Source organism: Acomys russatus, chromosome 10 (genome assembly GCF_903995435.1).
Source record: "Acomys russatus chromosome 10, mAcoRus1.1, whole genome shotgun sequence".
Classification (NCBI taxonomy): domain Eukaryota; kingdom Metazoa; phylum Chordata; class Mammalia; order Rodentia; family Muridae; genus Acomys; species Acomys russatus.
In genome coordinates this window covers 72,482,650-72,554,738 of record NC_067146.1, presented here as the reverse complement: position 1 = coordinate 72,554,738, position 72,089 = coordinate 72,482,650, and the positions used below count along the sequence as shown (strand labels likewise).

The 72,089-nt window shown below is 44.3% G+C and overlaps 1 protein-coding gene across 1 annotated transcript; it reads right to left on the bottom strand.

The window, feature by feature from the left end:
* Window positions 1–13,032: 13,032 nt before the first annotated feature.
* LOC127194176 (ubiquitin-60S ribosomal protein L40-like) lies at window positions 13,033–67,785 on the bottom strand. Its single transcript, XM_051151502.1, has 2 exons — window positions 67,670–67,785; window positions 13,033–13,522 (listed from the first exon to the last, which is right to left on the bottom strand). Exons 1-2 carry the CDS (start codon window positions 67,783–67,785, stop codon window positions 13,072–13,074), a joined length of 567 nt encoding a protein of 188 aa, XP_051007459.1. The 3' UTR covers window positions 13,033–13,071.
* Between the last annotated feature and the right edge of the window lie 4,304 nt (window positions 67,786–72,089).

The following is a 72,089-nucleotide window of genomic DNA, read 5'->3' as shown; positions in this document are numbered from 1 at the left end:
TCTGTAAAGTGCCTCCATGATTATAAAGAGAAAATCAGTCACTTATTCTGCTGGGATTGTTCATAAGACTGACAGACATGCTCAGTGTGGAGCCCAGCGTTTGCACCTGGTCAGGAAACTGCAAGATGGGACAGAGGCGCTTCTGTTGCTAATAATTATGCCTTGGGTTTAATCACCAACTTCATGCCTGACAAAATGGAAGCCAAAGACTGGGGAAATGATGAAAGCAATAGGTATTTAAATCATGGGCCATTTTTTTTCGTTCAATTAGTATGGTGATGAGGCGCTCAGTTTGTAACGGATTCTAGCTGATGCCGACAGTCTTTTAAATTAAGGTTAGCTAAAATGACGGCAGCAGAGTTGGAGAGTGACATACTACGATGAGTGTGTCAGTTCCCTATACGCTGGAGATGGACTTCTGATGGCCTGAATCATCGCTGTAAAGCTGGGAATGAAATGGAGAAAATAATCCGCTGGCTAAACCTTGCTCATAATAGTTTCTCTTCCAAAGAGGGGAGCGGGGCTCAGAAAAGACAGCCGGCCTTGGAGGAGAAGATGGGTGCGTCTCTGTAAATTCATTCCACACAGCAGTAAGCATTTTCAGCAGATGTACAGTCCTATTACTTAGAAGATGTTAGCCCATCCCACTTCGTGCGAGTCTGACCGCCCATTGTACAGAGAACACACAAGGAAACTGTAGCTTTGTGGCTGACATTTCTAGATGATTCTTTTTTTTTTTTTTCTAATGAATTTCAGAGGTGCTCAATCACATCTTCCCTGGGGATTCTGCTTCTTGGGCTCACACTTCGAGCTGCAACAGTTGTTGAGATGATCCTTTACCTCCTCTCATTGCCAAATATTACCAAACCCACCTTCTCCCTCTGGAAAGAGATCTCCGATGGCAGGTCCATCCTGTCATGAATACCAGTGCTGTAATGGGCTTTCCCCCCCCCATCTAGCCAACCTTGGGAGGTGGCCCTATTGAGATACCCATGTTTATTGCCACAAAGTAGCATCTGAAAAGAAATTTAATTAATTGACAGCTGGGAATTCAGCTGTTTGTTTTATCATCTGGCAGCAGAAGAGAGCTAGGAAGAAGACAAGAGTATCTCTTGTTGGATGAGGACCAAAGGGCCACCTGCCATCACTGCCTACTCAGCCACGCGCTTGAAGCCGGCTGTGGAATCTTCTGAGCCACATTTTAAATTCCACGCTGTGTTCTTTCTAACCTGGAGTTGCAGAGATTTCCCCCTCTCATTACCCATCTTTTGGTGTGTGATCTGAGAATACTAACAATGAGTTTGGCCCAAGGACTTGGCTGCTGTGGACGGTGCATCCATTCTCATTTCTCTTATGGTTTGTGGAATGAACCAGCAAAGAGCTGGCCTTCAGAAGACCAAGACTTGGCCATAAAGGAGTCTCTAGTGAATATCCCAATCCTGAGCAAAATGTTGAGTGCTTAGAATTCAGCATTCGTGGGTCCTTTTAAAAAAACTGTATAGTAAGTTCTAGCTAACCAATACACGAGCCAAGAAAAGAATCAAACTCAAGGACAGAGAAGCTGTGTGGCAAAAAGACAAGGCAGCAATAAACTCACTTCCACTGAGAACACACTGTATTTTCCAAACCTGGGGGTTTCAGTTTAAGTATAGACTACAAATGCTAAGAATTGCACTTTGGGGTCTCTGGGCTTCAGTTTTCTCCTGGATGAAATGGAAAGGATAAACGCTACATGTTTCCTTATTGTCTTAGCATTGCAGGGTGTTGCCCCCTTTTAAGTCAGTGTATACTGAGCTGGGGACAGGCCAGCCGTGCGCTATGCCTAGCAGGCTTACTCCCATTGGCTGCCCCAACCAAATCAGAAGAGAGACGGTTGACACTATTTAGAGATGAGGACACTGAAGCCTAGAGACATAAGCTGGCATTCACTCTTCGAGCTCTGGATCTCCTGACATAGCTCGTCAGCCGTGCACCTTCTCCTTTCCATCTCTCGCCCCGCCTCAGTTCTTCCTTACCAATTATATCACTGTTCTCACAAAAATACTACCTCATCATTATGTAAAACCCAACCAATACATAAAAGAGTGAATAAGACAAAATAATCCACAACTTCATCACCCAGAAAAAAGATAAACATAGCGTGTGTATGTGTTCTTGTGGGGGGGGGGTGCACTTCACATGGATGCACGTGTTGTGTGGGGCAGGAGTTGACTCTAGGTCTTCCTCACTTGCTCTGAACAGTCTGTCAGCAAATCTGGGGCTCCCTGGTTGGCTAGACTGACTGTCCAGCAAGCCCCCGGGGCTCCCTGGTTGGCTAGACTGGTTGTCCAGCAAGGCCCTGGGGCTCACTGAGTGGCTAGACTGGCTGTCTAGCAAGCCCCCCAGGAGTCATCTTGTCTCTCCCTCCCAAGAGGCGGTTCCTGGCGTGCGGTTCCTTGCCTGATGTTTTGCGTGGGTGCTGAGCATCAGAACTCAGACACTCACGCTTGCACAGTGCGTAATTTATCAACTGAGGTGCTAATCCCAGGTCCCAGAGGAAAAGAGTAGTGCTCTGTGCAGAGTGTTGTAAGTATCTCTAGCTCACGATTTACACACGCACTTAACAGGAGATGAAGAGACAATGGGTAGAAAAATATTGAGATTATTACTAGAAACCTAATGCGTGAAATACATTTTTATTTTATTATAATGGTGAAAAAAAATGAAGCTAAAGGAATCACCAATGGGCAGTCTTCTGCACTGTTCATTTCTATAGAAGCTCCTGAACGGTAAAAACAAAACAGGATTAAAAAAAATATTGGCAGATTGGGGCCTTATCTATAACTTCGTAATTTCATATTTTAATTTCAAACACTACTAAGTAATTCTGGGCTAACAGGGGTGTATAAAATAGCACTTAGTCCCACCTTTGTACTTTCTCTCCCCACCATTTACTCCTTCAACATTCTTAGTGTTTTCACTCTGCTGTTCTTTCGCAGGACATGAGAATTACTATGTGACTCTAGCATGCATGAGAACATGCTCTAAGCCCAGTGGGATTTATTTCTCACTTGTCTCCTACTCCTCTTTTTAATGAGACTGTTACTTTGAGAGAACACTGATTATTGTAGTAACTTATGTAACGGCACCATTTAGTCTTTTACATATAAAGCAAGCTCTGCTTGTCCAATAGAAATCATCCTCTGCTCACTTGCTTATTATTAACTGTCATGGGTCCTTGTCCTGACTTATTTATGATCCTCACTATAGAGCCCAGAATAGGCCAGTGGATGCCAGAAAGCAAAGGAACACATCTGAAGAAGGCTCGCCTCTTACAATGCCCAGCACTCCACCCGCACCCAGGGCAAACATCTTCTGCAAGAACCAACAGGGCACATGGTGCACTCAGGGGCTAGGATGTCTCCCCTGGCACTCTGGGTTATTGTCATAGTTGTAAGCTAGCAACCTGTCTGGTGGCATCCCCTCTCCTACTGCTGTACCTGCTAGTGGAGCTGCAGGACTTTTGAGTTTTGTGTCATGAACCATCTCTTTGGTGATGCCTAAATGTACCTCTACAAGGCACGTGACAGTCATCCCTTCAACATCAGCACATTGAGACCCTTTTGAAAGAGGCAGAGAGCAGTGGCCTGCCATGGCATGCCCTCAATGTTGAATTCCGAGTGTGCTCCAATTTTTGAACTCCATGACATAATTTCTGCAGATACTGTGCAGAGCAAAGGATCAGTGGAAGGCTCCACCTGCCTTCAAGTTTCTTAAGTTTCCACTGTGCACTTAAAACAAAACAGAAAACAAAATCAAAAGCCAAACAAACAAACAAAAAACCAGTTTCTGTCTTCAGACAGGGGTGGAAGCATACATTAGTCCAAGGCACAAGGCTGCTTCCCCCATCTCCCCCAGAGCTGTTATGAGTACAAATGGAGAAAAAGGAAGTCTGTACCCATGGTGGAACTTGGGCCTGAAAATCAGAGGGAGATCATCCATTTGTCCCAGCTTCACGATGGCATATTACACACTTGCTGTGGGGAACAGCCTTGCAACTGGCAGTTTCCTTCTGGAGAGATGGAAGTGTATGGAGGAGAAGCGTTATTCAGCTTGAGCACTCTATGCACTGTGCCCTAAAGAGAAGACCCGCATTAACATACAAGTGCTGTATTCTTCCAGCAAGCCCAAACTTTCAGAACCCAAAACACAGCCCTCACTGTGAGGGAAACTGCAGGCCATTGGTCACCCGGACTTAGGGAATGACTGGGGATAGTACAGAAGGATAAATATCGGGGTGAATTTGGGGGATATCCTAGGAGACTAATGATGATGACAAAGTCCACATTAGGAAGTGGAATACATGGTACAGGATATGTGCTGAGCCCCAGTTGTACCTGACACTGCAGTTTGCTGAAAGACAGCCTTCATCGTCACCTGCCCAACTGACTCTGTGACTGGAGAGTTCCTCTGTGTTCTCCTACCGTTTGTGCTTATGTCTGAGGTTGGCTAAAATCCAGTTGAGTGTCAGAGAGGTTCGCATGCTAGTCTCACCTTAGGAAGGCTTGGCTGCTTAGTGTTTAGGTTTACGTATCCTCTGGATCTGTGAGGAAGACAAAGAGAAATGCATGCTGGCCAGTAACTCCTTGAAGTAGTTGCTGCCTCTGCATAATGAATACACGAGTGTTAATTTGTCTTGAGGCTACTCAAACAACAACTTCAAGGCTGGAATTTAATCCTGACACCTCAGCTCTTCCACACAGAGCACTGCCATCCTTCCATTTTGAGTGTGGTATGAGAAGTCATCCATCGTGGTTTTCCTCCGCCTTTCTAAGTGGCATGTGAGACTGAATTTTGGAGCTAAAGAGGTCAGTGACTATCATCTATTATACCTTTCACCTGTCTGTGTGTCCATCCACTCCATAAATGCCTAAATGTACCAAGCACTGTGTGAGGAAGCACAGGTTAAACAAAAACAAAAACAAAAAAGAAACCAAATAAACAAACGTGACCAAATCCCTGTTCTCTGGGTTCCTACAGACTTTGGGGGAACGTATGCAGGTCATAATACAAAGATATAAAATTGAGAGAGGAGACGGGAAAAACATGGCGGCAACAACTGGGTAGGAAAGTCAGGGAGTTCTCAGAAAAGTTAACCACTGACAACCCTGAACTATTTATTAGTTCAAGTTTACTATATTGGTACCGAGTACAAAATAGTGTTTAAATTTTCAGTTGTTTTTTTTGCAATAATAAAGTTTCCTAAACCTTAGGGTCTTTTTGAACATTGATATTTTACTTTCTATGATTCTGTGGTTGCGTGGGGGCTCAGTGGAGCCCTGTGTGTATGTGATCCTGGGGTCTTTAATGTTAGGGACTCTGAGGGGTTAGAGAGTCAAGATAGCTTCCTTCTCATGTCTGTTTGACTTTGTTGGAATGTGTAGACTGGCCCACGGGCTAGCTGAGCCAGGCTTTCCCCAGCCCCCTTGTTGCTCTCTCTATCATGGACTGTCTCAGTCATACTTTTTTTTTTTTTTTTTCGTGATATAATGGATGCCAGAAGGAGAAATACAGCCGGTGGGGGGGGGGGAACCCCTCATGTGCTGTCTAGATGCCACAGAGCATCACTTCTACCATCTCCTCTTGGGCAAGGTGAGTCATAAGCCACGGTGCATCTGAGGGAGGGGAAAGGAAGCAGTCTGTGCTTGCTGCTAGTCGGTTGTGACGAACTTGCAATAACTTACCCTCCCGGTAGGAACTGTTAACAACAACGTGAGCCAGAGTTTACCGTGGATTAGCTCCTCAGGTAATAAATGAAATGGCCAGGGAGACAGCCCAGCCCCTGATGCTCAGACCTAAGGGGACGTCTTCTTGGTTAACGGAGGAGTTGCCTTAGTTAGGGAACACCTCTGCTGTATACTGGTGGCTTGAAGCCATCTAAGAACAGAAGGCTTGGCTGTCAGCGTCTATCTCTAAGTGTGAGGAAGCAATGAGGAGTCTCAACTCCTTTTTCTCTCATCTAAAAGGGGCCTATTGGGAGGGCCTCCTTCTTCGGATCATTATGTTTCATGAGATAGCTGTGCAAACAACATAACCCAGGGCCTGTCTTGTTACAGATACAGTGCTTGGTTGTTGTCATTGAGAGAGAACATGCACATACAGGAACGGCGGAGAACTCAGGACGGATTGCTGTTCCATTAAAATGTATTGGTTAGGCCTAAGGGCAAATAACTAACACAGGGAGACTGAAACGTACTTTAAGGCTGCCAGCACTACAAGCTGGGCAGAATCTAAACTGATTCTAATCTACTTATAAACTAACATAAACTACTCTAAACCTCATAACATACGAATTTCCCAAGCACTTGCCACTATGATCCCACTATGATCCTTGGGCTGTTTGTCTCCTCGTCCTCGTCCACCGTCCACCATCAACTCCAGTCCCTCAACAACCAAACTTGCTCTTCCTCCCCCAGCTAGCCCCGCCTTTGACTTCCTGTCCTTCTGCCCAGCTGATTGGCTAAACGTTCTTTATTGACAGTTGATACATCCACTCAGCATTCCTCCACAGATAGCTAACACTAAGAAGTAGGGGAAATTTTAGTCAGCAGAGAGAGGGAGAAGACGGGAGAAAGAGAGAGCATGCTGTATTTCCAACTCAGGGAGAATAATGAATTTTTAATTTTATGTATGTATGTATGTATGTATGTATGTATGTATGTATGTATGTATGTGTGTATGTATGTGTTTTTCTATTTTTATAATGCACGCATTAAGAATCTGGAGGCATTACAAAGTGCTGAAGCCTGTTACTGGTTGTTCAGGAGAAAGCTGATCAGTGCATACTTAAAAGTGTCTGAGGCACTGGGAGTAAAGTCCTCTCAGGGAATGACGGGAACTGGGGGGAAGGGATGACATCGTAGTTTAAGATTCCCAGCACCCACATGGTGGCTCACAAGTAGCTGTAACTGGAGTTCCCGTGGGATCTGACCCATCTTTTGACGTCCTTAGGCAGAAGAAATGCATATGGTGTACAGAAATACATGCAGGGAAAACACACTCACACATAAAACAATAAAATAAAATGTAAAAAGAATTCGAAGAATCGTATCCAGTCCCTACCCTGACCAGCAGTAACGCCACCAACCAGAATGCAAACCCTCACTGTTCTCTGGATGAGTGCTCAGAAGGCCTGTGCCACAGTCGTGCAAAACAAACAAACAAACAATAAATAAGCCCGCTACTAGGTGCTAAATGTCGTCCCGTTTTAAAACCTTAAGAAGAAAGACTGGAAACATCAAGCTGCTTCCAACTGCGTGCCAAGTTCAAGAGTGATGCCAAGACCCACAGCAGTCAGCACAGTAAATTCCTAACAGTGGCAAGCCATGCCAGTGTCAGGGATATGTGACCTATAATCAGCACCATCAACCAGAATGACACCGATGTTAGAATTAGCATGAAAAATAGTCATTAACGGTTATAGCAATGTTAAGTGGAGACATGAAAATACGAGAAAAGCACGAATAAAACCTCTAGTAGGAAAGAAACCCTACAATATCTGAAATTAAAATTATACTGGAGATTAATAGCAGATTAAGTATTTCAAATGAAATTAGTGAACTTGACACAACAATAAAAACTATACAAAATGAACACACAAGTAATAAAAGATTATTTTTTAAAGATCTATTTCCTGTGTGTATTTGTACCTGAGTGAGTGCCGGGAGAGAGCACAATCCCTTGGAGCTGGAGTTAGAGGAGCGTGTGATTCTGGGAACAGAGCTCCAGTCCTCCACAAGGGCAGCAAGCATTTTAAACACAAACCATTACCCAGGAAAGAAACGACTGAAGACAGACACCATTCAACTTAAAGCCGTTAGCATGTCCAAGGCCCCAGCACCACCAACTCATCAGTCAATTAATGTCGTTTAATCTAATTTTATTTTAAAATTGTGCTCTGCACAGAAACACTGCTGAAAGAATAAAAAGACAGAGACTAGGGAAGAAATATTTATGAAGACAGAAACTTGATGGGGTTTGCACGCTAAACATGCTAAGAAATCTTGAAATTCAACAATAAGGATGAGAACAGTTCGGTTAAAATGGGCAAAACACCTGCACAGAAAGAGCAAAGAAAATACACAGACAGCAAGTAAGAGCATGAAGGCTGGCTCGCAGACACACGCCACGAGGAAGCCGAGGGGGTTGGCAGCCGTGTACTGTTGCTGCACACTGAAGGCCATGGCTAAATTTTAAAAGAAAACACTGACAGTAGGAGACACTACCAGTGTGGAGCGACAAGGACCCTCACTCGCTGTTGGTGGGAGTGCAGACTGGTACAACAAGTGTTAGTCAGTTCTTTACACTAGCGCAGTCTCATGTGTGGTCCAGCAATCATAGTCTTTGCTCTTTGCCTAAATTAATTGAAAAGCTATTCCCCTCCCAACAAAAGTACTGAGCACATTCATCACGGCTCTGCCCATGACTGTCAAAACTGCAATGGAGGTGTCCCCCTCAGTAGGTGAGTGAATGGGAGTCAATGATGTCCATACAGTGGGATTTAATGAGGCAAGTGATAGACAGACATGACGGAAGCGAACCATTTAACGAGTCAGTCCACATACTGTATGATTCCAATTATAGAACTTCCTGTGAAAGGCAGAACCACAAAGGCAGAAAGACTCGGGTGGTGCCTAGAGTTGGGGGGGGGGTGAGTCAGTGCAGCCAGGACACTTAGAGGCTCTGGAAACATTGTGTATTGTACCGCGGTGCTGGCCTCCTGATGCTGCTCATTTGTCAAGGCCCACACAGCTGTACAGGACAAGCGGCCCTGACATTAGTCAGTATGATGTACCAATCCTGGCTCATAAATGGCAACAAACACACCGCATAATGCAATATGACAAAAATCTGGGCAGAGCAGAGAGGAGGGCTATCCATTACTATGCATTCAATTTTCTGGAAACTATAAGACTTCTCTAAAAATAAAATTATGAATTTAGAAAACACACCTCCAAGTTCTAGGAATAAATCTGTCCATATTTACAAAGAAAAATAACTCGGCCGTATACTGAAAAATCCTACTGTGTGTTTTCCCGTACAATAATTAATACATTGCTTCAAAGTGGAATATTTGACATGAAATTAATATTGACTTGTCAGGACGTAATTTAAGCATGACATTCAACAAAGGGAGAATTTATGTATTTTTTAATACTGACATAGTTATAGTTCACCTTCTAACTTTCCATGAAACAAGTTGCAAGCAATTTTAAGGAGATGGTAACTTTAGAGACATTTAAAGTTTGAAATAAAGGACCAAAGGTTATCTTAAAATGTCCATGTTCTTGGTTAACTTGAAAACATACTTCTAAGTAACTCTTTGGTGAAAGAAGAAATAAAAATTGAAATTATGAAAATGTCAAAAGTTGTAAAAAACAGCCAAAGTCTCAGTTAGAAGGTAAATTAGGCATTAAGTACTTATATTAGAAAGGAGGAAAGGTTGAAAATTAAAGAGCTGAGTACTCACCTTATAAAAAAATTTTAAAAGAGGAAGAAGAAGTGTAGAAGCCAGAAGAAGAGGGAAATAACAAAGATTAGGACAAAAGATGCTAAGTTGGAAAAGAAAGAAACAGGGATCAGCAAGGTCAAAGGAAGTGCTTCCTAAAACATAAAATCACTATGCCCCTAGTGGGGCTCATTAACAAAAAAAAGATGAGGGAGGCATGAGGAAATGAAGATGTTAATAGATACCTAATGTTTATGTGAGAAAATTATAATCAGATTTATGCCAATAATATTGAAAGCATAGATGATGCAGACACATTCCTAACTCAATTTGATACAAGAAAAGACATCACTAAGCAACACCATGTTTGTTAAGATAGCTTAATCAACAGTTTGGACTCTTTCCATAAAATCATGGAGATGTCCTGAAACAAAGATTGGACTTACCTCCAAGGTATGAGTCTCAGAGGCTCAGACAAATGAGAGCTGGAAGAACAGTAAGAGGGCGATTACAGGAATGGTGGATGGGTTCTCTCTTAGGTTGGGGGGACTCTTTAATTTTTCTCCTCCTCCTCCTCTGTCTTTATATGTTGACAATTATAAATGTTACCTGTATTGCTTCATATCTCAGAAGTAGTACTTTAAAAGTGTCATTCTATGAGGCAAAATGTGTGTGTGTGTGTGTGTGTGTGTGTGTGTGTCTGTGTGTCTGTGTATTCTCCAATTAATCTCCTCAAAGCAGTTTCGAGACTTAGAGGTACTTGCAGGGTCTCCTGTGAGTACATGGACAGACAAGGGGCCATGACTGGACATCAGCCACTTAGTCCAGCACATACACGTAGCATCCAGACCACATTTTAGGAGTGCCACACTTTGTCTTCGTGGAGTTTTAGGTAACACCATGAGCACAGCAGTCAAGAATGTGTGGTGTTGTCCCTATTACTTCTCAGTTAAACACCGCCTATATCGTAGATGCTAGCCTACTAACAATAATATTAAAAAGCACCACACTTCCAGCTTTCCTGGGCTCTGTATCCAGAAGTAGAACTGCAGAGCCAAGCGCAGTATAAGATTTCACCTTGATTAGATTTGTCAAATTGCTCTCTGTGATGCTTGGAACAATTTAAACCTCCCTAAGTATTTATATTAGTCGTTCTATGTTCACATCTTTAAAAATAGTTGGTCAGGCAAAATCTCCATGGTTGTGGAGGCACAGATAAATTTTTTTTAAAGTAAAAGCACTTGAAAATATGAAATCAACTAGTAATGAGAGATGGACCTGCATATTTTACCAGTTCATACCTTTCAGTATTGCTTGCTTACTTGCTCAGGTGATCACTGGAATTTTTTTGGTACTTTTCGAAGTTGTTTATTTTAAAACCTAGTCAATTTGGGTTAGGGTTGGATTCAATTGAACAATATTGGATAATCATACATATAAGCAGAGTTTCTCCTTCTTTTGCTCTGTGTTACTATCACTCAAGGTTTCCTGTAGTTCGGGGTTTTGTTTGGTTTTGTGTCTTTCCTTTTTTCTCCTCTGCTGGCATACTACTAAAATCTATATTTGTTTTGGGTTCCTTATATCTCACTCTCCCATTTCCACCCCAATCCCTCCAACACCCCCAACTCCAGGTTAGTGGGGAGAAAGGGCATAGTTTTCCTTAGCTGCTTCCTGCTGCTCAGGGTTGTAGGGTCCCTTGGGGGCGAGTCCAATCCTTGTTTCAGGACATCTCCAACTCCCGCTCATCACACTGCATCAACAGCAACCAGGAGCAGCAGGCGAAGGCACCAGCAGCCGCCTTCTTTCTCGGAGCCCCCAGTCTCTCAGTGTCTCTCTCTCTCTCTCTCTCTCTCTCTCTCTCTCTCTCTCTCTCTCTCTCTCTCTCTCTCTCTCTCTCTCTCTGTCTGTCTTTTATCCCCACTGGCAAAGACCACGCCCCACAAAGGTAGTTCACAGCTGACAAAGATCAAGCTCGCTCTCCTGAGGCAATTATCAGCTCTGGACGAACTGGAGCAACCCTCATACCCCACACCTGGGATTAAAGCAATAGCACGTTTACGTATAACCAAGACTTCCACAACACTTCTCTCAAATTTTTGCCAAGTTCACTTGTGAAGTCATCTAGCCCTAAAGTTTTCTCCGTGGCCACTAGCTATTAAGTTGACCTGTCTCTTCCTAAAACGGTTCTGCTACTTAGAGTCTTTCAGAATATTTTTTTCCATTCCACCCACATTATCAAATTTATTAGCCTAGAACTACTCATAGCAACCTCATTTTAGTTTTTAAATAGTCATGGAACCTGTATCTTTTGAACACTAAATTGTGTCTTTTCTTCCTCATTTGGCACAGTCGAAGGTTAACAAGGTTGTTGATCTGGGTGAGTTAGTTGCTCTACCTTCCCCAGTGTGGCAATTTCCATGCCCTAATTACTTCCTGCCTACTAATTACTACTTCCTGTCCACTACTTACTACTTCCTGTCTCCTACTTAGGTTAAGCTAAATCTTTCTAATCTAATTTCTTTTTATTTTATTATATTTTATTCTTAATCTGTGCTGGTGGTATATATGAACGGGCTATGGTACAAGACCTCTACATAACCATATAGTATTTGAAGATCAAACACAAATCTTCTTGTTTTCCTAGGATGAGAGACAGTGTTATGAATTCGAGACTTTTCTCCTTTTCTAATAAAGATGTCTGCTGCCTTGAATTTCACGCTTAACATGGTTCCCAAGCTATCCCATAACTGCATCTGTTGTGCTTCCGTCCAGCTCAAATGCCAGCTAGTTCTCTTTTAAATTTATTTGTTGACAAGAGGTTAATTTAGAATTATGCTATTTAATTTCCAAATATTTGCATATTTACAGACACCATACTTCCAAAAACACAGTCTCTTTGATGGCTTGAGACTTGTTTCAACACATTTGTAAATGCTTTATCTGTAACTGACAGAAATGTTAATGCAATTTTAAACATTTCTCCATGAAACTTTTTAATTCTGTTGCTTAAATTTCCTATCTCCTTTTCATGTAGTATTTGCTCATTTTTTCTGATATAGTGTGCTAAAGCTTTTGTTATGACTGTGACTTTGTCCTCATCTTCTTGAAATCCTTTGTATCAGCTCATGTATTGGACCCAGGCTGCCCTCTTTACTTTGGTCTTTATTGATACATTTATTCTCATTTAAATTTCATTTCAAGTTTTTCTATTTTAAAATTAGCTTTCTCTACCCACTACTTAATTCTTTTCTTTTATGGTTATTATTCCTTTTTATGTCTGAATAAATTAAGCATATTTATTTTAAAGTCATTTGGATATTCTAAGTTATTTTACTTTTCAGACATTAATTCTTCAATGGTTGCTGATTTACTGAGTCACTTTCTTAAAGTAAAATTATTATTTTCTTTAAGAGGATGGCTGATTCCCCATGCCTTGTCATTCATCCCTTTCCCTTCAATGTTTTACAACTACATAACTTTCTTTAAAAACAAACAAATAAACTTCTTTATAATTACTAATATTTTTTTTTTTTTTACTACTTCAGTCGATGGAAGGAGACTTTATTCGGTCCCAGGGTCACAGGTTAGGTATGGCCCCAGCTTTCTTTGACCTTCTTCTTGGGGCACAGGTTGTTGGTGTGGCCGCACTTTTTCTTGCGGCAGTTGACTGCACTGGGGTGCAGACGTGCGTAGCACTTGTGGCAGATCATCTTGTCACAGTTGTACTTCTGGGCCAGCTGACAAAGGGACGGCTTGATGATGCCACCACGCAGGCGCAGCACCAGGTGCAAGGTGGACTCTTTCTGGATGTTGTAGTCAGACAGGGTGCAGCCATCCTCCAGCTGCTTGCCGGCGAATATCAGCCTCTGCCGGTCAGACGGGATGCCTTCCTTGTCTTGGATCTTGGCCTTGACATTCTCGATGGTATCACTTGGCTCGACCTCAAGGGTGATGGTCTTGCCCGTCAGGGTCTTCACGAAGATCTGCGTGTTGGCGTCTGCCGCTTGGCCGCCTCGTTGAAGAGAAAGATAATTACTAATATTAAATTAGATACATACAGACTATAGATTATTAGATAGCTTTCCCCCAGCACCCATTCATGCAAAACAAAACAAAACCCTATCTCCACTTCTGGTGTGTCCCTGAGGGCCTAACTGCTCTGAACCTATGAACAGGTGTTCTTGGTCCCACCTACACCACAGCCGCCTGAGTCATGGCCAACTCAGAACTTCTAGGTTCAGAACTTCTGGGTGTGTATTTTCAGCCCCACTTATGGCTAGATATGTTTATTTTTATTTTTGTCTAAATACACAGTGGTTTTTGAGCACTGAATGTCTTTCTAGTGTTTATGGGGATAACTTTTAAAAATGCAAATATGGCCAAGCAAGATGGCTCTGTGAGTAAAGGTATTTTTTGTGCTATACCTGAGCAAATCTGAGTTCAATGTCCAGGTATCACACAATGGAAGGAGAAAACCAATTTTCCAGTGTTGTCTTCTGACCTCCACATGTTCTCCATTCCATGCATATACCCAAAGACACACACACACACACACACACACACACACACACAGAGAGAGAGAGAGAGAGAGAGAGAGAGAGAGAGAGAGAGAGAGAGAGAGAGAGAGACAAAGAGACAGAGCAAGCAATTTAAAATTTTTAAACTTAAATCATGAATTCATACCTTATATTCATAATTTCTTTTTCACTATTTGAAATTCCAAGACACAATAAGTGCATCAGTTAATTTTGTGTATGTGTCTCCACTTGCAACTTCTTAATAATTAAATTTAAAATAAATGAGTAAATTCACTGATTGTTTTGAAGCTTGAATTCTTCCCATGAACTTTTTAAAAACTGCACACACCAGTCTCAGCTCACTCTCGCGCCCCCATGTACTAGAAAGTAAACAGAGGGAGCGACTGCCTAACTTTGATGAGAAATGGCTAAAGCTGTGGGACCATCTTAAAAAATCATTGACGACCAAGTCAAGGAAATGGTAACTGGAAGAAATGGAAGGACATGGCTCTAACAAGAAGAGCTCCCAAGGGCTGGAGAGATGGCTTAGCTACTAAGCATACTTGAAGTCCTGGAAAAGAACCCAGATTCAATTCCCAGCACCCAAATGATTGTAACTGGGTTCCTGGGGGATCTGGTGCCCTCTTCTGGTCTCCATGGACACCGGATGCCAATGGTGCACATAAGTACAGCCAGGCACTCACGCACACATGTGACACAAAAACAAATCTTCTACAGGCAACTAAGAAATGCTAAGAGCTGAAGAGACAGTCACCCCCAGGAAAGAGCACACCAGTTCCTTCTCCAGTCTCAAATGGTCCGCCCTGAAAACATACACACAAGCAACATCGTGTAGACTGAACAGGTTGCATTTATGCAAGTGTGTGTGTGTGTGTGTGTGTGTGTGTGTGTGTGTGTGTGTGTAAAGCAATTGATGATGAAAAAAGAGGCCATGAATTTGAAAGAGAGCAAGGAGAAGTATATGGGGGGAGTTGTGGGGAGCAAAGGGGAGAGGGAAATGCTGTAATATATTACATTCTCAAAAATAAAATAATTTTAAAAAAGACAATATGAGTTTTTAAAAATCTTTAAAAAAAATAAAATAAAAGATGGGCTTCAGAACACTGAAGTGAACGAGTTAACAACTAGGGTCTGTGTAGTTCTTGATGGAGAGGAAGGCCACAAGTGGCCTAGTGGGAGAAACACTGGTCCTCAGTGCCCAGGAGAGGCAGCTGGGGGACACTGCCATCTGTAACCGTTGCCCACTCTGGTCAATTTGTTTTCGATTTCCACCCAGTACTTCCAGGGAAATAAGTGTTTTCATTTACAAACAGTTTTATGACATCATTTACAGAAATCAAAGGGAACATGAGAGCACCACTGGATAAATAAGGCATAGGACAAACAGTTCTCAAAACCGCATACACATATTGGCATAACGTACGCAGACATGTAACCCCTCATACTAATCACAGAAGTCAGTGTGATGTGAGAAGTAACACACATGCACACACATGCATGCATGCATGCACACACAGGCACACAGGCACATACATTTTTATGTGTATGTGTTCTGTCCACTCTTACCTCTCACTTTATCTCCCTCCCAGCCCTGTCACCTCTCCCTCCTCCCTTTAAGTCCCTTTCCTACACTTGTGTCTTCTTGTTTTATCCTGTGACCCCCACCGCCTTGAACCAAGACTGTCTGTATCCTAGGGGTCCGAGTGGCTCATCGCTGGATGCACAACTAAGGACAGTGACTGACCATCCTCTGGGATCCATTCATAGTGAGCTGGGAAGGGAAGAATATCTTTACCGTCTGTGCTTAGTAATACGAAAGCGTATGGTTACTGTTACACTTGTGTATCTAACTTGCTGCTTCTTTGGAAGTCAGCACAGCTCTTTGGGAAGACAAAATAAGAGCTCTGTGTCGAAGGAGACACACAGAGAACACCCAGCATTTGGGAGATCATGGGTATAGCTCACTAGGTGGAGTGCTCGCCCGCTGTGCAGGTAGCCTTGGGTTTGATCCGCCCTGAATCAAACCAGGCATGTATAAACCAGGCATGTGTGAACCAGGCATGTGTGAACCAGGCATTTGTGAACCAGGCATGTGTAAACCAGGCATGTGTAAACCAGGCATGTGTGAACCAGGCATGTGTGAACCAGGCATGTGTAAACCAGGCATGTGTGAACCAGGCATGTGTGAACCAGGCATGTGTGAACCAGGCATGTGTAAACCAGGCATGCATAAACCAGGCATGTGTAAACCAGGCATGTATAAACCAGGCATGATGATGTATCCTGAAACCCCAGCACCTGAGAAGTGGAGGCAGGAGAATAAAACACTTAAGAGCATCCTTGGTTACATGGTCAATTTGAGACAAAACTGGGACATATGAGCCTCTGCCTCAAAAAAAAGTGTACCTCATATCTTAAAAGTTTTATTAATATTTAATAAATGGTACACAGGGAGATTCACTTGGTGAGTTTTTAAAATATGTGTGCCTATTAGGAAGCCAAGAAAAAGACTGAAACCATCTCCAATGTTTTCAGGTCAGCCCAGCCACTTCCTGAGATTGCGACATTCCCAGGCACCACAGGGAGTCTGGAGCCCCCGGAGTGTGGAGTTCAACCAGAACTCCTCATGGGACTCCAAAAACAAAAGAAAATAAAACTCACGTAGTGAAGAGTAAAGATGTCTGCGACGATCTAGCCAATGGTCAGAACATTCTCCACAGTTGAGTGGAGAGTGGGATATGACTTTCTCCCGTACTCTGGTGCCTCACATTTGACCATGTCTCCTGGAGGGGGAGACCTGGTGGCACTCAGAGGAAGGATAGCAGGCTACCAAGAAGAGACTTGATACCCTATGAGCATATACAGGGGGAGGAAATCCCCCTCAGGAACAGTCATAGGGGAGGGGAATAATGGGAAAATGGGAGGGAGGGAAGAATGGGAGGATACAAGGGATGGGATAACCATTGAGATGTAACAAGAATAAATAAATTAAAAAAAAAAAAAAAAGATGTCTGCAACAAAAAGAGACCGCACTCACTAGCAGATTGGCTAAGTACGGAACTCTGGAACTCTGCAAGCCAAGGGGAGGATGGGTTGTAGGCTGCAAATAGCCAAGGGGAGGAGCTTGCTGCAGCAACCCATAAGGGCAGCACTTAATTATTAGAGGGGAACCGGTAGCTTTCCTAACTGATATAAAGGAGTTTAGGGGGAAAGAGAGAGACATGCTCCGTAGCCAAGACAGTGGGTTGGTGTGTGAGCCAATGGTGTGGCTTCAAAAAGGACTTCACTGTGCTTTTCAGAAAGGGTCCTCAGTGGCAGACCTGAAACATGTGAGAGAATGACAGCATCTGCAGAACCCACCAGCAGCTCAGAGACCAGGGCCACTGTGCAGCAATGACAGTATGGAGCACCGGCTCTCTCCTCTCCTCGTTCCCTCCTCCCCACACGACCCCGTGAGCAAGGAAAAGGTGACGATGTAAAACATATTCTCTTCAACTACAGGTTCCAGATGCCATGATTTGGGCATAGATGGATGGGAGAGGAAAGGGTGGGCGTGGGCCTGAAACTGGACCAGACAACTTTCAGTAATGAGAACCGAGCAAAGCTCCAGGATCAACCTGATCTCAGGACAGGACTGATGGGGCAGGGCAGGGAGGCGGTGGCTGGATGGAAGGGGAAGACGGCTCACGCCTGCACCTCACTGAGCTTAGAGAATGCGCCAAACAACACACACTGAAGCGAAGACAGCTGAGGACATAGCTGATTCTTACAGTTTGAATATGAAATGTCTCCCCCAAAGATTCGTGCATTCAAAGCCCGGTCCCCAAGTGGCTGGTGCTATTATAGGTACTGGAAATTTTAGTGGGGGAGGGGCAGGGGACTCTTGCCAGAAGCAAGAAAATAAGATGGGGTATATAATTATTAAAACAAGGACATGTAGATAAAATATTAAAGGGTAGTATGAGAATCACATTAATTTGTTAACATGGAGTTATTGCTTTAAAAATCACACCATATTTCTTTCATAACATAGGAGTAAAAAAGCAGGCGGGGAGTGATTCTCTGTCAACCTGCCTTACTTGTATGAATCAAGAGTAGATGCATTTCCCACGCCCTTTCCCCAACAGTGATTTGATAAGTAGCTCTGAGCACTTATCTGTACGATTGAGTCTGTAGTAGATGTTATGGACACAGCCCAGAGCAGGCTGATGGCATTGCTGCCCTTACACGTGCGACTTGCCCACCCTGGGCTGTGTGACACAAAGGAAACTGCATGGGAGCTCCGTGGGGAACCCTGGGAAATGTCAGGACACAATGAAGGCAACTACAGGAAAAGACTGAGAACAGGGCACTCTGGACACAGGGCAGAGCCTCTAGGAGGAGCCCAGAGACGCAAGTGTTGCTTGTTCGTTCGTCTGTTTTCATTGCTGAGGGTGGGAGCCTGCGCCTTACACATACTAGCAGAGTGCTCTAATTTGTCCCAAATTCCAGCCCAGGCATTGTATAAATTAAATAAATGAGAGGCTCGAGAGATGTCTTGGAAATTAAGAGCATTTTTTGTTCTTGCAGGGGACGAAGGTTTGAGGCCCGGCATCCACACTAGGAGGCTCACAATTCCCAATAACCCAGCTGCAGGGGATCTGATGCTCTCTTCTGGCCTTTGCCAGTGCCCACATGTATCTGAGCAAACACACACACACACACACACACACACACACACACACACACACACACATGCATAGATAAAAATAAAATACATCTTTAAGAAAGGAAGGACATCCTCAAGGGGTGGGGCACAACTGAGTGACAAGGTTGGGAGAACACATGTTAAGGATAAAGTGGGCTTGGCCTTCCTGTTCTGTTTTGGGAAGAAATACTGATTTTGAAAATAAAATCATTTTAAAATAAAACATTCTAAACTAGAGCTTTTTTTTAGGATAAAAGAAAACTATGGATTTTTATGATACTTTTTACCTTTAAAAAAAGAAAAGAAATATAGATTTTTTTTTTTAGACTAAATATTAGTTTGCACATGCTTGTAAATCCTAGTTAGTTGAGTGTCTTCATTGGACGCACTGAAGCTGGAGCTCTCCAACTTTCTGCAGGTTTTCAGTGCTGCATGTTTAGGATTGTTGAGTTTACATGTCCCTCCAAGTACACATGTGGAAGATGTTGGGATTTGCCTGGGTCTCAGCACAAGCTTTGCTCCTGCCTGCCTGACTCCATCCTTGGTCTACTGCCCTCCAGCTAAGGGCTGGCCTTCCTTGGAGTCATTCTCAGATGTCACACGCAACCCTTCCTGACACTGAAGGGTGGCATCAGCACCTTCAGCATTGCTCCTATTTATTGAGACTGGCTGGTGTCCGCTGCTCAGTGTGAGCTTCGGGCTGCTGGGGTCATTTGGAGACCTAAGCTTCCCACGCTTGCCACTGAGAGGAAGTTGAAGCAATGTAGGTGTGACGGGGCATCACGCTGCTAAAAGGTGGGCGTTTTGTGTGTGGGTCTTGCTAAGGAATTGCTCGGAGCTTATGAGGCACACTGATGAGACAGCTAGGAAGTGACTCGCTGACATATGACAGGTTCGTCCTGGAGAGCATCTATTTATCTACAGAGTTAGCTTGTCCGGCACACCTACAGAAACTGTGCGACACGAGGTATCCGACTGCACCATGGCCATGGAAAACCCAGCATGAAGCAAACTCTATGCCTGGAATGGTTCTCTATCCACAGCAGTGAGCTCACAGTCTCCTGCGTTCTCACAGAGAGCTCAAGGGGATAGATTAATCGGGGAAGAAAAGCTTTTGAAGGAGAAGATTACCCTTATAGTTTTGTATAAGTTGAAAATGCTTTGCAGAAAATCGTTATTAATTAAGCTATTAATTAATCATTCGTAAGATACAGAAAACCTTCCATTTTAATGAGAGCTGGTTGCCATGCAGCAACTGCCATTCTCTGACACAATTGTGTTTGTCTTTTTCAATTTAGATAAGTAACCTATTCATAGAAACTTATATATACATTTTAAAGTGTACATCTATATACACATACATACATGTTCATATACCTACAAATAAATGTGTGTATATATGTATACATATAAATATATATATTCATGAACAGCTATAAAAACCTACTTGGACGTATAATCTGAGGTTCACATGCAGAGTTCCAAAAGACTTGGCTTTATCCAGTGCCAGGCCTGACCAAGACCAGCTCTAGCCTCTGGATGGGAACAGACAAGGAAGTTGGCCTTATCTTTTGATCCAGGTGAGGTCTCTGCTTTGTCCTTCAGCCCTGGACCACCCCCAGCCCCTCACAAACTCAGAGGCAGCAGTGCTTGGAGAGACCATTGCTTGGGGTGACAGACTCACCCTTGTTTGCCACGCAATCCCTGGCAGTAGGAGTCAGGTTCACACAGCCTGTGCCCTGGGAGAGCAGTCCACAGCCATCCTACTCCCTGTACTCGGTCTGTACTCTGGGCAGGAAGAGCGGTTAAGGCTAACTCAGAGAGGAAGCTCTGCCCATCACGAAGGATAGAAACCGGACGTGGAACCTGATTGCAGTGGGACTAGTTATTAGCAGCTAGCTAGTTAAACATTTTAAATGACCAAGAGCATCTTTATCTAGAGGCAATGATGGTGGGCACACAGAATTTAAGCTGTGTTGTAATTACATGCATCTATATCTACGCACATGTAAGATAATATACCAGATGTACTGCCCAACACTTGCTCTCCTTACAGCTAATGTTCAGGCTTTTATGAATTACAGTGTGTTCGCATAATTGATAGTGTCCTGTCACTTAACATCAGGTTAATCCTGTTAGAAATGCAGGACCCAAGGCACACCCAGACCTGGTGACCTCAGTCTTCACTGATGAGATTGACCCACTAGGACAGTCAAGTATGAGAAGCACAGGTATGGGGCATCCTTTTGTGTGCATGAGTGTGTGTGTGCATGTGTACGTGGGGTGTGTGTGTGTGTGTGTGTGTGTGTGTGTGTGTGTGTGTGTGTGTGTGTGTGTGATAATTGCGAGTGTGCTTCTGGAGGCCAGAGGTCAACTTCAGGTATTGCTTCTCAGGAACTGTTCACCTTGGTTTTGAGACAAGGTCTCTCACCTGGAACTCATTGAGTAGGTTGGGCTGGCTGCCCAGTGAGCGCCAGAGATCACAGCCATGTGTCACTATACCCAGTGTTTTCTGTTGCTGCTCATGTCAAAACCAGGTCCTCATGCTTGCAAAGCAAGCACTTTAGCAACAGCCATCTTCTCTCCTGACAGGAAATCATTTTTTTCCCCCAAATAGATGATAGCAATTCCTATTGGCAGCCATTTTGGGAGTGCTTAACAGAGGCAGGCCAGAGGACGTACAGCCTTGGCTTGTAGACTCTCACACAGCCTTGCGGACTTGGCAAGATACTTGCGTTGGCTAATTTCTTTCTTTCTTTCTTTCTTTCTTTTTTTTGGTTTTTCGAGACAGGGTTTCTCTGTGTAGCCTTGGCTGTCCTGGACTTGCTTTGTAGACCAGGCTGGCCTTGAACTCACAATGATCCACCTGCCTCTGCCTCCCAAGTGCTGGGATTAAAGGCGTGCGCCACCACCGCCTGGCTGGCTAATTTCTTAGAAAAGAAAGTTTGTAATTAATTCCAGGTCAGGACATGGAGCTTGATGTACTTTTTCGGTCTAATCATATAGATAATTAAAGCAATTGTTAGCATTCCTTTCTGTTCCAAGACTCTTGTGGTTCACATGGGTGAATATTGTATAAAAGATCTGAGAGAAATAAACTCAAGGCTGCAGTATTTACTGTTAGTCCTCCCAAATCCTTGTCTTTTTTTTCTTCTCTCTTTTGCTGTATCTTTTCTATCTTTTCTATCTTTCCCTATATCTACCTTATTTTTCAATCCTCACACTCCATAGCCAGGTACTGTTCGATTCTGCCGGCAAGCAACAGCAAATTCGGTCTTATACCGCATACTTCTCAAAAAAAAAAGTATTGACTCTCGTCTCTGGGGTCCTTAAGGCACCTAAAATCAGCACAAAGTCTGGCATCTCTGACTTCATTTGGTATCTGTCTTCTTTTATTTGAGAGTCACTTGCTTACCTCTGTACCTAGGCACAGTAGTCACTTAAGGAGGGTCTGCCTAAGCACTGGTGAGACCCAGCCTCAATGCTAATGCTACAACAATTAAATGACTGTCAACTATGAAAAAAGTGTTGATAGGTAGGTAGGTAGGTAGGTAGGTAGGTAGCTGATAGAAGTTAGACAGATGGATATGTGCGCACATGTCACAATATGCATATGAAAGACAGAAGACAACTTGCAAAAGTGAGTTCTCTCTTCCTCCCTGTGGGTCCCTGGGATCAGACTCAGGTCACCAGGTTTGATGGCAAAAACCCTGACTTCCTAAGCCATCTTACGCAAACCTTTCAGTCACTATAGATTCCAGATCCAGCAGAGACATAGAGAGTGGACTGACCCCCAGCTGAGGACAGCTTTCAATGCTGGTGGAGCTGTACCTCAGAGCAGCAATAATTGAGTGATAAGAGTCAGCTCAACCCTTCAAGTAATAAAGACATCTGACCAAAGCTATAACAGTGATCCAGAAGGCCTCATCTGGACCAGGACTGCCTGACCGTGCCTACCTCTTTCCCGTTCCCCACTCAGTTAAATTTGTATTTAAGCTCAAAGTTCAATTAAGGGCTATGGCCATGGCTTGAGGTCACTGGGCCCTGTTGAGTATTCCTTTCCCCAACGTGCAGCATCAGTTCAATCCCCATTACACATTTCTCTTTAACTGGCTCAAACTGGCTCATTGAGGTGGGTGACTGAGCCTAGGTACACGGCTCTGGACCTGAAACTCCAATGATCTGAGGAGCCGCAGAGTCTAGACTTTAATCATTTGACTCTAGCCAGTGTTAGAGTTTACCCACTAGATGGCCAGGAGCCATTTAGTAGAAGTCAATGTTAGCATTGATCCCACTGACCTTAGGCCATAGACACAATTCCTGTTGGGATGCGGATGCAGCCAGAGCCAAGTCTTTGTCTAAGGCTACAGTGCAGAAGCACTTTGTAAATAACTATTCTCAGATTTTTTAAAAAAATATTTACTATGATATGCTAACAGATGCTTCCAAACAAAGGGAACAGGAAGCTGAAGCGTTCATTCTCTGTCTGCCATTCAGAATCCTTTCCATTAAGTTTGCCTGCAAACTGCACCGAAGAGCCCAGCAAGCCGCGATGAAAATTACAGAGCGGCTCCCAAGCACTTCAGTGGGTAATCAACAGAAATGGAGCTGTTTTCCATATTCTTTGCTGATAATGCAAATGGACCCTTTAAAGCAAACAACTCCAAGTTACCTCACATCCTACAAGCTGAAAGGCCCCATGTGGCCCACACAGATGCTCTATTGCATACCAAGGCCTGCCCCAGCGATACGGCTTCCCACAGCTCTCAGCGGCAAGATTGACCACATGCCTGTGCTTCAGCAAGTGGCCAGGCTGAGGGAGGGCCTTGCCGGCCCAGGCCAAACACCTGGATGGATGATCTGTCAAGAAGTGAAGTTGCCTTTAGGGAAATGACTGGATCTTTCCAGACCGCGCCCCCCCCCCCCCACGAATTTCTCTCCACCTGGCTCAGCTTCTGGCTTTAGGAGCCCTGAGTTCAGGCTGCCTGGAAGCAAAGGACTCTGGTTAATGTGCACATTGCAGGTCTCCTGGTGCAAACAGGCTTCTGTGATCTCTGAATCGCAATAGAAGCAGAAAACAGCTGAAGGGATCAGGGGTGCCTAGAAAAAAAAATGACTATTTCCTCTCAGATTTTCTTTGCTCTGAAGGAGACATATAGGAGGGAAAGGTCACATGACTGGGGCAATGCTAAAAATTTGAGAGAAGAAAAGAAAGGAGGGACAGCATGCTGCGCCTCGGAAACATGCGTGTGTTTGCCGTGTAAGGACAATAGTGCCTAAGATCTCTGACCCTTAATTTGTAGGAAATAGAATAATAAAACTCACATCGAAGGCACAATAGGCAGCATCACTTGAGACACAGTGTGTATTTGGTAAATGTCTTTTTCTCTCTTCCTCCTATGAGAATGAGCCAAGTTCCCCCTGAGAGTGACCATGCTACCCTCCCCCTCTCCACTCCCCTCCATATCAGAGAAGCATGGGACAATCCTAAAGAATGTAGGTCACCTCCAGAAAGTGACTACAATTAAATGTCCCTTTAGCACAGCTCTTAAAGTAGCACTTTGCAAAATCAAACAACTCGGTTTAATTTTGATAGCATAACTGACTCCTATTATACATTTGAGAAAAATGTGGACAGAAACACGAAAGTCCTATCCACTGAGATGCCGAGGGAAGGCGCCCTCCTGTACATCCCGGTGGGTGGGTGTGACATCATTCAAGAAACTATTTCCAGAGTGCCTTTTCCTGGCTTCTCCTGAGAGGGAGTGGAGAAACATCTGTTCATCTCACATAAGGAATACACTCACGGAGTCCATCCCAGTCCAGTTCGGCGAGCAGGTGGGCTGACTGGGGTTACAGGAGCACAGGTGATTCACAGGCGGGTACACCACAGAGACGCCCCACCCCGATCAATTGTTTACCCCTGACTCAGAGGTGATTGGACTCTCTAGGGTGGAGCAGGTTCATTGACTTGCTTTGAAGGCTTCTTGAGAGTTTCCTGAGTCTCAGAAACTTCTAGAGTCTTGATTCTTCTCCATCCAAGAGGGAATATCAATAGATCCGACCAACTGTATAAGGGTCTCTGAAGATCACGCAGCCTCTCTGCTTCCCTGCTGGACAGTGAGGCACCAGGCTAGCCCAGAGGAGAGAGCTGCCCTGCAAGAATGTTGTACATCATTTTAGATATAAAATATCTATTTCTGAAAACGCAGAATAAATGTGAATACACATAAGTGGATAGTTTCCTATTGTACTTAAGAGAGCCCCTTGTTTTTTCTATAACATCTAAGTAATGTGTGAAGTTATGTTAGTGTAAGTTTTTATGTTATTTGGAAATATTATATAAAATGTCAAAATGTCCTTTTATTCTTATTTTCCTACCCTTTCTTAAGTCCTCTAGTAATTCCGTATTTATTTTTCTAGATATTGTGCTAAGTATTTGTGATATGCATGAGCATGTGTGTACATGTGTGTGTGTGTGTGTGTGTGTGTGTGTGTGTGTGCCCAATATCATCCATCCAACTGTTTTACCTCTCCCCGTGACTTGAAATGCCATTTAGGAATAACAGTAGCTTTCTTGACGTAATTAAATATGTTCAGACTGAGGGAGCTCTCCCTAAGATCACTATGACATGTAACTAAGCACAGAAAAGACTAGACCATGGAAGGTGTCTTGCTGTTTGTTTGACAGAAGATAATTCTATTTGTCTTGCTTATATATTCAAGGTTCAACATTTAAAAAAATAAACTAGAACATAACAACTACCTGGAAGAGAAAGTGGAAAAATGGGGTGCATGGGACAAAATTGGAAATAGTATTTCCTGGTAACTGGCAGAATGAATACTCGAAATATGGGAACATTTCAGCCCCAATGCCTGCAGTTACACTAGCATATGTGAGAAAGGGAAATTACAGCTACATATGGAATTACGAGGCTAACCAAATGAGCTAAGGTAGAGAAAATATCCTGGCTTGGCCAGGAGAGCATTTTAGCCCAAATCTTCAAAGCAGTCCTATTCGCTGGTGTGGATTTCATCTTTTCTTAATTAAATTGTCTTCTTGATCTTTTCCACTTAAGGAAATTAAAATGAAAACTTAATTAAGGAAATTCCAAACTAAGGATCATTTCAGGTCCATTTTTAAATATTATTTAAGTGTGGTTTTTATGTTTTATCTGCTGTCTTTAACCTGAAAAACACGTCATTTACCATCAGTTTTGTGTCTGACAAATAATTTTGCCTGTCAAAATTTAGTGTGGGATGACACTTTTGCCACAGGCCATCATTTGACATGCAGTGACATCAGTGTGGTTTATTGTAAATGTCTATACTTTTAAGTTTTACTCTTTATCAAAAGCATAATGGGGTATGGGGGTAGAGGGAGAGGAATGAAGCAAACAGACAGACAGCCAAGCAGACAGACAGACCTTGAGACCTGAACTTAGACCCTTCTGCATGCTAGCCAAGTAGTCTGCCACTGAGGTATGTCCGCAGCTCAAAAGCGGGCTCTTTTTAGGATTTTATATTTGTGTATCAAGTGACATTATTTGTTATTTGGCAACTTATTTTGCGTTACTTTTAAGCAATATTCTTACAGCACAAGTCAGACAGTGACCCTCTTTTCTCACTTCTGTGACTCTCACTCACCCTCAGGTTAAAACCTAAATTCTCCGGCGCAGCATCTTCCTAGGCTTCTCAGGCTGTTGGCCTCGGTCCTGAATCCAACGTCCTTGTTGGCTATTTATTCCTGCTGGCTTTGCCCTCTCATTCCCTTCTCCCCTCCAGTCCTCACAGCCAGTCTCTTCTCTTCCATTGTTTACTCTGGCACTTAGACTTTCACACCAGTGCCACAAACAGCCTGTAGTGTGTCTTCTTTTCAACATCTCGGCACAGACTGCCTTCTCTGTCTGTCTCTCTTCTACTCCACCAGCTGTGATGTCCCTGTGTACCATCCCAGTCTCTCCAGATGGCCCAAGTCAGGACTAAAATACCTGCTTGCTCTGGGTCACCTCTCGGCCACATTGTTGTGGCCCGTTTCCCCGTCTGCATATTTTACTAAAATCCTCAAGAGCAAGAAACTGAATCTGATCCCCCATAGGTCCTTTCCGTCCATATCAGAGTTCCTGGCACTAGTGAACATGTGTTAATGATTTACTCATTCCATACTTTCTTGCATATGATTAGGAAAATGCAAAGAAAAGTCAGGTACAAAGTATTTGCAGCTGCTGTCGGCCTCCTTACCTTCTAGGTACAATGCAAAGTGTCCGTGGCCTACAGTATAGTATAGTATAGCATAGCATGGCACGGGATCAGAAGGCTGGACACCCCTGAAGCTGAAGGGAACACAGCATGTTCTGTGGCATCTCTGTGGCTCCCCCAGGGCTGCATTCTGTGGAGAAGTCCAAAGGGCCCTGCTGACTCAGCCCTTGGAACTTTTCTTGTTTGTTTCTCAAACCTAAAGCTGATCCACAGTCTCCAACGTGAGCGCAGACGCTTCAGGCATTGATGATCTTGCGTGCTCTCTAAATCCATGAAGCGATCTCAGACTTGCCTGTGTGCTTGTGCCTATAACCAATGCAGGATCACTGGGCGTCATAGCATTCCTTCTGGGCCTGTTCACCTCTGTGAAGCCCCCACCCTTTCAAAGAGACCACACACAAACCATAGCCTGTTAGCATTCTGTGTTTCTGCTCCCTACTCTCCAAAGCTTCATTTGAGGCCTTTTTGGTTAATACATGGTAGATGGAACAAAAAAAGCTGATTTTTGAAAAATTCACAATGGAGCGTTATGCGAGCAAATGCGTGTGACTTTCATTCAAACGTAAATAGCCCCACTTAGTTATGAATGAAATCAGCGTGTATTGTCCTAATGATTTACAAACATGAATTAACGATACCTAGAGATAAACAAGCTTCATTCTCCACCTTTAATGCCAATGCCACTCCCCTTCCCATCTTGTATCTCAAAAGGGAATAAGAAATAAAAATGAACAATTCAGTTTTGTTTTTATGACCTCAGTTAACATGAATAAAACGTCTTTGGACAGTAAACACACGCAATGTCTTTTTTCATCTCATCGTCCTTCCTTACAGGAAGCCCTGGCAAACAAATGTAGTCTCTGAGACCTTTGTTTTCTTTCCCGAAAACCTTGATCTTCCTGGTGTAAAGGTCTCATCCCAGAGGTGGCTTGCTATGACTGACCTTCACAGTTTAAATGTTAGTATCCATCATTTGGTAGGTGAACCCTGTGTGGAAATCCATTCATCCTCATCCACAGGACACCACCACTTGTCAGCATGTGAAAGAAACAGAACCCAAGTCTTAACCAGACACAGGCCACGTCTGCAGCCACAGCTACTTAATGGGGATGCCAGCTATAGTCCAGCCTTTTGCTTCCAGCAAATGACCAGAGAGAGAAAAACCCAGCACCAGTATAGTCAGACAGTTGTTCTATTAAGAATACATAAACACAAATGTCTTTCAAGTTTCTTGTTGTCTGGATTTTCATAGCTAACACTCTCTCTCTCTCTCTCTCTCTCTCTCTCTCTCTCTCTCTCTCTCTCTCTCTCTTGGGTAAAACACTCTAGCAAAAGCTGTCTGGGATCAAGATCCTCACCACCCTACTCAAAGTGTGTGGAAAGGAACCAGAATCAGTAGGGAGGGGTGCTCTGGGATGGGCCGCAAGGTAGAAATTTTAGAGAAATTAAAAGATTGAAACTTTGAGTGCAGTTTTAGGGGCAGAGTCAAATAGAGACCAACGCTATCTCCCATCTGCCTCCCCGCCCCCTCCAGTGACCTGGAACTTCTAAAGCCTACAGAACACAGCAAAATTTATCTTTCTTTTTGTAAAAGAAGACATTATTCTTAATTATGTAGCTGTGTGGGGTGAGGAGCATACAGGCTTGGCTTGAGTGCATGTCCCTGTGGAGGTCACAAGAGGAAGTCAGAGCCCTCTGGAGCTGGATTTACCAGGAGCTGTGCTGTGTGATCCTCTCTAAGGGCACTACATGCGGAGCCATCACTCTGGCCGACCCCCAGTATAACTGTCCTCCTCATGTCTCCTCAGTGGACGCTCTGGACCTTTAAAGGCACAGAGTCAGGGGTTGCCAGGGAGACCGTGGCAGAGCCCGAGTCTCCACTGTAATGGAGCTAATGACGGCAATGATCCAACCCTAATGATCTGTCTCCAGTGCAGGGGAGGTGAAGAGGGCCAGGGCGTGTGTTCGTCCCACAGCCTGGGTTGGCCATCCATCAGAGCAGAAGTCAGCTGGGTTTCCTTCTACCCAGCCGGTGGGGAGACGAGTCCTTAGCTCCAGCTGATGAGGAACCTCATTACCCCTCTCCCCAAAAATGGTAGTATTAACAACCAAGAAGTAAGATGTCTTCTTAAATGTGTGAGTCAGCTATAAGCTGCTGAAATCAGGCATGGGGGGGGGGGAGGGGTGGACCCTACAGACCTCAGCAGCTAGGGTTCAAGACCAAAGAGGGATGGTATGGGTCATCCTTAAAAATGGAGGCTGTGCCTTACGACCTTGAAATGCCAATACGTTGATGGTGAAAGGACAATGGATAATAAGGTTGTGAAGTCAATACTGGACACGCCAAGGAGTCGCCATTATGGGTAACTTCATGTCAGCTTTGTGGTAAAAGCTCCAAAAATGTCATCTTGTGTAGCCTCTCAGGACCTCAAAGGGGAAACTGATCAAACAGTCCTATTTTGAGGAACACTGTTCCTACCTAAGGAGTCTCATGCCACCCTGAGTCCCAGCCATGTCCTTCTTAGGTGGGTGGCTCTGCGCATTCTGAGCAAAGGAAGTGACTAATTCGAGACCCTCCTTCCGCCGTGCAGCAAATCGTCTTACAGATGCCTCGCTCTACAGAGGCGCCAGTGCTCTAATTGTCCCCGGGAAGAATGAGCAATGCCAGCTGCGAGCTGGAGGAATGCAAAGTCTCTGTGTGTCACCGAAGGCTCTGCTGAATCTCACTGGAAGTACACTCAGGGTAATCTTCGTCTCGTGTCTAAAAATAAGACCAAATCAGGAAGTATGGGAAGGGGTGGACTCCGGAGCCAAGAAGAGTATCTATCTGTTGCAACAGCCTCAAAATACCTCCTCTTCTAGCACAAGGAGACAGGGAGGAATGACACGGGCACCCATCTATTCCGGGCACCCAACCACCCACGGAGCAAAGTTTTCCTGGTTAGAGTTTCTGTTTGTTTGTTTGTTTTCCCTCATTCCTCCACTGCCCTTTCTTACTATTCTTGTTCCCTTTACACTTAAGAACTTCTAGTGTTCACAAACTTGTTCCCCCCCCCCCCGCCCGCCCAGTTCCATGAAAGTGTCTGAGATGTGGCTTTCCATCTCAGTCCTGCTGAAGGAAAACTCCTAAATGTCATTGCCTTAGATTAGGTTTCCTAAGAGCAGAGCCTGGGATGAAGATGCTGGTAGATATGATTTCCCAGAGCAGGCCTCTGCAAATTGGATGCAACAAGCAGCTTGAGTCATATCGAAGGGCACTAGGAACCTTATGCAGCCTCAACAGGGTCTGGCAGTGGCCGGGACCCGAGGAAAACCGAATACAAAGCATGCCAGAGTGCCAGAACGTTGGTGGGTCTAGTGTTTGCTCTTCCAGCAGCTTGCTCTTGGCTGTGCTCTGAAGGAGTACACAGGAGAGAGATAACTTGGGGTTCAGCCCTCCCAAGAGAGGGAGCCCCCTGGATTGCCTAATTTTTTATTATTATAGTTGTATCCCTCCTGTTCTCTTTCCTAAAATGGAGCCACAGACATTATATCACAGAATTTGCACTATTGTAAAGTAGCAAAAATACTTGCTTCAGTGGTATTTATCAAGTATCTACAAAACTTCACTGGAGTTATATTTGTTTCACCTCTTTTAAAAATTAGAGAGAGTACCAAGTCTGTTCCTGACTCAAAAAAAAATTTATTTTAAATGCACAATACACTAAGTGTCTGGAGTTCCCTGTGCATGGCCACCAACTCCATCCTCTTCGGAAGGTACCGCACTTTCTGATACAATACAAATGAGGCCTGTTTGTGAAGAGGGCAGCCAGGAAAGCCCTGCTCTCCTCAGCTGGGATAAGAAAGCAGTTCATTGCCCTGCAGCTCATGGGTGGCCTGTGTTTCAAGTTCATAGGATAAAGGCCCCCCAGAAGAGTGTTTTAACCAAGTCTATTAAGGTGCAGAAAGAAAGAGGCAATGAGTTAGTTATCTGGGTCCAGACAAATACATCCCCATGAAATAGAACAATGGTTCAAGTGAGTTATTTAGATAGCTAGATTTATTGGTATAGTAGACAACATTTAAATATCCAGTGGGGCAGTTTTGACTAATTGAGTATGTGGCAGTCAGCACAAAAAAGTAGAGGTTTTAAAGTTAAAGAATTTGGGTCCAAATACTGACATTGCTACTTACTTCTAGGCAAACCAGTCAAGCTCCGAAAAGCATCCCTTCTCTGGAGCATGGCAAAAGGGATCTGTAGTAGTTTCCAGATAAGGAAGATCTGTCTGTGATGCTTAGCAAAATGCCTGGTGTCTGGAACTCTGTTCTTTGGTTTGCAAATACCAGAATGTGGGTAACACATTAGAAGTGATGCTTTAATCTTAGGCTTGAGAGGAGGCCTGTAAAGTCAAAAGGAGAGATGTAAGTAGCACTCAGAGGAAGTCTAGAGGCTGTGTCTGTTCAGGTCCTTCAGAAGCTGACACTCAACGTGGATTAGCTGCATAAGAGTTCAACAGGAATGAGTGGTCCTAGGGTAGGGAGGACCTGGGAGGACAGGAGGAGCCTGTGGACCATAGTGGGGATCTAATGCCTGTGTAAGAGAGAGGAGGCAGGACTGGGCAAAGAGGAGCCTTGAGCTGAGCTGAGTTCTGAGAGCATCTCAAGAGTGTTCATCAAATGCTCCAGGCTAAGAGATTCCTGTCCTGCAGGAGTGGGCCTGCATGGTTCCTAGGATCTTGGTCTTGGTCTTGGTCTTGGTCTTGGTCTTGGTCTTGGTCTTGGTCCTGGTCAGCCCATAGGATGTGGGAGAGTTGAAGCTAGCCACATCCGGAGGAGTCACAATGTGAGCCATTGGCCACTTTTACTCCCTCAAGCAAGATATGGCTGGGTAGGGGCTGATGTCATGGCCACTGAAACCAGGAATCAAAGGCTGTTGAGGACTGAGGGTGCCCTACTCTCCACGTCTCTCTTCTGCTTTCATCTGTTTTTTCTTCTTCTATTTCCCTCTAGACTGACCAGTCCTACTTCTCCATTACTGAACTGGGAGTGCTGGGAGCTGGGATCCAGCTTCCCAGGAAATAACCACTTCTTCTCTGAGTGCAGTCCCAGGTCCATTCGAGAAGAGGCTAAATGATCATGCCTGGGTCAGGTCCACCCCCAAGGCAGTGAGCTGTGTCCAAGGAGGGTAAGCTTCCAGACACTGTTTTCCATGGGTTTGAAGGAGAGGAGCCATTTCCAGAGGGAAATAAGTAGGTGGGAGGGAAACTGCTGCCAAAAGGTCATTCAATGATAACATATTCAATAACTGGTCCCACTATCATTCATGATGTCACCTTAGAATGTTCATCAACATAGGAAAGATAATATTATGAATTGCTAACTAGCTTAAGTTTTCACTTCATAAATCTTCAGCTGCCTGAACAGAGAGATCTTTCATTTTTGATGTGGCCAGCTCACCACATCCCAGAACTCCTCCTTCCAGGGCAGAACCTTTACTTTTTCATCCACGTCACAATCAGTGCCCTACACTGTACTAATTAGCAAAGTGAATGCCAGACATTGGCCTGATGATGAGACGGAGCCTTGATAGTTAGCAGGATGAATGTTAGAAATGGGCTTTCACTGTCAAAAAGGGAACTTCCGGGTATTTGAAATGTGTGGATCCGCCGAAACACTTTAGAGACTCATCCCTTAATTCTGTCACCTGCACCCTTAGAATTGGTACCTGAGTTCTCATTCTTCAAGCATTCCACCATCCAGGCACCAATTAGGACTCTGGTTCTTTCAGAGACTCAGGACTTCCTGGACCATAAGGAGCTGAGAGCCTGTTGTGAGTCAGATGGCTGGGTTTACTTTGAATCCCACTTCCGCTCACACAGTGAGCAGCCACGGGAAAGGTGCTCGCCCACACCACCTTGCCCTTCTTTGGTATCTGCCTTTAGCACTCTAAAAAGAACACTAGTGATGGGAGGTCCCTAGACAGGTGTAGAGCAGGCTGCAGTGGGCTGTTCATTCAGGACTGTACCAATAAGAGATTTTAATTAGAATTTTTTTTTAGTAGCACCTGCCATTAGCACACGAATCATCATGCTTCTTCAGAATCACGGGCTGTCTAAGCACAAGTGACGGGGCTCCTTTAAGAAAATAAATGACTTGGCTGCTGGAGAAATGGCTCAGAGGTTAAGAGCACTAACTGTTCTGCTGTTCTTCCAAAGGTCCTGAGTTCAACTCCAAGCAACCACATGGTGGCTCACAACCATTAATAATGTGATATAATGCCCTCTTCTGGCCTTCAAGCACTGTTTACATAATACATAAATAAATTTAGAAAAAAAGAAAATAAATGACCAAGATCAGGGCTGGAGAGGTAGTTCTGCAGTTAGGAGCACTAACTGCTCTTCTAGACGGCAGAGCTTGGTACCTAAATGAATACAGCAGGAAACAGTAGCCCCTTTGCTTGAAAAGAGGGCAAGTCTGCAAAGCCTCTGTAGGATCACACTTCCCTTAGTTTTCTAGGGTCATAAATTAGCATTTGTTATAAAAACAAACAATAACAAAACCACAAAGCTGGGGTTGTGGTTTAGTAACGTGCTTGCCTTGCAAGTGGGAGGGCTTGAACCCACATTTGAACAAAGCAGGCTGTAGAGGTAGGCGCTTGGAACCCCAGCACTAGGGAGGTGGAGTCAGGCTGATCCCTGGGCCTTGTTGGCCAGCTAGGCTCACCTACTTGGTGAGCCCCAGACTAAAGAGACACACCGCCACAAAAAACCAAAACCAAAACCAAAACAACAACAACCAAAACAAAAACCAAGGTGAATGGTGGCTAAAGAATAACACAATTGTGTTCTGCCCTTCACTTAATACACATGCACAGAAAACAAGTGGACCTTCTTTTTCAGGGGTGCAGTGTGTCCCATTATGTGACTTAACAAGCATGAGTAGGGCCAGAACTTTCTTTCCCATCAGATTACACATATCAAGAAAGAAAGAAAGAAAGAAAGAAAGAAAGAAAGAAAGAAAGAAAAGAAAGGACAAAACCTTCTTTTCCCCCTTCAATGAGGTGGCGTCCTTTCCTCGCAGAACTCAGGCATTGAAACCAGATGGTATGTTTCAGTGTGAAGTGTCCCCACAGTGCACGTGTCTGCCTTCAGCTGTTGCTGGTGTTTTCAGGAGGCTTGTGGGACCTCCGTTCGGGAGACCATCAGGCACCTTGTAAGTTATCCTCATGTTTGGCTGAGCCTTCTGTTTGCTGTTCTTATGACCACAGGGGCAGGTCGGCTACACTCTCCCGCTGCCATGGAGCCATTTCCACTCCTTCCCGCCGGTGATGGGCAGGACCCTCTGGAATTGAGAGACGGAAGGCAGAGCTCCTTCCTTGGGTGCTTTGTTAAAGGGAGTAACGTGTAAGCCTGGTGATATTTGTTAGACACAGGGCCTGTGAACCTAGAGCCTTCAGGAAAAAAAGGCTTTTGTTTCCTCATAAGAGAAGCCCAGAGAATTTGTTTCCCTTCTCTCTCTCTCTCCGGTTTCCCTCCCTCTCCCCAACACCCCTCTGATACAACGTAGCTAAAAGTCAGGAAAAGAGGCTTTTCTAAGAATTACTTTAGACAGCACTTCCACCCTGTACTTGACCTTCTGTGGTCTAAAGCTTATTCTAGTAGCCCAATCTCGGACACTGACTGAGCAGAAAGATAAGAAAAGCTCAGGGGGAATCCATTCTGAAAGTTAAAAAGTTGGGGTTACGTGCAAGTCACTCTACCTTCAGCAAGTAAAAAGAGACACAGTGTGGCCCCAGCATGTCCCCTGAGTATCCGTGGCCTGGCTTTGTCAGTCACATGACTGTCAGTGTTGTACTGAGGTGACAGGGGAGCTTCGAGTGCATCTCTTAGGACCCCGGCCCCAGTGAAGCATCATTAGTTGAGGTGAGTTAGCTTGTGCTGCCGTTAAGAAGCCACCCACGTCAACAGCGTGAAGCAATCTGTTCTTCTTTATACCACGTTCCCATAGGGAAAGGCTGAGAGCTTCGCTCAGATAGCCTATCGCGTGCCCGCAGTGGCAGTCCCTGTGTGGGGCAGTCTTCTCATTAGCTTCAGCTATCAGCACAGCCCAGAGTGGAGACACGGAGTCTGAACTGGGGCATTGCTTTGGTCAGACTGGCTTGTGGGCTTGTCTGTGGGACTTTTTCTTGATTGCTAACTGGAGTAGGTGGGGCCACGCCACTGTGGGCAGTCCATCCCTAGCCAAAGAGTACTGGGCTTTATTTATTTATTTGCATATCTTGTAAGTACAAGGTATGACAGAGAATGATTTAGGTGCAAAACTTTACACTCACCTCGGTAGGATAGATAGTATTTTCCTCAACGTTGACAAATACAAATGAGCTAAGCATTTTGAATGTAACTTTTACACATGGCTTTTCTGATTGTTTCATAGCTGTTCTTACTGCATGTAGTTTACATAAATAAATAAAGTCCATATGTAAAAAAAAAAAAGAAAGAAGAAGAAGAAGAAGAAAGAAGAAAGAAAGCTGGCTGAGCAGAAGCTGGAGACAAGCCAGAAAGCATCCTTTCTCTGTGGCTCCTGGCAATGAACCTTTTTTTTTTTTTCTGAGACACGCATTCTCTGTGTATCCTTGGCTGTCCTGGACTCAATCTGTAGGCCAGGCTGGCCTCAAACTCACAGAAACCTGCCTGCCTCTGCCTCCCAGAGTGCTGAGATTACAGGCCTGCACCACTGCACCTGGCTCGGTAATGGATTTAAGGTTAAACGCAGCCTTTTTTCTTCTAAGGTGTATCTGATCATGGTGCTTATTATAACATCTGAACAGCAAGACCCACAGCAGTGAGAGAATCAAAAACTCGGCCAAGCTCTCCTAGCAAAGGCACATGAGAGTTCTATACCCATTTCATTAGAGGAAACAAGTCACACCGCGGTACTAAAGCTCAGAGTTAGTGAAAGAAATTCTACCTTGCGCCTGGATAAAGCAGCTTAATGCTCATGACATGCTAGTTTGAAAGTGGGGAAAAGAGCAAAAAAGATATTTCTAATCTTTTTCTTTGTTTTTTTCTTTGCTTTTAATCTTCTTTTTCACAACTAGTTTCTTTTTCTTTCTTTCTTTTTTTTTTCAAACTACTTTCTTATTGTGCCTTCCAGAAAGCCTTTCCAGTCAACATAACTTGTCCCCTAGAATTCGTAAAATTCTGACACTTCAAATGTCAACAGCCCTGTTTCCTTTAACACCCAAATGGCATTGAATCAAGCCTTTGTTTGATCGCCTCTGGGAGCTGTCACATGTCCTCTGCCCATCCCCCGATATGTCTCACTGTCGCTTGACTCTGGAACTCTGCTCCGCCTGCAGATCATCCCTGTGGCCCCTCATGATTGTCTGCTGCTGCCTCTGCTTCACCCACAGTGCAGGGTGATAGTGGGACTAGCAGGCACCACAGGAGCCTTGAACCAAGACCAGACATCAAGGGCAGAAGGCAAGGAAGTACACTGCAACATAGATGACTCTCCTGGAATCACAACCCAAGCCTTTCCCAAGGGTCCACAGCTGGCTCCTTACTCCCAGCACTCATGTTCCCATTGGCCCCTTGGCTCCCCCTTGGCTCTTAACTGCTCTTCCTTATTGGAGGCCATCAGCCTGTGTGAATGGCAGGCTTGATATCAAGTCATAACATCCCATGCCTAAGTTTGCCTTCTAGGGCACTGACTGTTGAAAAGCCCTGCTCCCCACAGCCTACATGCCCATGAAACTACTTCATCTGGGGCCAGAGAGGTGACTCAACAGTTAAGATCATTCCTCCCAGAGGACCTTGAGACTTGAAAGAGTCTTGAAGACATATTCTCTCTCTCTCTCTCTCTCTCTCTCTCTCTCTCTCTCTCTCTCTCTCTTTCTCTGTGTGGTGTGTGTGTGTGTGTGTGGCGTGTGTGTGTGTGTGTGTGTGTGTGCGCGCGTGCGCGCATTCCTGAGCAGATGAATGTAAAAGCCAGAGAGCAAAACCCCAGTATCATCCTCAGAAATGCCGAGCCCTCCTTTTTAAGACAGTGTCTTTCATTGGCCTGGAACTCACCAATTAGCCTAGATTAGCTATCCAGCAATCTCTGAGGAGTCTCTGTCTCTTCAGTGGTGGGACTACAAGCTTGTGCCACCATGCCTAGAAGTTCTGAGCGCATGTCCCCATGTTGTAAGACAAACAATTTATCAACTGAGCAGTTTTCCAAACGCAGAACACATGTTAAGAACGTCTCCTTCTCTGTCACACACCTCTGGCAGTAAGAGATTGCCCTGCAGCTAAACTCCTCCCTGTCTTCACTCATCCTGCCTACACACGAGGGGAACCTTGTGTTCTGGGTCCTCTGGATTTCCTATATACAGTGAATAGCTCCTGGAAACATAATAACAGCTAGGAAATATTTAATTGTCCCAGGCATCCACAGCAATAAGAATTAAGTACATCTTTCCTGGGAATAACAATATGTCAATCTCATTTTCAGCAAAGAACTTACATCACCATCCATCTCGCACTTATTTATAAATACATTTATAGGTTAATTAAAGAAGAGGATCCACTCGGATCATGCGCTCACAAGCATCTGTGGTTGGAGGAGTAGTTCTCAAACAATGCTGCCATAACCCACATGACAATGGGTTATATTTATAACATGGTACAGCAGCTGGCTGATCCCAGCATCGGGGATAGGCCCTGTACAACAACATTCCAATCTTTAGCACTGAAGAAGGCAAATGGAAAATCACATAAATAATGTGATTGCAGAAATAACCGTGCGCTTGCTTCAATTTTAGAAGAAAGAAAAAAAAAAAAAAAACCTTTCCAAAAGTTATTCTCCCCAAATACAGATCATAATGCGACAGCTACAAATGAAGCACAGCTTCAGAAAAATGATGGGGGTGTGGCAGTGTGTGATAGAGACCAGCATTGCAGTGTGGCGTGCTCAGCAGTGAAGGCTTGGAGTTAGGCAGACCTAGATTTTGAATCCTGACTCTGCCATTTGTGATTCCCCTGAGTTACTTAAACCCTCCCAGCTTCAGTTGCCTGAACTGAAAACGGTGTAAAAGTGAGGGCAATAAGATAAGACACATAGCAGGAAGAATACAGAAGGCACTTAGCCAACTAACACATTGCAAAAGGTCTCTAGAACCAAAGATTTGGGGATGGCAATTCTTGGCTGTCAACTTCACTACATGTGGGATTAATTAAAACCAGAGGTTGAACACACCTACGAGGAATTTTTCTTAACTCAATCACTTGAAGTGGGACAATCCACCTTTAATTTGAGCCACACCTTCTGATGGCAGGCAAAATAAAAAGCATGGAAGGAGGAAGTTTCTCCTCTTTGTCTGCTTGCCCTAGCTCTCACTGGCAAGTCCATGCCTTCACTGGCATTAGAGACATTTTCTTCAGGATTCTGGAGTATTATGGAAGACCAGATGAGATATCCAACCTCATGGACTTTATACTAGTGGAGTTTTGGACTTTCTGTTGGTAGACACCCATTGTTGGACTAGCTGGACCCCAGCCTGTAAGCCACTCTAATAAATCATCTATTTATATCTATATTTTATCTGTTTCTAATATATATGGAGAGATTGGGAGGATGGGGGCGTTGGGTGAGATTGGAGACAGAGGTTCATTTTATCAGTTCTATTCCTCTAGAGAACCCTGACTAGTTCTTTGGGCACTTTTGGAAGAGAAATGGTCCAGTGACCTTCATCTTCTAGATCTACCATTGTCCTAGCAGTCTCTCCTGCAAGGTGCTGAACTGTCAGAACTGTGTGAAATCTCCCTGGAGGACAAGTGCTCCCTCTGGCTGGCGCTGGACTTCAGCTTTTCTCTTTCCCTAACATGAGATTTTTGGGGAAATTCCAATTCTTGAGGCCCATTAATTTAATATTCTAATGGTCAATGGTAGGGGCACTATAGTCTCATTAGAATATCTTTTTCCTGCCAGAAAGATTACAACATTATGAAATAAATAGCATCACCTAGGAGTTCAAGTCTGGTTTACCATGTAAAATTAAACACTATTCATAGAATTAATAGAGAAAGGACAAAGAGCTGTCAGATCAATAGATACAGAAAAAAACATTTGATAAAATTTTAGCATCCATCCTGACAAAGGTTCATTTTTAATTTTTTTAGATTTTTTTTTGCCTGAGGCAAACTGGGAATATAAGAGAACTTCTTTTCATGAATATATGGGGCTGTGGGAAGGTATGGGACATGGGAAGTTACAGACCAAGGGCAGGTACAGACCAGGGAAAGATACAGACCAGGGGAAGATACAGGCCATGGGAAGGTAAAAGCCAAGGGAAGGTACAGGTCATGGGGAGGCACAGGCTATGGGTAGGTACAGGCCATTGGCAGGTATAGATCATGGGCAGGTACAGGCCAGGAACAGGTATAGGTCATGGGCAGGGATGGGCCATGGGCAGATATGGGTCATGGGCAGGTATAGGTCATAGGCAGGGATGGGCCATGGGAAAATATGGGCCATGAGAATTCTCACTTGTTTCTGGTAGAAACACAAACATACAACTGCCCTAAGTTTCTTCTTGTTTTTAGACCCATTTATTTTATTTTATGTGTTTGGGTGTTTTGTCTGCATGTGTGACTATGTCCCATGTGAGCACCAGGTGGCCACAGAGGCCTGAAGAGGGTATCAGATCCCCTGGAACTGGAGTTACAGGTAGTTGTGAGCCACCATATAGATGCTGGAAATTAAATCTGGGTCCTCTGCAAGAGCAGCAAGTACTCTTAACCCTGAGCTACCTGTCCTCCTACCCTAAGCTTCTTAAGGTAAACATATTCTTGCTATCTCCAGTTCTATGTATTTATCTCAACAAAAATAAAACTTAACCCCATGTTGAAACCTATACTTGAACAGTTACAACAGCCTTATTCATAATCCCTAGAAACAGGAAATGTCTCATGCCTTTTAAATAATGTGCAGATAAACAAGCTGTTGTCCGTCCACACAATGGTGTGTCCTTCAGCAACAAAAGGAAGACCCTTAAGTACCTGCAGTAAGGGAACCAATCTCAGCTATATCTATTAAACTGAGCAAAAGGAAGTAGACTAAAAGGCTAAATGCTCTTTGATTCTATTTATCCAGTGTTCTTGAGAGGAGGGAGAGAGAGACAGAGACACAGAGAGAGACGCAGACAGAGACAGAGACAGAGGCAGACCAAGAGTTAAAGAATGGGGCTGCAGGAGACTGAGAACTAGTTTGCTGTAATAAGTCTGTTCTGTGTTGACTGTGGAAGTCACTGCCTGGTCCTACGCATCTGTGAAACCCATTACATTGCTCTCTTGAACACGATGTCATCCCAGTGTATAGAATCATAGCCCAGCACTTGAGTTCAGTGCCGTGGGTTAAGATGCAGAGCAACAGCATCTCTGAACTGTACGTACAGCCAGAGACAGAGAGACACGAGAGCTGTTTAGCAGGAGAGGTGCTGGCACAAAAGCACGATGTCACCTTTAAGGGGATACAAGACAGTTTATTCTACAGCCAAATGAGTGACCGTGACCTGGTAATGGATTCCTATGTGGTAATGGTGCTGTGAAGTTTTTCTAGAAAGAGAGCCAAGAGCATCACGCATCAAGGCACTTTTCAAATGCACCTGGTGGAGCCTCAGGGTAAGTGAGTTACATCAAAGCGGGGAGCGTCTACGCAGAGCTCAGGTGCTGCCTAATGGATGTCTTAGGCCTTAGGTTGGTGGAAACTAAGGTTCTTTTAATACGTCCCCACACATTTCAGCTGTTAGTCAAAAGAGTGTGAGGTTAGACACAGAGGTGAGCAAGAAATGGCTTTTAAGGGGGTAAGAGATAACCCAGCAGAAGTGGTCCATCGGCTCTGGGCCCACAACACTCCAACCTCACCACCATCATCGTGGCACTCTCCCCAGCATCACTGACAATCTCATTAGTCAATCGGCCTTGCAGAAGACTTTGTGATGGGTGGTTCCTTCCAGAAACTTCTCTTCACAGAGGCAGATTCATATACACAGATCTTCTTTCCTAAAGAGAGAATCTGTTCAGGGAGCCATTGTTGTTCGAACCGCTTCTTCAGAACAGCATCTGAGTGTTAGCTTTCCATATACTGCCAGGGGCAGGCTGGCTTAGGAATACACAGCCCAAACTGGGTCCCACAAAGCCTTTTTAATACTGACTTGTTGTTGGAGATACTATATTATCTCTTGACGTCATTTGTGACTAAGAGTTTAAGGATTAAGGCTTTTCTTGGGGGAAATTATATGGCTTAGATAAAGGAGAAATCCACCCAAGTATAACAGTCGTTACCAGAAACCATCAACCAGGAAGTACTGTTTCAGTGGAAAATTAAGTCTATAAGGCATGACTTACACTGTCTTCCTGTCAAGTGCCAAGAAGATACCCAGGTATTTCCTTTGAAACCGGTGCTCTTTAACCAGGAAGCATTTCCGACTTGAAACTTTTTGAAGAAGAATTTTCCACTTGACTTTTACATGAGACGAGATTGCAGCAATTATTCCATTTGCTTCTGTATGTGAAGTAGAAACCCTTTCTTTCAGGGGCAAAAGTAATGCCAAAGCTGGCAGCAGAGAGAGGAGTGGGTTCAGGCTCCCCCTGCATCTCAGGAGGGGTCCTTGTCACAGCGCTGCTCTGAGCTTTGGCACAAGTGCTGACTGAGACAGCGGCAGACTTCTTCAAGTTGGAAAAAAACCCTCAAAGCCCATCGCATCGTGAATATCGTGGTGGAAACAGAGCCTTCAAACTGTGTTCCTTAATGCTCCAGAGGACTCCTCTTCAGGTGAATTTAAGGCATATTTTCTTTCAACATGTATTTCAAAAGTTGGTTCTGACAGGAAAGCAATTTTGGATCTAGGTAAAATGAAATTATAGATGATGCTGAACAGTCAGGGGTCTTTGAGATGCAAGCATAACGTGTGGCTGAGTCACTTGCCAGGCTTGACAGACTGAACCTTCCCTCTTGACTCTGAAATTCCTGCAGTTCCACTGCGTTTCTATTTGCCTCTGTAAATTACTACCAGTGTCTTTCCTGAAGCAGAAAGAATAGTTTTCTCTCACTCATCATCCAAGAGCAACATGGATAAGAACGTCATGGCGCTCTGTTAATTTGCAGCGTATTAAAGCCAATCACTTGCAGACACCTTAGATGTCATTGTGCAAAACAAAGGTGGCCATGACAACTGAGCAGGAGGAGTTGAATGTCCCTTCTCTGGTCTTAAGCCAAACTTTTCAGTCTCTGCAACAGAGACCTCGTATCAGAGCACTTTCAACCTCCTCACCACTCAGGCTGACCTTTCGGGTGGCAGTGGGAGTCAGGGCCACTAAGGCGTTGTTCTGCAAGGCCTGTGCAGGGACACTGCCTAGGACTGGAGGGACAACTGCTGAGGTGGGAGCCGCTTGCTTGAATGCTGACTCTGTCACTGTAATTTGGGGGTATGTTACATAAACTCTGCTTTCAGTTCCCAACATTTTAAAATGGGGCTAGTCAGTGCCAACCTCAAAGGCATCATAGGGATGCTTCATGCTTCAGGGGTTGATGGTGGTCCACGGCAGACGGGCGGTGGCTTAGAAAAGCAAACAGTGTTTTCTGACCACAGCAGGGCTGCTGGATATTTGAACTCACAGATGTTGTGACAGCATACCCAAGACTTGCACAACACAATCCAGACAAGATCCTAGCCTGGAGAAGGGAGGTGAGCACAGAGTCCCACCCTTAGCTGAAGAGCTAGTGGCATTGATAACCTCTGGGACAGGAGAGTCAATTCTCTTGAAGGGCGTAGCCTCTGGAGGCTTGACCGTGCCTCAGCGAATGGCTATACATTCAAGAGTATATGGGTAGCACACACTGGACTTGATGGCTTTCAACCAAAAAAGAAAAAAGAAAATCAGTACTGGATGAATATGGAGGTGGGGTGGGTCTCCGAGGAGGTGGGAGAGGAGGAGGGGAGGGAGAGAGGGGATGCATACAATCAAAATATATTGTATGAAAATCTTGAAGAATAACAAAAAGAGGGAAATCATAGCAGGACTATCTCAGGCCCACCAGCAATATAAATAATGGCACAGAGGCTTATTAGTATTTTAAAGCTTAGACATTTTCGCTGGGCAGGCTCTCAGCTACTCTAACTGTATCCCGGCTAATCCTGGCACTACATCCTGCCATGTGGCCAGGTCTATCTCTCTGCTCCTGTTCACATTCATCCACCCCCAAGTCCACAGACAAACCTCCCACGTCTGATTTCTTCTCCCAGAGTCCCTTTCTCTTCCCAGAAGTTCTGCTTTGCCCCTCCAGCCCAGCTATTGGCCAATCAGATACGATCCAGATTGCTCTAGGCAGGTGAGAGAGGAGCAGATATTTACAAAGTATGAGACCCGTGATGGGCCATAGCTCTCTGCCAGTACCAAATGAACAACTGAATATACAGAGACACACCTGCACACAGTGAACCCCAACAAGAAATAGGGAAAGAAAGCATCGCACCTGGAGATGGGGATCTGAGTTTCTGTCAAAGCTGCTGGCACTTTTATGATGATCTCTGAGCCTCATGGTTTCATCTGTGAAGTGGACACGCAACTGGTGCTTTTAGCCCATCCTCTGTAGAATCAAATAAGACACTAACATGTTTGACCACGCCCCCTGGAAGGGGAGGCCAGTGGCACTCAGAGGAAGGATAGCAGGCTACCAAGAAGAGATCTGATACCCTATGAGCATATGCAGGGGGAGGAGGTCTCCCACAGTCACAGTCATAGGGGAGGGGAGTAAGGAAAAGCAGGAGGGAGGGAGGAATGGGAGGATACAAGGGATGGGATAACAGTTTAGATGTAATATGAATAAATTAATATATATATATGACATAGAATAAAAGAATTCTTCTCTCTCTTGCTTCTCTATTCCTCTGTCTCTGTCTCCAATTCTCTGCCCACTCCTTTTCCTTTTCTTCCATGTTTATATAATAAACCTCTCCATATCAAAAGAAAGAAAGAAAGAAAGAAAGAAAGAAAGAAAGAAAGAAAGAAAGAAAGAAAGAAAAAGTTCTGTAATTGAGGCTGCAGAGATGGATTTATGCATAATAGTACTTGCTCTGCAAGTGTGAAGACCTTAGGGTTAGGGAACAGAGATCAGTCTAGTTCAGTGACAGACTCTGTCTCAAATCAGCAAGGCAAGCGGTTATAGGTGAAAACACTCCACATGTATGAGCTTGGGCATGTGTAGCTGCACAAGTGCTGAAACACACACACACACACACACATGCACACACACACACAGTAAACATACAAATAGGCAGTGTTGTGCAACTGAATTGATTGTATTTAGAAACATAGATGTATACACAGATGTATACAAAAGCAATTAGTGAGATAAGAGGCCATGGATTTAAAGAACCAGGGCATGGGGGAAGGCGGCATATGGAAGAATTTGGAGAGAGGAAATGAACAGAGAAATGTGTGATTCAATTGTAACGTCAAAAAATTATAGTGAATCCCAAAAATAAAACTAAGCAGCTGGGCATGGTGGCACATGCCTTTAACCTCAGCACTCGGGAGGCAGAGGCAGGTGGATCTCTGTGAGTTCAAGGCCAGCCTGGTCTATAAAGAGAGTTTCAGGGCAGAGAGTAAATCCTGTCTCAAAAAAAAACAAAAAAAAAAAACAAAAAATTAAATTAAATTAAGCTAAATATTTAAAAAATCATTTTGAAAAGTTGTCATGGCTTAATTATCAGAAAATTGAAAACATGATAAAAATACAAAATGAATGAGTGACACAGAGTTTTTAATTAGTTAATGATGGAATCATTATTAGTAAAGCTGGTCCTAAGAGCACACAAGCAGCTCTTTAATGACAGAATATCAGGATATTATTTCTAAGTCAGTTCCCAAAACTGGTAAACAGAATGATGGACTATGACCTTTGGAATAAAATTTACATGTCAACACAGTGTCTAAGAAGTACCCAAATAATAAAGTCAAACACTGGCTCACAGCCCTACACAACTGAACCTTGAATTGGGCCAATTAATAATGACACAAAAGAGACATTCATCTTTTTGGCCCATTTCTGAATGCTGGATGATAAATAACACCAACCAGAAGAAAATACCATTTTTCTGGTCCATGCACCAATCGGACAGGCTCTTGTATAGTGCATGGACATGGTGCATGGACATCCAGCATCATCTGGGCTTCAGATCCCTAGTCTGTTCATTCTCTACGCTGTGACACAAATGACCAAAGGCTTGGTGACATTCTCAGGGTTCTCTGAGTCAGTCGCTGCTGACTCAAAATCCAGAGCTGGAGAGAGCCTCAAAACGGACTCACCTGGGTGTCAGCTCCACTCAGAATAATTTTTTAAAAATTCTCTCATACATTACATCCTTACAACAGTTTCCCTTTCCCTCCCTCCTCCCAGTCCCCCGCCACTTCCTCCCTCTTTCCCAGATCCACTCCTGTTCTGTTTCCCTTACTAACTAACTAACTAACTAACAACCCAGGCCTCCTAGAGGTATCAACTGAACACGGCATAAAAAGTTGCTATAAGACTAGAAACAAGCCATCGCATCAAGGCAGGATAAAGCAACCAACCACGTAGGAGGAAAAGGGTCCCAACCTCTGGATTCCCCAAATCCCCGCTCCCAGCATTAGGAGTCTCGCAAGAACACCAAGCTAACAAACATAACATACATCAGAGGACCTAGCTCAGACCCACACAGGCTCTGTGTTTGTCACTTCAGTCTCTGTGAGCCCTGGTTAGTTGAATCTGTGGACTGTGTTCTCATGTGTCTTCAATCCTCCTGGCTCCTACAATCACACCCTCCCTCCATTTCTGCAGGGTCCCCCTGGCTTTTCCTAGTCTTTAGCTGTGGGTCTCTGCATCTGTGCCCATCAGTTGTTGGATGACACCTCTCTAATGGCAACTGGACTAGGCACCCATCTATGAATATAGAAAATATCATTAGATATCATTTTACTGAGGTTTTTGTTTTGCTTTGGTTGGTTGGTTGGTTGGTTTTTGCCAGTAGTGTTTGGTTCTATCCTAGGTCTTTGGGTGGTTCCTGGACCTCCAGGCAGCTCTGTTGGTGTGGGCCTCAAGTTGGATCAGTCACTGATAGGCCCTTCCCACAAGTTCTGCACCGCCAGTGCTCCAGACCTCTGCATATCAACCCCCTCCCCCCAATTCCAGTCATCTCTCCCAGTATTCTCTCCTTCTGTCCCTCCCACCCCCTTCCTGATCCCTCCTGTTCCCATCCCCACTCACTTCCAGCATACCCACAAAACCTATTCTATTTCCCCTTCCCAGGGAGATCTATGTGCCCTGCACTCTCACCCCATCTCCACCCCCATCCCAGAGCCCTCCTGTTACCGAGCCTCTCTGGATCTATGAGTTATAGCACAGACAATTCCTTGTTTACTAACCAACTGACTAGGCATCTCAGTTACATCTGCAGCAACCCTTGGCCTTGTCTCTGTGGGAATGACAGTCTTTGCTGTCATTTTCTGGTGGTTAGAGTCAGGTCAAAGTTTCCACACACACAGAGGGAGAAGACACCATGGGAAGTTATTCACACGAGCTCCCCTAACATATGGCCATCGAACTTGGGGAGCTTAGCAATACCTTGTTCCTGGCAGAAATTCTGATGCGAATGACTCAGGACAAGAACCCAGTTTGAGAGCTTCCTCGGATAATTGGCCCAAGATCCTCTCTGAGCTACCTTTATGACTTGCAAGTCACAGACCACCACACCTGATGGCCTTGGCATTCATTCTGTAGCTTCAGACCAACAACTCTCACACATTTTCAGAGCCCATCGAGGGGGATGCAAGTGGGGTCAGGATCTCTGGTAAGAGCTTCGATGTGTAGAAATGGGACCACCAGCCATGGGCTGGACCTAGCAGTGTGTTCAGGGAGAGCCTGCAGTCCTTGGAGCTCAGAGGTCCCTTCCTGTCGCCACACCCTCTCCACAGGCCAGCTGGTCTGTATGAGCCAATGAATGTTGATGAAGTGCCTGCCTAAAGCTGGGAAATGAGGTTTTACAAGAAAGAAAGATGTTTCTATTTAGCCACCAAGTGGATCTGTGGACTCTGTGTCAAGCTAAGAAAATGGAAAGACAGAGTCAACACAGCAAATGCTCTTCCTCTGACTCTCGTGTCTGGCCCACAGCCATGGCCTGCATTCATGTGAAGAAAATTTTGCAAAAAGGAAAGAAAGAGAAAACAACACAGAGCGTCATCCTTTGTATCCAATGCTGCTGCTACGCTTCTCACAGCCGTTGTGGAGAGGCCGCTGCCAGCAGGCTGCTGACCATCCTCGAGAAGCTTCTACCCTTCCCTGCTGCACTGCCAAGAGCTGAGCTGGAAGCCGCTGTGCCTCCTCCTTTTCCTACAGAGGACGGATCTGCATTCGTTCAGCATGGTTCAACTCCCACGCACACCTACTCAGAGGCTTGGTGTTTATCATTGGGAAGAACATTCTGCAAAATACGGAGGTGTTAGTACTCCTGGCCTCGGGTCTTATGTTCCAAGAGCAGCATAGGGTGCTGTGATAACCAAAACTCCTTATGTTCTCTCATGTCCCTGTGGGGCTGTGCTACCCACCCCAGTGCAAGAAGCACCAGCAGCCTCTCTTTTTAGGGTGGTGACTCCTTCATTGGGTTCTAACAAGGCCCTGCCTCTGATGAGCATCCATGATGAAACAAGACCAAGTTCAGGGTGATATGGCCACAGACGGGGTAGTGGTTCTCCCATAATTGGTTATATTATGGAATCCCCTGGAGAGATTTCAAAACCTCCCACTCCTGGCAGTCATCTGCAGAGAGTCTGGTATGACTGGGCTCAATTGTCTCAGGATTCTGTGCTACAGAGGAAAACGGGTTCCCTTTTTGCAGGGTCTTAAGTCTTCTAGATAAAATAATATAAAAGCAGTCTCAGAAGGAAACTCAAGAAAAATTGTATTGGAGTTTGAGAGACAAACACGACAGAGCAGGCAAGCTGGAGATCACTGCAGCTGCAAGGAGAAGGAGACAGAGAAGAGGGAGAGAGAGGAAGTGAATGAGAGATCAAGAAAGCAGACGAGTGGGGAAATGTGGTGGATACCTTTAATCCCGGCACTTGGGAGGAAGACTGAAGGCTAGCCTGATCTACATAGCAGGTTGCAGGCCAGTCAGAGTTACATAGTATGACAAAAAATATAATAATAATAATAATAATAATAATAATAATAATAATAATAATAATAATAATAGAAACTCAGCCAACATCTCTTCATGATGAACAGAGAGCTAAGTGACGTTTCTGTGGTGAAGAACATTTGCTGCTTTTGCAAAGGATCCATGTTCATTTCCTAGCATCCATGGGGCATCTTACCACAGTCTGCAGCTCCTCTTCCAGGGAATCCAATGTCCTCTTCTGGCCTCTTCTGATGCTCTACATACATGGTACACATACATATAAAATAAACCACTCATACACATAGAATAAAAATATATCTTTTAAAGGAGAAAGAAAGAAGCAAGCAAGGAAGGAATGAAGGAAAGAAAGAAAGAAAGAAAAAGAAAGGAAGGAAGGAGAGAGAGAGAGACAGAGAGCAGACAGGTTCAATATTGGAAGTCTGCGAGCAGCTGCATGAGGGAAAAGTAGAGAGGCGAGCATGCCAGTGTCAAGATAAACAGGCTTAGAATTCTGGCCAGTTCCTGGAAGGGAGAGAGAAGCAGGGGAAAGTCATACAAACTCAAACTGTGAGCGTGCCCGGTTGGTACTCTTTAGGTGTTCCCCTTCTCTGAGAAGGAGGGGAGGAAACGGAGGAGGGGACATGAGGACAGGACTGGGAGGAGAGGGGACAGGGGGCTGGTATCAGGCTGTAAAGTGGTAAAAACAAAAACAAAAACAAAAACCATAAAAGATGAAAGTTCTGCTCTCAACATCTTCACTCTTTCTTTCCATGTAGTATTTTGAATCTTGAGGGGGCAACTGTGAAGCTTTCTCTTCCTTAAAATGAGCCAGAAGCCAGAGGTACAGAAGTTGGGGGTCAAAGCTGATGGCTATGGCCTATCCTCAATGGGCTTCGAACCTTCTAATGTCTGACTGGATACTTAACATCAGGAGGGTCAAACCTGACCCTAGGTGATTCTAATGTCACCCTTACTAGGGCTGAATCCATGAGCCTGCGGTAGCGCCATGGACAGCATCGGTCTTGCTTGGGTATGTGGGCGAGAACAGGGAGGAGCCACAGAGGCTAGCTGCCTTCATAAACGGACTGACAACCCACCCTGTTCACCACCACTCCAGCACTGGATTTGCCATCCACTCCTGATGCCTGCCTGCCTGGTGGTATGAGGGTCATTGGGAGGAAACTGTCACGAAAACCAGCTCCCAGATCCTCTTCTCTGGGAGACCCTGTGTAAAAGCAGATGGAAAGCTACCGGTGAGCCATGGCCAGAGACACTGAGAACAGAACCCTTGGCTCTCAGGCTTGAGGACAGGAGTCCTGTGGAGTGCTTGCTACTTCGTGGAGGGCACCATCACCAGCAGTGGTTGGACCCAAAACTGTCTTGTGCAGAACCCAGCTTAATAATTGTGTCATTGAGCTATCCCACACTGGGATCCTTAATGAGTAATTCCCCCTTGATGGATCCCAGGGGATTGCTCTTATGTTGTTCTCATTTATCTGGCTGAGTTGCCTAGGAAGAGGGTTTAGTAGGACAACAAAGATGAGTATTCGGCGGCTTGTGCCAAAGCCTCACCAGCTAAAGGCCTTTTTGCTGTTGTTTTGGGGAATGGAAACGCTTTAGATTGTATGGCAGGGAGCCAGCCTTTCAAGACACCTAAGAAAGTGCACCCCTGGTTTGCCTCCAGCCTAGTCTTCCTTTTATTATTTGTAAGGCATGTCAGAAATGCCCAGAAGGGAGGAAGAGGGCTCTGCAAATTGCCAGGTGCCAGGCTGTGACTCCTCCCACCTGGGCTGATTTCAAGCTGCTAGTGGTTCACAACTGGCTGTCTTAACTTCCTCATCCATCCTCTCAAGCATGCACAGCATTGTTAGCTCTCTGCAAGTATCTATTTGTATTTCTCAAAGTCACAGGATTTAAATACCAGAAGTGCTCCCTCTGGTGCTATGTCTGACAACAACCTAGGGAGACAGATGCTCAGGGACCCTGAGAAGAGAGAGCGCAAAAAAAAAAAAAAAAAAAAAAAAAAAAAAAAAAGCTGGAAGATTGAGAAGAGAAAAACCACCACCCATAGATGCTCAGAGGAGAGACTTGGAGCCAAGTGTAGAGAGAACTAAAGACGCCATCCCACAGAGCCAGGCACTATGCTTCCAGAAGGTCTCCAGCTTAATTAGCCCTTTTCTTCTCTGTAAAAATCTAAGGGGAATGAATAACAACTTATTTTGAAATAACCCAGGGAAGGGGGCACAAAACTGAAGACAGAGTGCCTGGGAGTCTAGAAGAACTGGGATGGGGTTTGTTGAGTCCCCTACAAACATGGGGTCCCCTTGTTGAGCAGCAGAGGTACAGAAGCCCTCTGTCCTTGAAGAGCTGAGCAGCCTGTGTATGCTGATAGTCTCTCAATGCTATTTCTCAATAGAAGTATTCTACATTGGCATTCAGATAACCCTTTATAAAACAACGCTGTCCCTCCACCCCCAAAAAGAGTAAGGTGTCTGTCATTGCTTTAAGCAGTAAATAGGAGTTTGATGATGTGAGAATTCACTCAAAGCCAACATTCATCGTTTCCTGGGCATAGTCAACCTATTTTTATCTGTCAGTACTTAATCCTCAGGACTACTCTAGAAACCAGGCCCTCTTGAGCTCCCATCACAGATGAGGAAACTGAGGCACAAACTACTTATATAACTTGCCCAAATCTAAATGCTACTGACTAGCTAGAGAGGAAAACCTGGCTGTGTTTCCGAGCTATATTGGCTTCACCATGGCCAAGTTAGCCCTTGGTTACCACCCAGCCTTGGTCACTGTACACTGCAAGCATTTGCAGATTTTTCCAAGTTTTCTTTTGACTGACAGCTGTTCGAAGGCAGAGACCCAAGGATCTGGCTCCTTAGAGTACTCAAAGAAGCCCAGTCAGTTGGGGTGCTCTGGCTTTTATCCTAGAAAGGGAAGGAACCTTGACAACACTGAGTCTATGCAAGAACAAAGCTTGATATGTAAGACAGTCCCTGAAACAAGTCTATAGTGCTATAAGGACCAAACTAATGCCATGCTCTATATGTCCTGTAACTAATGCCATGGTCCATGTATTTTCTATGAGAACTTGTCCTCTAGGTGACCCTTCTCCCTGCGTTCCAGGAATGACCACATATTGCTGTAAACTGCACCTTCCAGCAGTCCCCCAGAAACTCCCAGAGCAATTAGATATAATCAGCTCCAATGCTCATCTGAGAAGAAAAAACTTCCCCTCGAGGTTCAGCCTTCACTCAGTCCACCTGAAGGTCAACACTCCTGTGACCTACAACTTCCCCCTTGAGATCCAGCCTCCACCCAACCTACCTAAAGGTCGACATCCCTTTGACTCACAACCCCGCTTATGGTTTTTCCCCCTTATAAACCCATTGCCCTTGAAGCTTGATGCCACGCTCCTATCCTGTTGCATCAGGAAAGCTTGTGGTCCAAGCTCAAGACCCTGTGTACGTTGCATCGGTATCGAGTCCTGGTGGTCATTTCAGGGGTCTCGTGATCTAGGTGATCTGGTATCACAGTGCCAAGCATAGAGGCTTCCAGATCAGCCCAGAGCCCGACTCATTCTGCCTGCAAAAACAGAATATAAAGCTACCTAGGGGCATCCAGGTGCCCATGACCAAAGACAGCACAGCAAGTCATCAACTCTGCTCTTCAGCAGATGAAATGGGCTCATACTGGGTGGGTAGTTGCCAAAGACAAGTTATAGGGACTAGATTTTTCAACCTATATCAGCTGAGCCTCAAAACCCAAGTGTTTTTGTTTACTTTTTTTGGGTTGCCATTCAGGCCTCCCAGTAATCTTTGCTGAGAAAACTTAATACCCCACATGGACCTCTGGAGCCATAAGAAGCATTTGTTAGTAGAAGAAAGAGTGAGTGAGTGCTGCATAGATGGACGGATGATGGGTGATGGATGAATGGACAGATGGATACTTCTCTTGGTTGCTTAGTACTGTTGGGGAAACACCATGCCCTTGACCCACACTGGGAAGCCAGATTGTCCGATTTGGCTTTCTTTAAGCCTTTGGTGACATCTTAGCCTGTCTAGTGGGTCCTCAAGACTAAGCCTGAGTTAATCTTCCTCTCTGCCCAGCGCCTCTGTGTGTGAGGCAGAAACAGCACAGAGGTTCAGCATGTGGCCTTGAGTCATGGGGAAAGCAAAGGTTGAAGTTCTCTCATCATAGCTCTTTGGTCTGATTTTCTACTCCAGCACAGGACAGGAATTTGGCGTTTCTCACTCCTGTGCCTCTTTCAGGGAGGCCAGACTTGGCGCCGTTCAGACTTACCTTAGAGGATTTTTCATGTGAGTTGTATTTCAAGCTATAATGATCTTTTTACTCTCCCCATAAGAGTCTGGGTTTTTTTTTTCCTTCAAAAAGTTGTAAGATTTTTTTATAAATCCTAAAAATAATGTGTTATTGTTTGATCTACTTTTCTATTGCTGCGAAAAGACATCATGACAAGGCCACTTATAACACAAAACATTTAACTGGGGGCTTGTTTAGAGTTTCAGAGGATAAGTCCGCGATCCCCACACCAGGGAACATGGCAGTAGACAGGCAGGCATGGCACTAGAGCAGTAGCAGAGAGCTCACATCTGATTCATAAGCACATGGCAGAGAGAGAGCAAGAGGGCGGGGGGCCTTTTGGCACTTGATGTCCAATGTGCTACCCATTGTGCTGCAGAGCCACCTTGGCATGGGCTTTTGAAACCTCAAATCTCAAACACCTCCTCCAACAAGGCCATACTTTCTAATCCTTCCCAAACAGTTCTACCAACTAGGGACCAAGCATTTAAATGCGTGTGTGTGTGTGTGTGTGTGTGTGTGTGTGTGTGTATAACTTAAATGCTTAGTCCCTAATTGATAGGGGTGTGTGTGTATGTGTGTGTGTGTGTCTGTCTGTCTGTCTGTCTGTCTGTCTGCTTGCCTATAGGGGGCATCATTCTCACTCAAAACACAACAACCATTTGTTATGATTAATAAAAAGAAAATAAGATGATAAGATAATAAGATTCCAGGCAACAGATATTATATGATGTTTATTATGTGAGCATGGGCAGGGGAAAGGAAAGGGGAGAGGGGTACCCCAGAGGGAGAGATGAAGAGGGAAAGAGAATGTAAGAGAGTAGAGCAAATAGAGAGAGAGAGAAAGAGAGATATGAGGGGGAGAGAGAGATAAGAGAGGGGAAAGAGAGAAGGCCACACCTCCGTGGCAGGTAAACAGTGACATCACAGACATATTTTTGAAGATCTAAAAAGCACACCATACACTCCAAAGTTTCCTTGGCATGCTGTAGCAGAGGAAGCCTGGGGACATGAGATGTAAAATAATCATGTTTGTGTATCTACAATGCAGCTGAACTCGTCCCTGCAGTTACACCAAGGAGTCCCGTCAGGGGCACTCTACACCTGTTTCAGACAAGAGCAACACAGCCTAGGTCACAATCTGCAGCTCATGTGCGTGGACCATCAGAGCCCAGCCCACTGTGGGCAAAAGCAAAGGATCCAAAGGAGCATTTCTCATGTGTCCAGTGAATGAGGTTGTAAGACGTGCTCAGAGGACTTTGTTCATTCTAGAGAAACCTTTTTAATTAAGGAAGAGATTTCCAAGAGCTCACATCTTAGGAAGGTCCTCTGAGTTAGGAATGGAAAGTTCCTAGGCTGTCAAGGAGAAGTCCTTCTGCTCTAGGCTGAAATATTGTGTGTTCATAAAGCAGGAAAATATGTGAATGACTAGGGTTCATGGGGTGGCTTTGTCAAGGTCAAAGAAGGATTCTAACCAGGGGTTTGGTGACCAAGTGTCTGGTTCCTGTTCTGCTTGTGTCTGACCGATGGATGGCCTTGGGAGCTGTGGAGCATCTGTGGCTCAGCCTTCTCTCTTGTGATGTGACATAGATTCTCAGTATACCCAGAATATCACAGGTGCTCAGTTAATGATGAAAAGAAGAACGGTCCTCAGGCATGTTACAGATTCAAAGTTTAAATCCAGCACACTCTGCTCCTCCACCTCATGTAAGTCTGTGCGGGTTGCGATCTAAGCGCCATGAGAACGCAGAAGCACTGTCCTGAAAACGTGACACTGGAGAAAGATGAACTCCTTGGAGCACAAACCAGGGAGCAGAAAAGTAAGGCAGAAAAGAAAGTCCATGGCTTTTCATCCTTCCAGGTTACTGTGAGGTCATCAGTGTTCCCCTCCAGCCTGGCGTGAGCCTGTTTTGTGTTGGACTATAACAAAAAAAAATTTGAGAGTAAGTCCTTTAAAAACCAAGTAATCACACCAATTCCACCTTGATCTGCGGTCTCATAGCAACCCATAGTAGCAGCATAGGCAGAAGAGATCACATAGCTAACAAGGAACCTAGAGCAAGTCAGGGGTTAGAATTATTCTCTAGATGACAATTCTCTCAAAATTTAACTCACTCCATGAAGCCAGCACTAATGTCTCTCAAGGACAGGGCTCCCAGAGACTTAGGTACACTCTGCTAGGTGCCGTATCTTAAAGGACTAAGGACCGAGCCACTAAAATATAAATAGTCCTGTTTTAAAGCAAAATAAATTTTTTTTATTCTTTTAATTTGTGATTGAACTTTTTAATCTTCTGATTGAACATTTTGGCACAAGCTTATTAGCTGTTGGCACTCCCTTTTATGTTGCTTGCTTGGTGTTTACTTAACCATTTCTAACTGATTATCTTTTCCTTGTTGTGTTTTTGTTGTTGTTGTTGTTTTTTCACAGTTTCATACATGTATATAATGAATTTTAGTGGCTTTTACTCCCTATCTCCACTTTCAGTCCCTTCCTTTTCCCACGGAAGCCTTTATTCTTTCCAGCAGATGCCTGGAAGCCCATACACTAAAATAGGGATGACAAACGACAAACATCCAAACCCAGTGGCTTGCAAGCCCTTTTCACTTCATCTTAAATTAGGCAACATTCCCCCAGCCCAAAGTGCCAGGTCTCTCTGTGCTTCCTGCCCTCTCTCCTATTCCTGTGTCATGACCAAAGTTACCCTTAAGCCACATGAATTACAATGCTGCTGCTTTCTGGTGCTCGGTGTAAAGAAGAGGATCTTGCGGCCAGATAGCAGCCCCCAGAAGCATCCACCAGTTTCCCGTCCTTCAGAAAGCAACCAATGAGAAAAGACTGCTTGGCACCTCTGTATTCCCCTTCACTTGTCCTGCTGCTCTGAAGTGTTTTGGTCCCCATGGTTCCTTTGTGATTGGTTTGTACATTATCTTCTTAACGTGATGAGGCGAGGACAAAAATTGCAAACATCTGAAAGTCTTCATGCTCTCTTCCCACCAGCCCTCTCCTCAGTTACAGAAAAGGAGTTGTTGGTGGCCTAGCCTGGCATTGCTTTTTCTGCAGCCCTTCAGCACTGGTATCATGAACAGGTAAAGCTGCTCATTACCAAAAACTCAAAGAATTTTAAATACGTAAAACAGTGTCATATGGACACAGAAGAGTCCCATAAGTTTCAAGAAGTGTGGAATAATACATATGTGTCATTTGGGGCTGCACATCCAACAGTCACTGGCTCTCAGTAACACTGACCGGTTACAAGTCTCTGCATTAACTGTTTGCAATGCAAAAAGAAGCTTCTCTGATCTTGAGAACAGTATTTATACATATTTATTTTTCATATTTATGGATTTTTCATAATTAATCATATTTAGAAGCTTAATAGCATGCATGCCTCCTTAGCAAAATAAGAGTGGTAAACTCCTCACTATGTCCTTTGACCTCCCACAGCCATAGACCTTTGACCTGGTTTACAGTAGCACGCATGGTTTCACTTCAATGGAGCATGTATCAAATCCAATTGAGCTCCCTGTAACAGTTGTGCCACTATTGTACCGGTGGCACATTTGCCTGACAGGTTGGTAGTATAGCATGTAGGGTCCACCTCTAGGTAATACCATTGATGACTTGTCTTTCTTGACACCCTGCAAGGTGCCTTCTAGCCCTATGAAAGGTAGCCAGCAAGGAGAAATTATTTTGGGTTAGTTTAAGCCTTACTTCCCTTATAGCCTTCAGCACACACTCAAATTCTGATGGGAAACCAAGAGTGATGACAATCACCTAGATTGTTTTGGAGGCCTCTGGGACCTCCTTGACCAACAACGTATAAGGAGGTATCCCACATCTGGCATTGATATTTTTTGATAGCCTATAGCTCCTGAGAACAGCACCATCTCCATTTAAATGTCTTTGTTTATTAGATTTTTTTAAAAAGCTTATTTAATTTATTTTATATAGATGAGTGTTTTTGCTTCTATTTATGTGTGTACAATGTGTGCATGCCTGGTACCCAAGGAGGCTAGAAGAGGGAGTTGGGGCTCCTGGAACTGGAGTTATCAATGGTTGTGAGCCACCATGTGAGGCTGGGAATGGAACTTGGGTCCTCTGGAAGAGCAGCACGTGCTCTTAACTGCTGAATCATCTCTCTATGCCCATTAATGATATTTTAAAATTAGTTTACAAAGTTGTAGCTCCCATAGGCTTTTTCACATACCCTTGGTTTGGATTAGCCATTTCCCTCTCTCCTTTCTTCTGTGTCCCTACCCCGGTGCCCTCTTAAATCTCTCCATCCCAGAATGCCCTTCTCCACTTCCATATCCCTTGTATCCTACTATTCCTTCCCTCCTCTTAGGGTCCCTCCCCTCATCCTCCCTCAGGTCATCCCTACTCTGAGTTAAGTGAGGATCTTTTTCACTTGGGAAGACCGGCCTCCCTTTTACTCACTTTCTCAAATCCTTTCCATCCCATTTGATCCCAGCTTCTTACTCCAACCATCAGCCAGAGGAGAGGTGCTGGTAAAGTGTGGCACTTGGGTGGGTAAACCAGAAATCAGGGTGGGAAGGGGAGGTGGTCAAATTACCTGGGAAGACTCAGTCAGCATCAGCACCAGTATCCTTACATGAAAGCACTCAGCATCAGCACCAGTATCCTTACATGAAAGCACTCAGCATCGGCACCAGCATCCTTACATGAAAGCACTCAGCATCAGCACCAGTATCCTTACGTGAAAGCATTCGAGATTAGCAAGGAAGGGCACCATTCAGCAAGATGCCGGGATTCTGGAAGGCACAGAAGAAAGAGAGGTTTGAGGGGGAAATCTGAGAATGCCAAAAGTTCTCAAGTCCCATGTTTGAATACTTCCTCTCTGCGCAGTGCTTGGCTCTTCCAATTTCTATTCATCACTGGAGACTAACTGGGTAACTTGAAGATGGCTGGTACTGTGCAATGCCTATCAGAAGGTAATTCATTGCTTTCATAACAGAGGGGATGGCCACTGGTAGTTAGAAAAGCAGTCTCATCCATCTTTAAAGATAATTTCTATGACTTGCTTGACATTTAATTTAACGTGGGTCTCCCCAAAAGATGATGATTTAATGCCTCCGATTCTTTAAAGTACCATTTTTCCTTCCAATAGGTTTTGTCTCAAACATCCTTTTTGTTTTTAATTTGAGAAAAAGGTCTGCTTTTAAGACACAAAGTAATTCCAACTGTGGGGAGGGGTAGGACTCTAAGGTCAAACATTTGACATTGAATCCCAGAGTTAAGCTTCTGTGCATTGTAGGAAGAAATGAGGGTAAATTTGTGCTTGTGGAATGTGATGGTGGATTGCAGCTGTGCCTAGAAGATAAAGCCTGAGAAAATAAGCTTACGTACTACAGTCACGGACCATCCCGGTGCGGATGCCGGTCACACATCTCCCTGCCTCTATCTCTCTATCTGTGTCTCTGCCTTAAACTATATTGCACTTATGGAACAAGACAAGACAAGGAGGGAAGGAAGGTGATCCGGGAATCAGTTGGTCCGATGCAGAGTCTCTCGGACTATAGCTAACACTGAGTCCACCCTTTGCTGGGGTGAGCAAACCCACCTACTAAGCTGTGTGTGCCTGTAACTCTAGCCCTGTGGGGACGGAGGGCTTGCTGACTGTCAGCCTAGCTCCAAGTTCAGTGAGATACCCCGTCTCAGAGGGAACAAGGTAGGGTGTGACAGAGCAGGGCCTCCCGCATATATATCCCTCCATGACTCTACATGTACACATCATCACATACATATATGCATACATACAAACATACATGTATGCACAGGCACATACACACAAATAAATAGATACATTAAAACTTTTTTAAGAGAAAAAATTTAAAGGTTCCCCCAAGTAAAGCCAATTACAGGAGTTAGGTATTATGTAGACCCTCCCAAACATGGCTGTGTAGATGCATCACCCAGAGCTTTCAAACAGTCAAGTACATCCAGCCTAGGTTCAAAGCTTCTGATTTATATGTTTGTAAGTGGGGCTTCCAAAATTCTTCAACATTCGGGCATAAGGATCACTGTACAAAAGCCTCAGGGTCCCTGTGGTAAGCCCCGCTCAGATGTGTCACACGTACCCTGCAGGAGAAGCTTCACTGTGACCACCTTGCTTAGGTGATCACTAAGGGGATTTCCTTATATTTAAATCATATTTAAATATCGCATAAAACAGTAATTTGGCCTGACTGGAGCTGGGAGTGGGCTCTCTCCTACCGTTATATGAGCCACCATTAACCACTATAGGGTGAGGTAGCCGGCATCTCACAGAAATTATTCACAGTAGCAAGTCTAGGCCTCTCCTTGGAGCCTCTGTAATGCTGGCTGCATGTTCCCTTTGGGCCCTCCACTCCTCAGGGTCCCTGTCCCTCCCTGTCCCCTCCCTGTCCCTGTCTCTGTCTGTGCCACCTGATTCCAAGCACTCTCAGCGTGACATCTTTCATGAGTGTCCTCTCTGTTGTCTGTGTCAGGTCTGTTTCCATACTTGATTTTTTTTTTTAAATCCCATGAGCCCTTAAAAATGTCTGTACTGTTCTTGTTCCAGTCCCTAACTGAACCAGGAAGGAAGACTGCACAGTCCCTCTGCCAGATACTAGCCTCAACTTCCACCTCAAGGGCAGCAACAGCAAGAGGGCTCTGGACAGAGTTAAGAGGATTGAGAAAGAGAAAGACTGAGGGAGGGGAGAAAGGAAATGCAGTCCGGATAGGTGATGGTCCAGCATTTACCAGGAGGCAAGGCAGGAGAGGCAGCTCACACAGAAGAGCAAATGGTTTCCCTTTAATGTTGCCTTCTGTTTCCTCCTTCCGTCCTGATCATGGACTAGGAAAACATCCGTGCTGCCCCACCCCGTGCCATCTTCAGCAACCCTGTCCTGCATACCACACACAGAAGCCCCCTGTCTTCCCAGAGGCCAGATGCTGAAAGACTTAACATCCCTGCCTTCCCACTCCAGCATGAGCTACCGGCTGCCTCTGCTTTCCCACAGTCCATGCTAGAATTTCACTGTGCTGTATTCACTGTCTGGGTTCACAAAGACGACTGTGCTGCTGTCCTCACAGACGGCTCTCTCAAGGACCCTGGGCTATCAGCTAGAAGGAAGGCTTCTGATAAAAACAACAAAACAAAACAAACAAAAAATACTTTCATTGACTCAATTTCTAAACACTGAAAGAAATGCCAGCTAATTTTTCTTATGAAGCACACTGACTAGCGATCAGTTTCAAAATGCTCACAGAGCCCTTTCTAGACAGCCAAACAGAACTCACTCCCGCAGAGGCTGAGTCCTGACAGGAAACTTTAGTCAAGAGTGAACATCTCCTAAAGCCATTTGCATGGCCAATGCAGAGATAAACAACCCTCAGCCGACCCTTGGTCTGCACAGCCTCTCTTCACCAAGGGCAAGCTGGGCTGCGGGAGGCCCAGGAAGCACAGGACAGCGTTTTCACTGAGAAATCACTACAGCTACAGCCCTAATGGCCTTGCAGGTTGGCTCCTAAGTGCTAATCTTTAAGACTGATGCAGATCTTCAGGAAAGCCAATAAATTCCTATTAGTGCTCTGCTGCAGCCCGAAATGTAAATTAAAGTGTACAATTTGGATGTTAATTTACAGATTCGCTCTGCTTCCTGTGGTAGGTTCCTCCACCCCCAGCCCTGGTTTTAATATGCATGCTGGCTGGTTTATGAGTCAAATTCATTTTATTTGAAAGGATCTGGGGAAAGAAGAGTTTCTGATTTAAAGGAATCCAATGGGCTTATTTTTTGATTGCTGGGGAGAGGATGATCACCTTTCAAAATCCAGTTATCCCTCGATTTATATACTATGTGGATTTACAGGTTCCCATTTCAGATCTACTTAAAGTGGTAGACGTACTTAGTTTATGAAGCAAGTAATTTATACTTCCTTAGTTAGATGATGTTTCATTATTAAATGAATTAGTCAATAATTTCCAGAGCCATATCTGCCAGAGGGTTCTGACTGTCTTTTTTTTTTTTTAGTTCCAGTTTGGATACCAACCATAGGCGAATTATTCAACTTGTCCTGGGCTGTTTGCCTCTTCAGTAATAAAAGAGGACCAAATCAAATTGTTCTCACTTCTCCAATTTCCTATGTGTACCCGTTGCTTTAACTTCTGTGCTTACTTGGATCAAGCTACTTCTATGGAGATAAGTTCTCTAAGAATAATTTTTACATTCCTCCCCTCTGGCTTTAAAGCGATCACACTGGAGCCTGCCTTAATAACTTGCACCAGGCTGTGATTTTGCGAGATGTTTTATGAATTCAGCTGTGTTTACTCCTGAGAAGCATGGGAGGCTGCTTGAGGTGGGGGAGGCGGGCCTGTATAGTGCTATCCAGTGGGTAATCATTACCTTTATGACCTTGAATTCCCTCTATGTGTTTATGATCCCCGCAGTCAGCCAATCACCATACGTTCTCCTCAAGACAACTGCTATTACTGTCAGGGATATGCTTATAAGATTTATTTTTGTCATTATTTCTTTTTTTAAATTGTATTAATACTCTGCCCATGTGTGAGAGAAGACCGATCTATCATTCTCCATCGCTGGCAGCCGAACATATAAGAGAGCCCATATTTCTTTGTCTCGAAATCGGGAGTTCTAGGATGAGGGCTTCTGTGTACAGTTGTCCAGTGTGTGTGTGCTGCACAGTCTTGCAACTCAGGGCCATCATTCATACGCCTTGTGCGGAGTACCACCTTTCCTGGGATATTCACAGGACTTGGGCTGTAGGCTGTAGAATGCTTCTGCAACTGAAGCATGTGTCATCCCATGGTTTAGACTACAACCGGAAAGAGGGTAAGCGCACGGTGTCCACAGGTGCTACGCATTTCTGCTACTACATGTCCAATACCGTGGGTCTCTGTTTTCTCATTACCTTCCAAACGCTTTTGGGCACAGGGCTTGTTGATCCAACTAACTGAGATTATGAACTGCCACACCACCCGTGGCGTTTTCTTTGTGCCCTTTCCAGCACTTAATTTCCTATCCCTTTTCTTGCTGAAATGTGTGTGTGTGTGTGTGTGTGTGTGTGTGTGTGTGTGTGTGTTTCTTTAAATTCAGTGATTGTTGATAGTTTTGTTCCAAGTGACACTCTGTTAGGATGAAACCTGCCTTTTAAAAGAAGAGTTCCAGTGCATTCCAGGCAAGCGAAGAAGACCACCTGGTTGAAAGGGCTCTCCTTTGCAAAGGCAGAAAAATGAACATCTAGCCCAGGGTAGGTGTTGGTCACTAGGAAGGAGAAAGGGGTACTCTGCTAGGACCATTTTTTCCCCTTCTCCAAGACCTCATCTCTGCCCAAGCCTGACTTCATGCACCAGGAGCCACATGTGTTGTTGATGAGAACAGCACAAGCAAGAGATGGTATCCATTCTGGCTGCTAGGCTCTTGGATGAGTGCAAGGTTATTGCCCCTCCTGTTCAGGATGCTTTTTGGTAAAGTGATCATCTCAGCTCTGATCTTTTCCAGGCCTGGAAGACTACCATTCTGATGCAGCAGTTAAATTCACTCTGCCCACTCTGGGACAGTGCCCTCCTCATCCCCTTATTACCAGGAAAACTCCTCCATGATTCTTAGCTCTCTGGTTAGACACCTCTTTTCCTCAGAGAATCCTGTGTCACTCCTCAAGAATTGGTGAGACAACCCTACCTGATGTTTGACATACCTTCTATTTATTAACATTATAATGCTGTACATGTTATTACTGAACATAACCCTGTGTGGTGCCTTGGGGAGTAAGCTCCTCATTGGCAGGAATTACCTTAAGCTCTTGCCTTCCTTAAAGTAGCAATGCCTTGCACACCTAGAGAAAGAATAACGTATCTTTGTACTTGTTTCTTTGAGACAAGGTATCCTAGAGCCAAGGATGACCTTGAACTTACTAGGTAGCCAAAGATGACCCTGAACTCCCTATTCTCCTGCCTCTACCTTCCAAATACTGGAGTTACAGGCGTGTGCCCCTCCATCATCTTTACGGAGGCTAAGGGCTGGACCCAGGGCTTTGAGCATGCTATCCGAGGCACATCCCCTGCCGCAGGGTATTTTTCTGAGAAAGAAATGCAGTGTAGATCTAGTGTTACTTACAATGTACTGAGAGAACTTCCAGCTGGGCATAAAGACTTCAGCGATTAAGAATCAAAATAAACCGAAGGAAGCATATGGAATTTCTGCAGAGAGAAAAAAAACAACCTTTCTAAATATTGAAGTTGTCATCAGTGGAAAAGATGGATATTTGTATAAATATAATAGTGAAAACAAAATATGGCAGAGTCTATTTAAATAAGCGGAAGTGCAACAGAATAGAGTAAATGTGGCAAACATAACTAAAGTTTGATGTTCAACAAACATAAATAATTAACGGAAGATCTGACATACTTATTTTGCTAGTGGAAAGTAAAAATGCATGCTAAAAACTTGTACAATCACTTTGGAAATCTATGTGGCACTATCTCAGAAAAGTGAGAATAGGACTTCCTCAAGACCCAGCTATTGCACTCCTTGGAATATAAGCAGAAGATGCTCCAGCACACAACAAGGCCATATACTCAGCCATGCTCATAGCGACCTTATTCATAATAGCCAGAACATAGAAACAGCCTAAGTGTCCCTCAGTAGAAGAATGGATAAAGAAACTGTGGTACATTTACACTATGGAATACTATTCAGCTATTAAAAACGAGGAATTCCTGAAATTTGTGGATAAATGGACTGAACTAGAAATTATCATAATGAGTGAGTTAACCCAGAAGCAGAAAGACTCAAATGGTATATACTCACATATCTGGACACTAGGCCAAGGGATATGTCCCATGAAAGTCTTCAGTTATCAGGAAAGTGGGACAGAGGGGGGGACATCCTATTGGGATTCTAGGTGAGAGAAGCATGGGAGAATGGGGAAATAGAAGAATCCAGAGGGTCCTAGAAACCTACAAGAAGAACATTATGATGGACAGGTCTGGGCCCAGGGGTTCTGCTCAAACTATGGCACCAACCAAGGACAATACATGTAGTAAACATTGAACCCCTACCCAGATCTAGCCAATGGACAGGACACTCTCCACAGTTGAGTGGGGAGCGGAGACTCACTTTCACATGAACTCTGGTGCCCCATATTTGACCATGTCCCCTTGATGGGGAGGCCCGGTGGCACTCAGAGGAAGGATAGCAGGCTACTAAGAAGAGACTTGATACCCTATGAGCATATACAGGGAGAGGAGGTCCCCCTCAGTCACAGTCATAGGAGAGGGGAGTAGAGGGAAAGCAAGAGGGAGGGAGGAATGGTAGGATACAAGGCATGGGATAACTATTGAGATGTAATATGAATGAATTAATAATAATAAAAAATAAAAGAAGACAAAAATGCATGTTAAAAATAATACAAACTGCAAAATAATAACAATAATGTACCACCTCAGGAGTCAATTCAAGAAATGTAGATTTTAAAAAGCTTAGAGTAGGTAGTACCTATTAGAATAAATAAAATTAAGTCCCAATATTCATAACTCAGTGTGCAAATTCAACTATTATGATTGACGTGAGCCAGTTTATTATGGAGAGCAATCAGGGAATATAAAAAGGGAACTAGGATGTTTTTATGTACAAACAACTCCCTAATAAATTAAAATATGGTTAAATTGGAGTTGAATAGCAGGATATGCATAATATTAAGGGGAAAGTTGGAAAAGTAGGTGACTTGAATTGGAGAGAGAGGAGAGAGTTCAGAACAGAAGAGCAGGGAGGGAAGAGGGATTAATAACACAAAAGAAATCTGGAAAAGCCAAAGGGAATCATATTATGTGATATTTCTTTATAGCTACATATAACACATATAAATATGTTATATATACACGTGCCTATAAAAATATGATCTATTACTGGTGGTGGTGGCTGCCTCCCTGAAATGGAAAGTAAGTCCCTACTGCTGAAGACATCATATACTCCTGACACAGGACTCAAGGCTGACCTGAAAGCCTCCTTCCTCCCTGAGGAAGCTTTCAGAGTGCCGGAACTGTGCTGTGCACACTGCCAAGGGGAGGAGGCGATTGCTAGTCCTGCCCAGTTGTGATGCTTAGGACGCTTAGGACGCTCAACAATGACCAACATGGCAGGCTATCACTGAAGGTGCAATAGTGGTGCTTATATTCCTGGCAGTAACCAATAACTCTTTAATCGTATTTAAGGCTCACTCAACAGAAGGGAAATGATAACTGGTAGCAGACATCTAGCTAACCACCCGGGGCTACTGCGATCATAGATCTTAGAGAAGAAACTACTACTGCCATTTTACTAAATCAATATAATTCTTAAGTGTATCCTAGACCTATCTTTATACCCACATATAAGTGTAGCTCCCATATGTCACCAAAGAAGCCTCTCTTTATGACAGAAAGCCATATATAGTCAAGACGCAGAAAACACATGACTGTGGGGTACCCAGCCTCAATTAATACATCTACCAAACAGGAGGTGCACCTGCAGCTCAGGGAGTGTCATGGAAGAGGAGGCAGAAAGATCTTAAGAGGCCCAGGAAGTCTGCTGCGTGATTGTGTCTCCTAAAATGACAGGGAAGCCACAGCCATGATACCATGACAATATGGCTGCCTAAACCAAACCTAAATTCTAGTGGAGGTGCTGACGTGGAAGGGAAATCTCACAAAGCTTCGTAACCAGATAAAGAGCTATAGGCAGCTAACAACTGCTGAGGAGGGAGAATTAGGCCTCCCAAGGGAGGTGCCCACTAAGTAGTTATCCAGTACCAAGTGGTCAGCCCGGAAATGGTACACACACAAGCAGCACTACACAGACACAGCAAGTTGGTTGTATTTATATATTATAGAGATAAGTGTAATAACAAAAAGAGACCATGATATTTAAAGTACCAAGGGGGTAATATAGGAAGGCATAGAGGGAGCAGAGAAATAGTGTAATTATATTTTAATCTTTAAAAATTATTTTTTAAAAACTTGGATGAGAAAAATAAATTCTAGCTAGAGATGTTAACACATTGTGACAACTGGAAACAAGGCAAGTGCACTTGATGGGAACAGCAGCTGTCGGGGCCATGCTGATCTGACAAGCTCATGGACTGTGCCTAACTGGAGAAACCTGATATGAAAGAAGGCAAAGAAAAAAATTCAAACCGTGCTCACTGTTTGCATCCTCACAAAGGTCAGAAGGGAAATCAGTCTCTACAGCCTGCTTAGCCTTTAATCTTCCCTGGCTCATTGAAAAGAAGAAGAAGAAGAAGAAGAAGAAGAAGAAGAAGAAGAAGAAGAAGAAGAAGAAGAAGAAGAAGAAGAAGCAGAAGCACTGGAAATAAAAATCTGTTGATAAAATTCCCTACATTGGGCCGAAAAACCCAACCAAACAAACAGGGACAGCCTTAAAAAGGAAGAGATGACTAAACATACATTTTAATTGCAGTGCACACAAAGCTTATCGCTGACTATTAGGACCACAGTCTTTTTTTTTTTTTTTAATCAAACACATCAAGGCTAGATTTGTTTTATTAAGTAAAAGGCAGCAATCAGAGGAAGGCTAGGCGTTGGCTGTAGAAACACCCCAGCGAGACCACATGGCAGGCTTGTGTTCCACCGCACAGCGTCTCTCACCTCTTCCCTCCTAGCCTCATCTCTGTCACTTCTGACTCATTCCTGCTATTGGTTTGTAGTTAGCAGAGTTGATCTAAGATTTGTATTGATTATGGCTTGGTCCCCTTTTGGAGTAAAGATGTCTATAAGTCAGAAAAAGGGAGAAAGCAAAACCAAGAATAGCATGGAGTGAAAGTGAGAACTGTACCAATCCACTGAAGAGACCAGAGAGTGGTCAAGGCAAGATGGCTGACCTGGGACTAGCCCATCCCTAAAAGCCACTTCTGTCAGGCAGTGCTTCATGCCTTTGGGCTGCCACCGATATTTTTTTAATTTTTATTCTTTTAGTGTAGGGAAAGACTACATTTTTTCAGGGGTCCTTTCCTTTAGATGTATCCTTTGTATGACGGTATTCTGCTAGGTAGTTGACTTGTAGTCAAGGAATCATCCTTTCTTTAGACTTCAGTCCCCTCAGTTTCTCTACTTCTTACATTTTCTGGGGCGAGCTTTGGTTCATTGTCTCAGTTTCCTCCCACGTCTGTTGGCATGACGTTCTTCCTTGCCATTGTATTACAGAGTCATCTGCCACAAACTTGGCTTTTAGAACATTTTTATATGTTCAGACACAGGAACTTTTTGACATGGGTTTAGGGTCTCTCTATGTGATAGAAAGCAATCATAATTTATGCTGAAACAGTCAATGTTGTCAATATTAAAAATATTTCTGCATTTTTTTTTTTTTTTTTTTTTTTTGCTAGAAACATGATGGAGATGGGAACAGCTGTTAATTAAGATTACACCATTCTGACTTCTAGCCAGTCCTCGGGTATAGTTAGGCAGATAAACTGTTTCTTTCTTCTAATAACAGTTTTTCTCTCATGACACAGAAAAAGAGCATAAAATTAAGCTGTTAGAAATCTCATTAGTTATAAATTTAATGTCAGATATTTAAATAGAAACAAACATTAAAATGTAAGTGGTATAATTAATTCCTTAAAAGCCTTAACATCTCTGGAAGAAGAGTCAATTATTCACCAGCCATATTTTTATTAGATGCTCTCAAAGGGTCTTGCTAGATTAAAAGGCTTTCCTGGAGCCTTTGCACAAGTGTCATTTCTTAAAACTATGCAAGGCTGGCTCCTATAGAAATGGCTGGAGACTTAGGGACTAACCCATGACATCACAGCCATCTTTAGAAGACTGATTAAGTAGATGGAGATTTGTACATGAACATCACATGGTACAGTGATGATTCATCTGATTGCAGGTTGTAGGCTCAGGACAGCTGGCATTGGTCCCTGTGTATTCTCTCTCCATCAAGGAAAGTAAACACCTCTGACATCCAACAGCAAAAAAAATTCACATCTGAGAAGTGAAAATAATTAAGATGGAAGTGACCTTATGGAATTTTTTCTGAGTAGTTTTTCTATTCTTGGTATTTGTTAAAGATGCACCAAATCAAAATGAATTAACAGCACTTCACACGCCTTGGTCAATAGCTGGGCACTGCGTTGCTAATTCGCACATACTATTTCTCATTCACCAAAACCTTTTCACTTACTCTCCCTGGAGCTTCAGTGGACGTTTATAGATGCATTCTGCTTTGTTGTAGAAATCTGCACAACAATGAGTCTTGTGACTCAGATCCTCTAAATTCTGCTTTGAGGAAATTGCCATGATCACGAAGGACCAGAATAACCTGGATTATTCAATGGGAACAGTTTGGGATCATTTCTATCCAATGTCCATATTGAGTACCTCTCAGTTTAGTCTCGAACAGGATACACTTAGCTTCACCTTCAATGACTGATGGCAACGGGTCTACCGTAATCCCGCACCCCACGTTCTTTAGCTCCCCTCTCCTCTGATGACTGCTCCCCTCTCCTCTGATGGCTGCTCCCCTCCAAGCCCCTTGCAGTTCAGTGATCTGCCTCTGTCTTCCTTGATTCTTCCATTGCTTCACCAAATTAATCTTCCTCCCTTTTGGTCATCTGCTTTTATCTTTTTCTAATTATTTCCAACAGGATAACACATTTTGCCAGCTGCCCTGCCCTCTCTGACATTTTCTGGATGCCTTTTTACCTGTCTTAAGTAATTGGGCCTAACAGCCATCATGTGGGTCAAATGAGGATGGCATCCCTGTAAAGGGTAAATTGTTGTCATTGCTGACAGATGTTGGGTCTGGAGGAAGTGCAGCAGTATTTATAATTTTGTTGTTGTTGTTTGTTTCTTTGTTTGTTTGTTTGTTTGTTTGAAGACAAGTTCTCACTTGGAAGTCCTGGCCAGCTTGAAACTCAAAGATTGGCCTTTCTGTGCCTGCTGAGTATAGGATTAAAGGTTTAGGCTACCACACCCTGCAGGAACTCACAGCATAAACAGGGATTCTTATACAGGCCAGCTGGCATGGGGTGACGCAGCTTTGGAGCCTGAGCTGGGACAGAAGGGAGGTCATGTGATGATGAGCAGGCAGGATGGGGGTGGAGGGGTGGGGGAGTTAGACTATGAGAGAGGATCATATTTTCTTGCAGCAAAAATGGGAGAAGATTGATCATGTATAGGGAGGGTTGGTCTAATAACTAAATGTGTTCCAATATCTGTTAGGTGTAGTTGGAACCAGTTCTCTTGTAAATCAGAGAGTTAGAAATGCGATAGGTTAGAATTGACAATATTAGTCTCACTGTGCAGAAGTATAGGAATAGGGGTGTGTGTCTGTGTGTATGTGTGTGTGTGTGTGTGTGTGTGTGTGTGTGTGTGTGTGTGTGTGCGCGCGCGCGGGCATGTTAGGTAGCTATGAACAGAGCTGGTGTTTGGGGCCTGGAACAGACAAAGTAAAATATGTTTCCAAAGCACTGTATTATAATGAAGTAAGGAGGTTCCCTGAGGATAATGGGCATGTGTCAAAGGGATAGAGAAGCCAGCTTGAAGGGATTCCATGGGCCAAATCTGGGATTATTTTAGTAACACAATTAATAATTATCCTTAAATTATATCCCATTTTTAAAAACCAGAAATTTGCTGAACAAATACATGAAAACGAGAAATTGGCCCTTCCAGTATATTGGCAAGTGATAAATAAATATAAAGGTAATTATTAGTTAGAAAAGTACCCTGTAATTAAATGAACTAAGAACTATCAACAGATGATAAAATTGGCAAATGAAAGTTTGATAAGAAATAAAGTGCATCAGCTGCTGTTAATTTCTCACTGTCAAGTTGCAATAGTCAAAGAAAGCTGAGGAGACTCGGCCAGCCTGAGGGAGATTAGAGGTAGAGCAGACAGGATTAGACCGGATTTTGTACTTGGGCGATATTAGAGAAACTTGAAAACTAGATGACAATGATGAACTGACATTGATGTCCTGATTTTGATGGTTGCATCCTGCCTATGGGGAGAAGGTTACTAACTTCCCAAAGCCACCAACTGGGAACAGCTTCTGCCTTGAAAAACTGCTTTGTCTTTTGGGATGCCGCCATAACCTGCCCTGTGAGGATTCCTCCATCGTCTCTAGCAAAGAGTCTCATGGCATCTCCAACCAGGTCTAATTCAGAAACGCTCTCCGTATTACATGAAAAGTCTTTGCTTATTTTATTGTAAGGTCAATGACACAGGCCCTTCTCCTGCTGTGTGCCTAGCACCGTGCCTGGAACACGTTAGAAGCACTGTGAATACTGACATCCCGTGCTCCCAGAGCAGCCCCCTGCCCTTGGGCTAACCTCCCTGCAGTGCTTCTTATCCAGAGTCTGGGCCCCAGAATATTTTTGATTGGTTCCCTTTTAGGTAGGAGGTCCAGATTCTACAATTTGAGCAAACATCCCTGATAATTTGGGGGCACATATTGAGAAGCATTATTCTTGAGTCTAGAGCATTCTCACGGGTCAGCCCACTTCCCAGGAGATTACTCTGTGCTGTGCTGGTCCCTTCTTTAGGCTCTTTGGTCTCTGGGAGGCTAGGTTAGGCCTGCTTGCCCATTGGATTTGCTGAGCTGGTATTTTAATTGCTGTCTTCTTAGCTGCATTTCCACAAAGATTCGGGGTCTCTCCTGTTTATGCTGAACTCCTCTTTGGTGATTTTATGTCCTGGGTGTAGTCACAATGATGTCAACATTTAGTCGTCACCCTGAACACTTTCTACTCTCACATCCCTGTCAGCCTCCTCTCTAGGGTCCCCATTCTGGTCTTAACCATAGTTTTCCAGAATCATTCCATCACACCTCCAGAGCCTTGCCTGCCTTTCTCTGTACAGGGTTTCCTCACGTTGCAGTCCTTCCTGAAACACAGGGACAACAGGCAAGATGAATAGAAACTTTGATAAGGAAAATGTCACGTCTTTTCCAATTATAAAGTCAACTTTGACATTTCACTTGATGCTGCTTTAAGGGACTGAAAGAGCTGAGTTCTCAGGCTTTGTTAACCAGTATCCCATTGAATAGAAAGTCAGATGAAGAGAAAGGCCTAGGCTCTTTCACTCCCTGGGCTATGGTGTATTTATAGTTCACCCCCATAGCCCCCATTTTATTATCTGCTTCCCTCACAAGCCTAAGCTAGATCTTGCCTCCAGCATCAAGATGGTCTCAGTCACACAGTAGTCCTAACATTTCTTCATTCTCAGGTTTCAGGTGATCTGGCCCATCTTCCACATCCAGGCTGTGGGACGCTAAAGAAATCATGCTCACCGATGCTCATGGAAAATAAGTGGGAGTTTTAAAATGTTTATACAGATTGTCCCCAAGATTCACAAACTCAAATGTGCCCAAGAGTCAGAGGAATAATGTAAATTGTGAGTCGAGCAGCTGTGAGAGAGCAAGGCCTGCTGTGGATGATTAGAAAGCGGGAGTGAGGCTGGTACGGTGGCGCACACCTTTAATCCCAGCACTCGGGAGGCAGAGGCAGGCGGATCTCTGGGAGTTCGAGCCCTGCCTGGTCTACAAAACGAGTCCAGAACAGCCAAGGCTACACAGAGAAACCCTGTCTTGAAAAAAGAAAAGAAAGCAGGAGTGAGGCCGGCATGGTGGTGCACACCTTTAATCCCAGCATTCGGGAGGCAGAGGCAGGCAGATCTCTGGGAGTTTGAGGCCAGCCTGGTCTACAAAGTGAGTCCAGAACAGCCAGGGCTACACAGAGAAACCCTGTCTTGAAAAAAAAGGAAGAAAAGAAAGCAAGAGTGAAGGTCGGTAATAGGTATTCAAGTTAGACTGTGAACTGTGCTAAAAGTTACTGCAAAATATGTAAGGCCTGCTAACCATCTTCATCTACAGTCTAAAAAGATGCAGATTTTATCAGCTGCAATCAGATCTTAATTAAACCACTAACAAAAACCCACAAACTCAACGGCTCAGATATAAATAAACATTCTTTTCATGGCAGAGAGATGGAGGCAGACACAGCCAGGCTTCCTGAGCGTTGTCGGGTCCACAAGGTGAGGCAGGGCTTGACCACTGCTAACACACAAATCCAACCTCGTGCACCACTTCCCAAAGCCAAAGATACATCAAAGCATTATATATACGACTTCCAGCCAGTTTCTCTACTGGAGCAACCATGCACACTAAAACCCATCTGGGCCATGGTGACAGCAGAAGATGGAAAGAGGTAAAGCACCCTGGGAGATAGCACCGGCTTCTGCCACAATGGAAACACAAGTGACTGTCCATAAGCCTACACCCATGTCCCATCCTTTAAAGTGTATTTACTGATAAATCAGCTCTGAACCAATCAGTTTTCACTCCTCTCTGTGACATTTAATTTCACACCAAATTCCCTCTCCAAGAACGTGGAGGGCTGCGCATACATTCACTTGAGCGCCAGAGTTGTAGAAAAGGCAAGAGTAATGCAGGGACGCCCGGGTGGTAATGAGCTGTAAGGACCTCATTTAATGGGTGTAATGAAAGCAATCAACCTCACTTAGTACTAATACATTAAACACTGTGGCAACAACCGCAGAAGGAGGAGCACGGTGGGGATGGTGTACATCAGAGGGAGTG

Excerpts from the sequence above, each read along its gene's own strand:
- LOC127194176 (XM_051151502.1), bottom strand. The coding sequence starts at position 67,785 with ATGGCAATTTCCTCAAAGCAGAATTTAGAGGATCTGAGTCACAAGACT. Across the intron at positions 13,523-67,669 it reads CCACTGAAGCTCCAGGGAGA|TAATTATCTTTCTCTTCAAC; the intron begins GTAAGTGAAAAG and ends ATTTAATATTAG.